The sequence below is a fragment of the Lathyrus oleraceus genome, chromosome 4, assembly GCF_024323335.1.
Source record: "Lathyrus oleraceus cultivar Zhongwan6 chromosome 4, CAAS_Psat_ZW6_1.0, whole genome shotgun sequence".
NCBI lineage: Eukaryota > Viridiplantae > Streptophyta > Magnoliopsida > Fabales > Fabaceae > Lathyrus > Lathyrus oleraceus.
In genome coordinates this window covers 133,483,809-133,555,897 of record NC_066582.1, presented here as the reverse complement: position 1 = coordinate 133,555,897, position 72,089 = coordinate 133,483,809, and the positions used below count along the sequence as shown (strand labels likewise).

The following is a 72,089-nucleotide window of genomic DNA, read 5'->3' as shown; positions in this document are numbered from 1 at the left end:
ACACCACTGCTAGATCACGAATCACTAGTTTATCTTTAGCCTCTAAAGTTGCCAACAGCATAAACAACTCTGCCCCATCTGCCACTTCCTCATTCACCTGCCTGGCTGATAGAAACAGACTCTGCCCTTCCTCAGTCTCAGGAAATATCACCGTCTTATCAAAACAGTTGATATAAACTCGGTTAAACACCAACCAGTTCATACCCAAGATAACGTCAATCTGCACTAATGGAAGACACACAAGGTCTATCCCAAAATCTCTACCAAAAATATTCAAAGGACAACTCAAACAAACCGAAGTAGTAGTCACTGAACCCTTTGCAGGAGTATCAATCACCATACTTCCACGCATCTCAGATATCTCTAATTTAAGCTTCACAGCACAATCCACAGATATAAAAGAATGAGTAGCACCTGTGTCAATAATAGCTATAAGACGAAAGCCATTAATATAACACGTACCTCTGATCAAACGATCATCTGCAGAAGTCTCAGAACCTGATAGAGCAAAAACCTTGCCTCCTGACTGATTCTCCTTCTTCGGCTTAGGACACTGGGGACTGATATGACCCAACTCTCCACAGTTGAAACAAGTTACAGTCTTCAATCGGCACTCTGCAGCCAAGTGACCACCTTTCCCACACTTGAAACACTTCATCTCAGCACTGGTACACTCATGAACGCGATGTCCAGCCCGACCACATCTATAACACTTAGCAGGAGCACTAGAGTCTCCCCCACTAGGCCTCTTCATGCCACTCTGCTTCTGAAAACCTTTGCCAGCTGCATACGGTTTTCCACGATCCATCTGATTCTTACCCTTCCTATCAACCCTCTACTGATAGCTCTCTGCTCTAGCCTTGGAATCCTGTTCAAAAATTCTGCAACAGTCAACCAAGTCAGAAAACACCCTGATCCTCTGATATCCAATAGCTTGTTTGATCTCAGGACGCAACCCGTTCTCAAACTTCACACATTTCGAAAATTCTCCAGCAGCCTCATTATAGGGAGTATAGTACTTTGACAGCTCGGTGAACTTCGCAGCATACTCAGTAACCGACCTGTTACCCTGCTTCAATTCCAAAAACTCTATCTCTTTCTTTCCTCTGACATCTTCTGGAAAATACTTTCTCAGGAACCTTTCCCTGAACACAGCCCAAGTGATCTCAGTATTCCCAACAGATTCCAACTCAGTGCGGGTAGCAACCCACCAATCATCAGCTTCCTCTGACAGCATATGTGTACCGAACCTGACCTTCTGGTTATCAGCACACTCAGTTACTCTGAAGATCCTCTCGATCTCCTTCAACCACTTCTGAGCACCATCTGGATCGTATGCTCCCTTGAACATTGGAGGATTGTTCTTCTGGAACTCACTCAGTTGACGAGCAGCTCCCATTCCTACAACATTTGGATTCCCTCCAAGTACTCCAGCCAGCATACCCAGAGCCTCAGCAATCGCAGCATCATCTCTGCCTCTTCCAGCCATCTCTATTCTGAAAACCCAACAAACTAAAACAATAAGTACTGATAGGGTTACACAACACCTATCCCGTACGGGGAAAACAGAATAATTACGACTCGACACGACCGACTATGCTCTGATACCACTAATGTAACACCCTTCTAAAATACCCCAAAAATTAATTTAAAATAATAAACATATAATCAGAGTAATAGTGCACCAAGGGTGTCACACAAACATTCCACACCATTTAAACAATATAACAATCATGCTCTTTTATTTAATTTAAATATAAAGTATTTGCACAATTACGCAGCGGATAGAGATCAACTCAATCATGCAAAACATGTAACATCACATGTAATTTAGTTCAACCACAACAACAATAATAATCAAAGTGTTCCCGCCCGATGTTACATCTATCAGAGCATGACCCACTAGGGAGACTACACTAGACTCCAAGCATTTGCTTCTACTCAACTCATTTCTCGTTACCTGAAAAATAGTTGTAAGGGTGAGTTCCTCAATCAATATAATAAGCATTATAAAACAACATGTAATGCCAAGTAATTAACACATCAATCACCCTAATTGCAATACACATTCAGTAATAGCTCATTGGCTTAAACATCATACTCAACATCAATATACAATACCAGTATAATCTCAAATCATACTTAACAACAACACAACACACGTATAATATTGGAACACATCCATTCATATTATACGCCATACATATTTTTATGCAATGAGACTCTACACATGCGGTACCGACTATTCTCGAACATATAGTTCAAGCTCACCGATCCCTCCAGATACGGCTACTAAGCTCACTAGTCCCACTCATTTGAGACCTAGTGACTCACTCACTAATTCCTCACCATGGGAATTAGCTACAGCCCCGAAGGCTAGACTATGCACACTAATCATCTAGTATGCAAACATCAACAACAACCCACAATGGTTCACTCACTAATTCCTCACTATGGGAATTAGCTACAGCCCCGAAGGCTATGCCATGCATGCTACTCATCTAGCAATGCAACATCAACAATAATTCAAGAATAAACATATGCTCACACTCTGAGCCATACAACAGTCCATTCACACATACATGCATAGTATATATACATTCACAGCATCATGTACATCATTATACATCATCAATCTTTCATCACATAAGCGTGTCAGATTATACCAAACAACAACCACAATATTAGTACATTTCAATATTGCATATACTGCTCAAAACAGCGGGAATTTATCCCTATTACACCATAGGCAACATAGGCCAACCCTCAATTAGGTACACCACATTTAAAAACAATAATTTTTCACTCTGCAACAGTGTTAACCGGTTAACGCCCTGGGTTAACCGGTTAACGCAGGCAAAACTCACTTTCTGGCAAAACGCAACAGCGTTAACCGGTTAACGCCCTGGGTTAACCGGTTAACGCAGGCAAAAAACTCAATATTTTCACATTTCAATACAGTGTTAACCGGTTAACACCCTGGGTTAACCGGTTAACGCAGACCAAACAACAATTCCTGCGCTAACACACGGCAGAATGCAGAATTCCGCCGTTGGAAGACTTCCGGACCTCCGATTCCGATTCCGTAAACAGCTATACGATCGGGAAAACATTACTCACACAAATACCGATTTAATTTCAACTTTCAACACAGTTCATCCAACAACATTTCAACATTTACAAATCCCAATTAGGGTCAAATTAACGGCTTATCACTACCCATGACATATTATCCCAAAATACCCATTAATCGACGATAAACCCCCCTTACCTTAACAATCCGGCGAATCTTTGAGCTTCAAGCCTTTCCGTTCTTCAACCTTTGCTCTTCAGCTCCTTTCTCCTCTTCTCTGCCCTTTTCCTTTTTCACGATTTCTCTGTTTTCACGTGAAAATGTTTTTACTCCCCCTGGGCTTTTTCCTTAATTCCAACTTATATATAATTTTCCAAATAATAATTATTATTCCAAAATAATAATAATTCAAAAAATAATAATAATAATAAAAATTTCCAATTATTTAATTAAATTAATAATTAAATTATTAACTCAATTCAAATAATTATTTTATTATTATCGGGGTGTTACATTCGCCATCCATTGTAGCGAGTATCATAGCTCCACCAGAGAATACCTTTTTAACTACAAATGGCCCTTCGTATGTGGGAGTCCATTTCCCCCTGGGATCACTTTGTGGTAGAATGATACGCTTGATCACCAAGTCGCCGATTTGATACACCCGTTTCTTGACCTTTTTGTTGAATGCCTGGGTCATGCGCTTCTGATATATCTGCCCATGACAAACAACCGCAAGTCTCTTTTCATCAATCAAATTTATCTGATCGAGTCGGGTCTAAACCCATTCATCCTCGTCTAAACCTGTCTCTTTCATAATTCTTAGAGAGGGAATCTGAACTTCCACTGGTAAAACAGCTTCCATTCCGTAGACTAAAGAGAAGGGAGTTGCCCCTGTCGAAGTGCGTACTGAAGTGCGATAACCATGAAGAGAAAATGGTAACATCTCATGCCAGTCTTTGTATGTTACTGTCATCTTTTGTATAATCTTCTTAATATTCTTATTAGCAGCTTCTACGGCGCCATTCATCTTTGGCCGGTACGGAGAAGAGTTATGGTGTTTTATTTTGAACTGCGTGCAGAGTTCAGTAATCATCTTGTTGTTCAAATTGGAGAGAGCAGGTTTTCCAAATGTATAATTGATAAGATCCATCTTAGAAATCAATAAAGTGGTATGATTCAACATATACTGTCTTAGTCGACGAGCAGCCCAAGCCAAAGCACAACAAGCTTTCTCGAGCTGTGAGTATCTTGTTTCATAGTCGGTACCTTTTGCTAAGGCAGTATATTGCATGCTCTTTTCGACCAGACTCGTCATGTTGCCCCAACACACACCCTATTGAATTTTCTAACACGGTCAAATACATGATTAGAGGTCTTCCTTCAACTGGTGGCATCGGATTTATAGGTTTTTGGAGATACTTCTTGATTTTGTCAAAAGCTTCTTGACATTCCATCATTCCATATCATCTCTTGATTTTTCCAGCGAAAATCTCTACATAGTCGCGTAACATCCGACTCAATCTTTCTTTGACACTGTTTTCCAAGCCTGCTCCTATTTTGACTTCTTTCTTGTCTACTTCAGTACCCAGATTCACAGTTTCAATTGATTATTCCTGTGGCTGTATGGTATTTTCTTCTTGCAGTAACAGTCTGGCAAGTTCTCAGGTACTTCACAATCTTCCTCACTTCCATCCTCGGCTTGGTAGATCGGATTTTCAAAGTCATAATGAACAGTAGCATAGTTATTACCAACAAGATCCATAGTGGATATGGATCGGCAAATTGTTACGTGAGTGTGTGCAAGAAAACATAGCTTATTTGAAAGATGACAGGAAAGATAAAGAGCGCAATATTTGAATGCAAAAAGGTCCATTGATTTATTGAATGTGAATATGCTTATAAAAATGACAAAACCTTTAACAAAATTTTAATACATTAAAATAAGCAATAACAATTACTCCTGACTAAAGGAAATCAGGATAGTGTCTTCAGCCTTCCAATTATTGAGTCCGTCACCAATTGTTGGGAAAATCTAGCTATCCAAGTCGCAATCGCTATCAGCATCTTCCACAACATTGACAGTCTCGTCATGGTTAGGCAGAGGGGCAGTGATGTCATTAGGAGTCTCCGGAGGATCAGAGGTAGCCGCCTGTATCTTTCCACTTCGAATGCCGCGTTCAACATGTTCACCTGTTAATGTAAGTTCAGTGAAACCCGATGAGGAACTTCTCAATAGATGGATGTAGAATGGGCCAGTCAGTGTGCTCATGAACATGTCCACTAATTCTCGATCAGTCATAGGGGGTTTGACTCTGCCAGCCAAATCTCTCCATTTCTGAGCATATTCTTTGAAGCTTTCTTTAGATCCCATAGTCATATTCTGCAACTGTAGCCGAGTAGGCGCTAATTCAGAATTATACTGGTAATGCTTGTAGAAAGTTGTTGCTAAATCAGTCCAGGTGCGGATGTTAGAGCTCTCGAGCTGATAATACCACTCTAACTGTGTGCCAGACAGACTCTCTTGGAAGAAATGGATCCATAGCTTCCTATCAGTGGTATACGGCTGAATCTTTCTCACATAAGCTCTCAGATGCATCTGAGGACAAGATGCCCCATCATACTTAGTGAAAGCGGGGACCTTGAATTTGCGGGGAATGACCACATCAGAGACCAGACTTAAGCTTTCGAAATCCAGACTGGGCGTCTTTTGACCCTCCATAGCTAGCATGCGTTCTTCCAGCAACTTATACTTATCATCTTTTGGAGAGTACTGTTCATTTTCATAATCTTCATCGTCATCCTCATGGTTGAAAGAATCAGCATTCTCATCTTCCAAATTATTTTCTGTCTCCTCTTCTTGATCCTTCGAAATTCTAATCTTGACTCCTGCAGCCTGTCCTCTAAGCCTTCTTCCCGGGTTGATGTAACTCACAGGTTTCTTGTCTTTCTTTTTCTTGAGCAAGAGAGCCTTCAGTTCCTCCTGCCCCTTGGATAAGTTCAAGATCATTTCCTGGAATTGAGCACTCTGAGCCTAGAGATCTTTGACAGTTTGTTCGAGGTCCATTTTTCTGTTTGCAATAGGAAGATCGTGAGAACATTGATCCCTTTAGAGTACCTGTTATGCAATGTTATGTTATGAAATGTTCTCAATGTTTATAGTCCTTGAAATGGTTAGTACACTACCATGATGTTATGATGTTATGTAAATAACAAGCACAAGCAAGTCACACAATCATCATTCCTAAGCTTTAAGGCTTGCATGAGTTCCAAAGGTAAGTACCCTCCCCACTGAAGTTTGGTTGGTTCAACCTGTCCTAGAGTAGTAACCGGGTTCTAGAAGGATCTCAAATCATTGACCTTCCTTCAAGTCCACTTCAGTGCAACACCAAGTGGTTGACCGAAGCTTCCCTAAAGTCCAATCTCAAAGAGTGTAGTATCGAGTCTCAACCAACCCCAGTCGGAACCGAAGTCAGTTATCTCACTACTTTCTAATGGCTAGGATGAGTCAATTAGGGTTCTAAAGGTCTGGTTAATGCTTTGATGACACCACGCGGAAGCCAAATTTTTCCTCAAGTAAACATGAGGAACATCAGGACATCCAAAGTGTCACATTAACCGTAGCCATCATTTTGACCATTCCAGTATACGCCGGATAGTCGCGATGATCTTTTGCTACTTACCTAAGGTACACTAGATTCGGGTGTAGGATCTTTCACTCAAGCATAAAATACCCAAGCAATCCCTTAAAAGTAAATCAGACAATTCAAATAAATGATCTTGTTTTTAAGGTAACCTCTCTTTTAAGACTCCCCAGCAGAGTCGCCAGTTCTGTCATACGGTGAACTGACTTTGTGTGTTTTTGCTTTGGAAAGCAAATGTCGCGGTTAGCAAGAGTCGCCACCGACTTTTCTTTTATCCAATAAGGAAAGGCGGAAAAGAACAGGAAAGACCCTAATTAGATTTTGGGTTCGGGAGGTACATTATACAAAGGGAAGGTGTTAGCACCCTTTGTATCCATGGTTATCCATGGGCTCTTAATTGCTGGATCACTTATGTTTGTCTGAAAAGTGTTTGTGAATTGCTTAAAAAATGTATTGAAAAGAGAGTTTAACTTTATAATGATTCTTGTACGAATGTATACAAAGTATTTATCTCGTTTAATTTTGAAAGCGGTTTAGAAAAATATAACTTGGCAATGATTCTAGTACGAATGTATACCAAGTGGTGATTTTCTAGTAGATGTTTTGCAAAGCGTGATGTATGAAAAATGTTTTAGGTTGTGAGCCAGCAATTAAGAGTTATACCCATCCAAGGTCTTTATGGGTATTTCCTATCCTTATGAGGGTAAAACTATCCTTACTATTGAGAAGTAAGTAGCTTTATCCTTTGGATGTAAAAGGGTCATCGATTGGTCATGGAAGGCAACATTTGTAAGGATACCTTAGCATTCGAAGGGACGATCATCATTTAACCGTAGGCTACAACGACGGGTCATCGAGGGACATAATCATATATTCGCAGGCAACATCCGAGGGACAATGATTTATTGTATAGGGACATGATGATTTAATCGAAGGGTCTTTGCTAAGTGTATCCCCACATTCGCGGGACATGACCATAATACCGTAATACCGTAAGGCAACAAAGAGAGGTCCAAGATCACATATTCAAAGGCAGTATTTTATGATCAATTAGGTAGTTGTAATCAATTAGGTAATTAGGATGAATTTCCACATTAAAATCAATTAAGTGATTAGGATGAATCCCCACAAGGGTATCCCACAAATAAAGTGGAATACCTAGCAAGCTACCTTTTTCGGGAGTATGTGAACCCTTACAAAATTCAGCAAACAGGTCAGAATATCAAATCAGGGTGCAATCGAGAATTGCACCAAACAAGAGGAATCACAACAGTAATAGGGTCAAGTAAACAATGCATGGCTAAAACATGTCAGATGAGCAAAAATCAAAACAGAAAAGTCAGCGACTGTCACGTTCGCTCCTGCCTCGCCTAGCGAAGGCTTAGCGAATACTCGCTACATGCTCGCTTAGCGATGTGCTAGCGAGCGGCTGCGGGTTCTGGTTTTGATAACAGTACAATTTCAACAAGCTTCACCCTATGGTATCCATTACAGAGATTACATGGGTGAACATTCAAGATATTCATACATACTTAAATTCACATGCAAAAACTTAAGATATTCTTATAAATTCAATCATAATGCCATATGCAAATTAAGAACATAAAGCGGTAATAGTAATGCAAACCTGTTTGCAATTGAATTGCAACCTTGAATTGGCAAGTCGGATTGGGTTGGGCGGAGGTGACCTTGGTGCAGATGAGTTTCCCTCCAGGTTTCCTTAGGGTTGCTCTGAATTATCTGGGTTAGCCTCCAGGGTTTGCTGTGTTGCTTCTGTTAGGGTTTCTTTGCTAGGGTTTCGGTCCGTCTGCCTCTGTCCTCTTTTTCTGAATGAAGCTCTGCTATTTATAATAGTTTTTGTGACCTGATGGGCTCAGAATGAAGCCCAGAATTTTCTGGTATTTGCAAGCTTCGCTAGGCGAGTGGCATAGCGAAGGGTTCGCTAGGCGAAGGAGTTGCTCGCCTAGCGAGCATGCCAGTTTGGGCCATTTTCTGGATTTGGCCACCTGTGTGCTGGGCCTTTGTTCCCTTAAGATCAATGTCTTGAAAAATAAGTTGGAGTGCCTTGAAAAATGCCTTGTAATATTAACGGGCAAATTTTGGGGTATGACAAATAGTTAAAATTAAAATAAAAACTAATTAACCTATTTATTTATTCTAGACCCAATATAAAAATAAATAGACTCAAAAAAAAAAAAAAACTCGGGCACCAAAATGCTCGAAAAAATAAAATGAACACGTCAAAATAATCAGCGCGAAATAAATGACTCGGAAAAATACAGCGTTTGGTTGGATTTTGAAATAAAAATTATGACCGTTTAAACTGCTCAGACTGATCAACATATGACCAAAAATAGTCGTAAAAATATTTTTAGCATGTCAAATTAAACCACGTGAACCGCAGATTAATGTTACCGACATTTGCAAACTTAAACTTGACATTTTTTCGTTGACTAATTTTAGGCACAGTTAAAAAGTTAATTTGACCAGTCTGTTTGTAAATTCCGAGAAATTATTCCGGCTAATATTAAGACAGAAAAAAATGTTATGCTATGAAGATGATGCAAATGAATGTGAAACAAAAAATTGGTTAGAGTTAAAAATAGAGGGCAAATTTTGGGGTGCAACACCTACACTTGACAATATTAATGACCCACTAACAAAGCCTCTTGCGTAACAGAAGCATGATGGCCATACTAGATCTATGGGTATTAGGGGTATGCCTGATTGGCTCTAGTTCTAGTGGGAGATTATTGGTGTAAGCCCTAGAGGCCAATATTTTTCGTACTTGTATCGAATTATTTATTAATAATAAAAGGCTTTTTCTTTATTATGCTTGTTTAATAAAGTCCACAGAATAACTAGTCCGTTTAATGTATCAAGTGTGACTTAATCATGAGATCGCATTAAACATAAGGACACTATTCTTAAAGTATCTGTAGTCGAGCTTTATTGTGAAGTGGGATAACATTAAAGCATTAAGACTATTATGTATATAGACTTATGATCACATCTCATGGATCATGGATGAGGAGTTATCAAGTTTTAAACATAGGTATGAATATTAAGAGTAATATTTATACTGGATTGACCCTCTATGAGAATATTACATAGAATGTTATGAAAAATATCATAAGTTTTTATCATGGTGATAATGGTGTATACTATCCTTCGACCTGAAACCACTATAGACCCTAGATGGAGAGTCGAGTGCTTTATTGCTGATCAAGCATTATCCGTAATTGGATGACCATAAAGACAGTTGATGGGTACTCCACGAAGCATGCTGGGGGATATGAGTGACTTAAATGAAATTTTCCCATCCTGGGTAACAGGATAAATGTCTAAGGGCCCAATATTGAACTGGACAAGGATGACACAGTTTATGCCTTGTGTTCAATATAGAGATAAAGAAAAAAGGATAACTGTACACACAAGTATTACCACAAAAAAATGTTTGTCAAATCACATGACATTTTCGTGTCTTGGGTAGCAGTGATGTGTTTCTAGATACCACTCACTGTTTATTATGTTAAATATGTGATTTAATATAATTGCCAATGTTGCGAAAACCTACAGGGTCACACATAAAAGGACAGATTGATGAGAGATAAAGTAAATAAGGAATATCGTAAGGTACGGTATATTTAAGTGAATTGTAGAACATCGTAAGGTATAATGCACTTAAGTAGAATACAAAATGTGGTAAGGTACCATGCGCTTAAGTGATTTTCGGTATACCATAAGATATGGGTCACATACACTTAAGTGAGCTTTTTAGATTGCAGCCCACACAAGTGGTTCTATAAATAGAACCCTTGTGCATAAGCATTTCACTTGATAAAATTTTATTCTCTCTCTCTCTCTCTCTCTCTCTCTCTCTCTCTCCCTCTCTCTCTTACTCACTCAAAGCCTTCATTTGTAGTAGCTAGCACTGAGACTGAAGGAATCCGTTCGTGTGGACTGAGTATAGGCGTTGTCACATTCAACGCTCGTGGTCACTCTTTAGATCTACATCAAAGGTATCAATCACCACAAGAGGTAACCCTTTCTATCACTGATCATGCCCATTCGTAAGGATCACTAAAGGAAATTTTTTAATTTCCACTGAGTTTTGGATCATAATTTTCCTTCACAAAAGTCTATTGAGAGGGATCAAAAGACTCTTTGGGAAACTTCTTACATTGGTGCAACAAATGGTATTTCAAATTACTAGTGCCATTTCCTTGTGAACCAACAACATATGATACATCACACCAATTACAATTACACTTGGTCCATGCTCTATGATTCGTTGGCTCATGATCTATCATTTCATGCTTCATAGTGCATTCTAGTCTAATGTCCACGTGGTGCATTGGGAATTTTGGTCCATAAATCCTTGATTAAAAGTGAATTGTCCTAATCCATTGGTCCATGTGTCATCATACATTCATATTCCTTTAATGTTTTTAATCCATTAATCCATTCATGATTCATTTCAAGATGTTTCAAACTTGAAATTTTGAAGGTAATATCCTAACTTGAAAAACGAGGCATTGTTTATTAGATTTTAAAAGACCACTCCATTAAAAAAATGTCCATTCATTCATTTAATATCATTTACAAATGACCAATACAACAAAATTACAAAAGACAATGTTTGACCTAACTTGACTTTTGGTCAACTATTGACTTTTTGGTCAACTAGTTGACCAAAGTCAACTGACTATTGACTATGACCTAACCCTAATTTCTACTTGAAGTCTATTACCATGTCTATTTTTCCATTTGATTTCCATGGCCGAAGTTCTTCATGAGCAAGTTACCAAGTGTGTATACTGAGTCTTTCTTTATCCTCTTGCCATGAACCTTCACCAAGCCAACCATGATCTTCATTTAACATGTAGTAATCTTCATCATCATTTCACATGAAACATCAATACACCACACCACACTAACTCATACCATCATCATGCCAAAATCCAGCCAAGACCATCATCATAACCTTGACCTATAACAAGTTACAACAACCAGATCAGTCAGCCCATCATCATGCAAACCCAACTAAACTAGATATAATATAGGCTACCCAAAGTGTAAAGCAATACCACACATAATCCCTGGTTTTTCAACATACTGTCACCTGTATTCAAAATGCATTAGGGGCCTAACTGAAATTCACTAACATCATTTGGCATTGATATCAATAGCTAGACAAATTGATTAAGAATCATTATGGAAATCTCGAGTTAACTATTACATTCAAAAGAAGAGATCAGTTCACAACATAAAATTGAATACTGGCATTTGACTTGCATTGCACATTTTAATCAACTAACTTCATTATTTGCATTTTAACATCAACAAGCATATTAGCAAATCCAAACTGATAACTAACCAACATTACATCCAATCATTAAATTCCACTTCATCTTTCACTAACATAACTCTAAATCAGTGTTAATCAATTCCAAAAAATCAAAGTTTAACTTGCTTTTAATCCAATCTCAAACATGTATTGCATGTTGACATCATTTAAAACTGACTATCACATTCATGAACAATGCAAACCTTCATTTCAATAAAACAAGCCTAGCAATCACAAGTTCAAACATAACAATTGCGATGCAGTGGGAAATCTCTAATTGTTATATTGTAACTAACAAGCTAACCTGCCCCTTTTCTCATTTTGATATCCCTAACAATTAACCTATCCTTCAAATTTTAAACTAACATCATAAGGTCATTTAACTTCTTCACCACTGATAACACGAAATTATATCACATTTTAAGACTTAATTCAATTAGATTATATTATCATTTACTTTAGTTTATCTCATTTTATCAGATATTATGCAGTATTTCCTTACTATTTATGTCAGGTATCCATTTTGAAGCAAAAGTGAAAAAGGGAAGAAAAGGAGGTGTAGAAAGGAGTAAAAAGGAAACAAATATCAAAGACCAAGCCCAGCCCAAAGAAAGCGCACGTTGTGCCTGTGACGGGCGTCATAAGGGTTGTGACGAGTGTCACACTAGAAGCACCACTGTGACGAGCGTCACACATGGTGTGACGAGCGTCACACCATTCCACTAGCTTTTTGGCGCAAGTCACGCCCTCAGAAAGACTTGAAGAGGAACGTTGAGAAGTTGGTCTCCTATATCCACGCCGCGCATGTAGCCACGTTGAAGAATGGGAGAAACGGAATGCAGTTACCAACACTATTATAAATAGCCATCTCACAAACCTAAAACGGGGACCAGTTTTTTTCACGCTCACATTGCCGAAGCTCTGCCAAATTTTCTTTTCACGCCTTTTGCTTATTTTTCTTTTCCAGCATTGTTTATTTTATTTATTTCTTTTGCAAGCTTTACATTCTTTTTCCCTTGCAAAATTTACCTTTCCAGTTTTAGCTTTTAGATATTTTTCGCATAATAGTTTCTACACCGGAAACTATTGTGCAACTTTATACTGGATTTAACCTTACGTTATATTCCAGTTTTATTTCCTTGATTTAATTTACTGTTTAATTGAAGAATCCAAGAACAAATCCTACCGGCTTGTGGTGGAGTGTTCAAGACCATTGTATTACGCATTCAGGTTCTTTAATTGTTATTTAATTTTTAATGTTTTATTTATTATTTATCTATATTATCTGCCTGGAATGAGTCTGTTTATGCATGATATAAATTCTTATTTATTTAGCATGTCTGGCTAATTTGCCTAGGTATCGGTATGTAAAGTAAGCAGAATAAGGGATCAAGACTGAGTCGGTCTACCTAAACTTAAAATCAAAATCAATCTTTTTACGGTCTCAACTTACAGGTTTAATAACAAGATTTTTTACAAAAGTAAAAGACATAAAGAAGTTAAAATCAATAGAGCGAGAGTTTGAGATTTTAACTGGACAGTGTAAGTTAGGCATTAATTCTAGATCAGGGCGAGAGCAAGTTTTAGAGTTAATTAAATTCTGACCTTTTCCAAAAAGTATTTTTAAAGATTGAATGTGAGGACGAGAGTTAAGCATTTGGATTTAATTATATAACCTAAGTCAACAGAGCGAGAGTTTGAGATAAGGGTGTTTAAAACGGTCAGTATTTTCTTAAAAAGAGTTTCTGCAACTTTATTGTTTTCAAAATATGGTTTTTGACTTAATTATAAGTGACAGCAACATTAATATAAAATCGTGGTTTATTCAACAGAGCGAGAGTTTGAGATAGAACCTTTAACCAATAAAGTTAACCAAAACGATTCATTTTAAAACCAAGAAACCGACAAAGACTTGATTCCCTAGTTTTGACGAACTACATACCGATATCCGTCTTATTAATATTTAATCTAGATATTAGTTTAGCTCTTAGTTTTTCCCCACACAATCAAACATTTTCACCTTAGATTTACGTAGTAACCTTAGATAACGGTATATCGATTCATAAGTCCCTGTGGGATCGATATCTTTTAAAACTACGCGATAGAACTGTGCACTTGCAGTTTGTATCCCATTCTCGACTCACCCAGTCGAGCGATCAAGTTTTTGGCGCCGTTGCCGGGGACTTTTATTCAATCGATATCGTAACTCTTCCGTTACGCTGTAGAGACTAAGGTTTCTTTTTCTTCTATTTTCTTTCTTTCGTTGATTTGTATGCCACGCACTCGCTCTCAAGGCGAACCGCTCTATTTACGAATCAACGATATCGAACTATATCTCCGAGTCTTACGACGAATTCGGGAATATCGTGCTGAAAACAATCTCCCTCCTATAAACCTTCCTGATTTCAAAAACATTTTTCCTTCTTTAACCGAGATGGCAGAACCAGCTCGTGCTCTTAGAGATTACGCCGCGCCATCGCAAGATGAACCGCATTCAAGTATTGCTCCGCCCGCAATCGAAGCAAACAACTTTGAACTTAAACCTTCACTGTTGCAGGCTGTGCAACATAACCAATTCTCTGGAAATCTTACCGAAGATCCAAACCTTCATTTATCCGTATTTGTCCAATACGCTGATACTGTTAAAGCTAATGGTGTCACTTCAGAGGCAATTCGACTTCGTCTTTTTCCTTTCTCATTAAGAGATAGCGCTAGAAGATGGCTTCAATCTCTTCCTTCCAACTCAGTCACCACATGGAACGAGTTGAAGAAAGTTTTTCTTGCCCGATATTTTCCGCCAAGCAAAACAGCTATGTTAAGAGCCCAGATAAACGGATTTAAACAGAAAGACAACGAGTCTCTTTTCGAAGCATGGGAAAGATACAAAGACATGATGAGACTTTGCCCACACCATGGTTTGGAAGACTGGTTAGTAATTCACACATTTTATAATGGTCTCTTATACAATACAAGGTTAACAATAGACGCCGCTGCAGGTGGTGCACTAATGAACAAACCTTACGCTGATGCTTACCAGCTTATCGAGAGCATGGCCCAAAACCACTATCAGTGGGGAACCGAACGAACGAATGTGGAAAAACCTCAACCGAAAACTGGCATGTACGAGATAAGTAACCTTGATCACGTTAATGCAAAAGTGGATGCTTTGGTCCAGAAAATTGAAAGTTTAAACGTATCACCTCCAGCAGCCGTGGTTGCTATAACTCAGAATTGCGAGGTTTGTGGAATCCAAGGCCACACTCCTGCGGAATGTCAACTCTTGACTGGAATCCAAGCAGAGCAAATAAACTATGCTCAAGGAAGCCCCTATTCGAATACCTATAACCCAAATTGGAAGAACCATCCAAACTTCTCATATAAGAGTAATAATGCTTTATACGCACCTGGACAGTCTCCAAATCAAGCCCCATCTATACCTCCAGGATATCAGAAACCGAATCCTAACAATAATACCCCTAGAAAATCCAACTTGGAAATCATGATGGAAAACTTTATAGCTTCCCAACAACAAACCAATAAAGATTTCTTAAACCAGAACATACACACTGGCGAACAACTTAAACAACTAGCAAGCAAAGTAGATGCCTTGGCTACCCATAACAAAATGCTGGAAACGCAAATATCTCAAGTAGCTCAACAACAAGCACCTACTGCTGCACCAACTGGTACATTCCCTGGACAACCCCAACCCAATCCGAGAAGCCAAGCTCATGCAATTATATTAAGAAGTGGAACGGAAGTGGAAGGACCGTCTGACCCAAGGATAGAAAACCAAAACCCTAAGAAATCTACTGAGGAAAGTGAACCTAAGGAAAAGGAAGAGAGTAATAAGGAAACCCTAGAAAAGAAGGAACCTTATGTACCTCCACCACCTTACAAACCACCTATACCTTACCCTCAAAGGCTTGTTAAAACCAAAGATGTAGGCCAATTTAGAAAATTTGTTGATCTCCTTAAACAATTGAACGTTACAATTCCGTTTACCGAAGCTATTACGCAGATGCCCTCATATGCTAAATTCTTAAAAGAAATCCTTTCTAATAAGAGGAAACTTGAGGATAGCGAAACCGTTACACTCCCTGCCGAATGTAGCGCTATAATCCAAAACATGCCCCCTAAACTCAAGGATCCGGGTAGTTTCTCTATACCCTGTCACATAGGAAAATTTGTCATCGACAAAGCCTTATGCGATTTAGGAGCCGGAATTAGCGTTATGCCTTTATCCATATGTAAGAAACTGGAAATGGGAGAATTAAGGCCGACCAAAATGTCTGTGCAATTAGCAGATCGTTCCATCAAATATCCTGTAGGAATCCTTGAAAACGTTCCCGTACGCATAGGTCAGTTTTACATTCCCACTGACTTCACAATTATGGACATTAGAGAAGATGATACGACACCTATTATACTAGGAAGACCATTCTTAGCAACTGCCGGTGCAATCATAGACGTAAAACGAGGACGACTCACCTTCGAAGTAGGCGAAGAGAAAATTGAATTCATTCTTTCCCAATTCTTGAAAGCACCTGCAATAGAAGATACATGTTACTTCATGGATATCATCGATGAATGCATAAAAGAAGCAGAGTCAGGAGAAGACAAATCATCAGACTATCTTTTAGAGGACAAATCTAAACAATGCCTAGCAATAACACCGGATCCTACGCAGTGTCTTAACAAACCAACCCCTGATTTGAAAACACTTCCCAAAAATCTGAGATATGAATTCCTAGACCTAGAACTTGAACGACCTGTGATAGTTAATGCAGATCTAGGAAGACTCGAAACAGAAAAACTCCTACATATCTTAAGAAAATATCCAACCGCACTAGGATACCACATCACCGATCTTAAAGGAATAAGCCCTTCTATTTGTATGCACCGCATCATGTTAGAAGAAGACTGTAAAACCTCTAGGGAACACCAGAGAAGACTAAATCCGATCCTAAGTGAGGTAGTAAAGAAAGAAATAACCAAGTTATTAGAAGCAGGTATTATATATCCTATATCTGATAGCAAATGGGTTAGTCCTGTACACGTTGTACCAAAGAAAGGAGGCATAACCGTTATTAAAAACGAAAAAGGAGAAACTATAACTAAACGAATCGAATCGGGATGGAGAATGTGCATTGATTATAGGAAACTAAACAAAGCAACCCGAAAAGATCATTTCCCTTTACCATTCATTGACCAGATGTTAGAACGATTAGCTAAACATTCACATTTCTGTTATTTAGACGGTTATTCAGGCTTCTTTCAAATACCAATTCACCCTGATGACCAAGAAAAGACAACATTCACATGCCCTTTTGGTACCTTCGCGTATAGACGAATGCCGTTTGGTCTGTGTAATGCCCCTGCAACTTTTCAAAGATGCATGATGGCAATATTCGCCGACTTTCTCGAAAACATCATGGAAGTATTTATGGATGACTTTTCTGTATACGGACAAAGTTTCGAAGAATGCCTTGAAAACCTGGAAAGAGTTCTGGAGCGATGTGTAAAAGTAAACTTAGTACTTAAAAGGGAAAAGTGCCACTTTATGGTACAAGAAGGAATTGTTTTAGGACACATCATCTCGAACAGAGGAATCGAAGTAGACAAAGCCAAAATAGAGGTAATCGAAAATCTTCAACCCCCAAGAACTGTGAGAGAAGTACGAAGCTTTTTAGGACACGCCGGTTTTTACCGACGATTCATCAAAGACTTCTCTAAGATAACTAAACCCTTAACCGGACTGTTGATGAAAGATGCTGAATTCATATTCGACGATAACTGTTTAAAAGCATTTCAAACTCTTAAACAAGCATTGATCTCCGCACCCATTATGCAGACACCAGACTGGAATGAACCATTCGAAATAATGTGCGATGCCAGTGATTATGCTGTAGGTGCTGTTTTAGGACAAAGAAAGGATAAAAAGCTTCACGTTATATATTACGCTAGCAGAACCCTGGATGAAGCACAGATGAATTATGCCACAACCGAGAAAGAACTCCTAGCAGTGGTATTTGCACTAGATAAATTTCGTTCTTATCTGGTAGGAGCCAAAATGATAGTTTACACTGATCACGCTGCTATCAGGTACCTTTTAACAAAAAAAGATGCTAAACCTAGACTCCTAAGATGGATCTTGTTACTACAAGAATTCGACTTAGAAATCAAGGACAAGAAAGGAACTGAAAACGTAGTAGCAGACCACCTCTCTAGACTTGAGAACCTTGAACCGGAAAGAACATCCATTAATGATGATTTCTCGTATGATAAACTCATAGCTACTTTGGAAGAGAACAACTCCGACATGCAAGTAGAAACCACCTTAGCTATATCTGTCATACCATGGTACGCTGATCTAGTCAATTATTTAGCTGCCGGAATAGTTCCACCTACTTTATCTTACCAGCAGAAGAAACGATTCTTCCACGACATAAAACATTATTACTGGGATGATCCCTTACTTTTCAAAAGAGGCCCCGATGGTATTTTCCGTCGATGTATACCCGAAGAAGAGGTAGAAAATATAATCCAACACTGTCACTCTGCGCCTTATGGTGGTCACACAAGTACATCCAAAACCTGCTCTAAAATCCTACAAGCTGGCTTTTATTGGCCAACTATATGGAAGGACGTACATGCGGCTATTAAGGAGTGTGACAGATGTCAACGCACGGGAAACATATCTAGACGTGACGAGATGCCACAAAAAGGTATTTTGGAAGTAGAGATTTTTGACGTGTGGGGGATAGACTTCATGGGACCTTTCCCATCCTCTTTCGGTAACAAATACATACTCGTGGCAGTTGACTACGTATCAAAATGGATCGAAGCTATAGCTTCTCCAACAAATGACACCCGAGTAGTAACTAGACTCTTTAAAAATATAATATTTCCGAGATTTGGCATCCCAAGAATAGTAGTCAGTGATGGTGGATCACACTTTATATCCAAGGTACTCGAAAAACTACTACTTAAATATGGAGTGAGACATAGGATAGCAACACCTTACCACCCTCAAACCAGTGGACAAGTGGAAGTATCTAACAGAGAAATCAAGCAAATACTAGAAAAAACGGTCGCCACTTCAAGGAAAGATTGGTCATTGAAATTACCAGAAGCTTTATGGGCATACCGAACTGCTTATAAAACTCCCATAGGGACGACCCCATTTAAGCTCATTTATGGAAAATCCTGTCACCTCCCGGTAGAATTAGAACATAAAGCCTATTGGGCTATTAGAAATTTAAATTTGAATTATAAAGCCGCCGGTGAAAAGAGAATCCTTGACATAAACGAATTAGAGGAACTCAGAAGAGACGCCTATGAAAATGCCAAAATCTATAAAGAAAGAACAAAACAATGGCATGACAAGCGTATATCAAGGAAAATCTTCAAGCAAGGCGACGCAGTACTTTTATTTAACTCTAGACTAAAGTTATTCCCGGGAAAACTACGATCCAGATGGTCAGGACCTTTTCATATCACTAAAATCTTTCCCAGTGGAGCGGTAGAAATAAAAGGACAATCTACAGAACCGTTCACCGTAAACGGGCAACGTCTGAAACATTATCACTATGCGGAAACCAACGAGGATTCGCAAATTCTACACTTAGACGAAACGCCCCCAGGACTCATAGACTATATTTAACAGTTTATTTGTCGAGCTTGCGACATTTAAACAAAGCGCTTAGTGGGAGACAACCCACAAAATTAATTTGTTATTTTATTATTCTATTATTATTATCATTTCCCTATTTTTCTCTTAATTATTCTTTTAATTTCTATTTAGTATTCATTATTGATTTATTCAAAAAAAAAAAATATATCTATATATAATAATAATAATTCTTTTCTTCTTTCGGCATTTGGCCAAATCCTGACTTAAACTCATGTTTCTTTTCTCTAGCTAACACTAACCAGATGGGACATTCTGATCGTATGGGTATCAAGTTCAGAGGAATGGCTCAGAAACAAAAGTTTGAAGAACTAGCCGCTAGAGAGATGCTACCTAGTTTATATGCTGATGATTGGGCTATGACTGCCCTTGGACTGAGACAGAGTGTCCTGTTTTTGCTGAATCAGATAGGATGGGAGACCTCCCCTATCCTGAGACATTTCACCACCTACCGGAGACTCACACTAGAATTCCTTAGTTCATTAATCTATCTACCCAGCCATGGAAAAGGAATTAGCATAGGTTTTATCCAGTTCAGAATGTTCAATATGGAGTACCAATTTAATATTAGAAACTTCACCAACCTTTTGGGTTTTCCTACCTCCTTTGATACATTCACTGTAAGCCAGGAAGAACTTTTTGAATATAGAGAGCTTGAACACTTTTGGGGTAAGCTGACTGGAAATGATGAGCCCGAAGAACATGAGTTTCTCTCTGGAAACATACATAACCCGGCTTTTCGCTATTTCCATAAGATCCTGACCCACACTTTATTTGGGAAGAAGCCAAATAGTACTTCAGTTTCACGTGATGAACTCTTCATCATATTTTGTGCTTCCCAGAACCGTCCAGTAAACGGTGCTACTTTTATGTTAGCTAATTTGGACCACCTTATCCAGGATGAGCGAGCACCCATTAGAATAGGCGGTTTGATCACTATGATAGGTAATGCTATTGGATTACGTCAGCCTATGCTTGACCTTAACCCTTTTTGTGGCATTACTACTATGAGTATACCCTTCCTCTTCAACACTATGTTTATAGCAAACATAGGGTCTGATGAGTTTGAGCTTATTATTGATAACCAGGTTCTCTGCCTATTCACCATGCCCGATCCTAGAACTAGTGTTCATAATCAAAGGAACTGGCTCTATAACCTGAATGAAACCCCAACTCCTGCTGGATCCACTGAATCCATCCAGGACTATGAGATTTGTGATGACTATGAGCACTATGTTGACCATATCTCTCTTGCTGAATCTGACCCTCAGACTCCATCCGGCTACTATGATATTGATCCTCCCCCTCAGCCTGTCCTGACCGAAGAATCAGCCATGCCTGATCTCCGACATCATATGCCAGGAACAGATATTAAATCCGTCATTGAAGCTTTGATGTCAGAACAAGACGCCCTCAGGGAAGATTTCCACAACTTGAGACTTGAAATCCTAGAATACATGAGCAGCACGGCAAGTCAGTTACGTATGTTACGGCATCATGTTAACTCTTTTGCTCCTCCGGCCAGAGATCCGAAGATAGATGGAATTTAGTTATTTCTTTCTAAGTTATTTAGTTTTAGGCTAGATTTTTCATTAATGTTGTTTGAATTCATGTTTATTTCTATTTCATTGCATTGTTTTCCTTCCCTGTAATACATTATGATCATTCTTATTGAAGCTGTTTAGTTAATTTTATTATGCAATGGCTATTACGCTCTACTGTTGTTACCTATTATTATTATGATACAAAGCAAGTAAGCGTGCACAATACATTAAAATTGCAGACTAAAAATGATCATAAGCAAAACGAAACATTAAAATACGCTACCAAAGTAATTCTGTGAAGCGCTGCTGAAAGCCTTTCCAAAAAGAAATGTGTGACGAGCGTCACACTACCCATAACGGACGGCACGCAAAACGCCTGTTACGAACGTCACAGCCTTGTGACGAGCGTAACGCCCCTCAGACATGTGAACGTTAGGGAGCCGTTGGAGACGAACGTTACACTTTAATTTTTTTACATTCCCCATTCATTTTTCATTTACCACACTTAATTACTCTTCAACCACTTTTTCTTTCTATCTTCCAATCCTTCTCCTATAAATACCTACCAAAACTTCCTTCATTCACCACAAAACAATTCTCTCATATCAAACACATTTCTTTCCAAATCATCCCTTCAAAAATTCATCACAATGGCGGGAAATCAAAATTTCGGAAATATCATCTTCCGATCCGGAGATGACAACTATCAGCAAGAGCAATTCGAGCGCTTCCAACAGCGAGGCGTCGCTTCCACCAGGTACCCCGATTTAACTTGTTTACAACAATTAGGATTACTCCAAGGTATCGAATGGATGCTCCGCCTAGCCGACTTAACCTTCCTTTGCACTCATAATCAACCCACCTACCCATCCCTAACCTTAGAATTCTTAAGTTCATACGACTACACCACTCCCGCCGGTGAAGACGAATTTTTAACCGGTACCGCAACCTTCCACATGTTCAACACTGAGTACTCCTTAACCCAAAACCAATTGAGTACCATGTTACAATTTCCCATAGAAGGTCAGGTACACCCCAGAATCCCTCCAAACTCAAACTGGAACACAGTTGGCGTTTTTGGCCTTTTTAAGAAAATTACCGGTATAGATACCTACAACTGGGAAGAACTCCTTCTCTCCCATATACATAACCCCACTATCCGGTACTTCATCCGCATCTTGCAAAACACAATTTTTGGAAGACCAAACAACAGCAAGGTCAACTCAAAGGAGCTATTTTTCCTCCAATGCGTCTTCGAACCGGATACTTAGGTAAACGCCGCCTCTTTTCTCTTTCATCATATCCGCACCTTATGTGCTAGAGGCCGGCAACCCTTTATAATTGGTGGATTAATAACATCCATAGCACTTGGCCTGAACTTAGGGGATAAACTCCAAACTTTAGAATCCCTACCTCCCCTGTCTATGGATATCAGCTATTGCCGCTCCAGCCGCCTGATTAAAAACAGAGTAGGCGGAGGATATTATCTTATGGTGAACAACCAGGCTGTCCCAAGCGTTGTTCTACCAAATATCGCCCTAACTGATGTCACAAACCCCGACCGCCACCTCTATGATTTAAACGCTCCTGAAACCACCGAGCCTTTACAAACAAACCCACAAACAGATGAGTTTGAAGAAATGGAACAAGGTGATCATCCTCCTACACAACGTTCAGCCCCGCTCAACCCTTCCGGTAATGCAACTGGCCCATCCTCCAAACGTCGTCGACGAAGAAGGCCTGCAACCAACGACGACATTATGGATGCTATTGATGGAATGCAGGTACAGAATGCAGAGATGATGCAGATGATGCGTCAAATGCAACAGCAACAGGACGCTCGGAATGCCATAACTGACCAGCGGTTTACTGAATTGTTCAGCAGGTTCGACAACTTAGACATACGTCAAAGATCACCAGGTCCAAGAACCAGAGGCGGAAGGCAGCCTTAGTTGTTATTTTCTTTGCATTTCCATTTTGTATTTCTTTCCCTTAAAACATTGAGGACAATGTTTAGTTTAAGTATGGGGGGGAAACAATATTCTTCCTATTTCCATTTTTCAAGTATGTTACCTTCCCTTTCATTGTTATTTCCCTTTCTTACTATCTAAAAAAAAAAAAAAAAAAAAAAAAAATATTTTAAGTTAAGTCCGAGTGTGAAAATTTCTATTATCTATTCCCTCAATTTTCTTGAGCCATAACAAAAAAAATTTTAACACACCCAATAAGTATAAAGGTTGCTTACTCTATAAAACTTGAGTGAAATCAAAACAAAAATTATTACCATAACAACGCTCTGAGAACCTCAATATGTTAGATCAGGATAAGTACCTATTATACCGATCCCTTGAACTTTTAGTTCTATGGCAACCCCAAGTAGTTTATACAGAAGTCAGCACCATCTTAATAGCAAACTACGTGGAGAGCCGATGAATATAAGTGAATGATCCCCAAAAGTAACCTAAGATATATAAATATATCAAGAAATGCACTAATTAAATTAGGTGATCCTTACCAGATCATTTAATCTAAACGTTGCAGATCATGCAAAAGCACAATACGAAAGATCCATTATGAGTTGGTTCAGTAGGAATCTGGTACTGAACTTGGTAGGGCGGACTACGGTTCGATCCCCCGCAATTTGCAATGGACTGAATAATGAAGTTATCCGACTTATGTACCAGAACTTCTAGCTAAAAGCGGATCATAATCACTAACCGGTTACTCCACTATGTGCGCGAAAAGATAAAGGGCTTAATGTGATTTCGCTAGAATGAAAACGGGTAAAATAAGACCAAAGGAACCAGGATAGCTATCATAGGGTACTTGAACTGATTTGCATAGGGTAGGGTTATCTAAGTTGTAACGGTAGTTGTTGATGTCAAGATTAAACTCAAGTCCTCCTAAACAAAAATCCATTTGCAACCTAGTACGAATTGATGTGTGCTTTGAAATTTCATCTGGCTAAAACTTTTAACAAGTTCTATACTGAATTTTGCTTGAGGACAAGCAAAGATTTAAGTATGGGGGAGTTTGATAACACGAAATTATATCACATTTTAAGACTTAATTCAATTAGATTATATTATCATTTACTTTAGTTTATCTCATTTTATCAGATATTATGCAGTATTTCCTTACTATTTATGTCAGGTATCCATTTTGAAGCAAAAGTGAAAAAGGGAAGAAAAGGAGGTGTAGAAAGGAGTAAAAAGGAAACAAATATCAAAGACCAAGCCCAGCCCAAAGAAAGCGCACGTTGTGCCTGTGACGGGCGTCATAAGGGTTGTGACGAGCGTCACACTAGAAGCACCACTGTGACGAGCGTCACACATGGTGTGACGAGCGTCACACCATTCCACTAGCTTTTTGGCGCAAGTCACGCCCTCAGAAAGACTTGAAGAGGAACGTTGAGAAGTTGGTCTCCTATATCCACGCCGCGCATGTAGCCACGTTGAAGAATGGGAGAAACGGAATGCAGTTACCAACACTATTATAAATAGCCATCTCACAAACCTAAAACGGGGACCAGTTTTTTTCACGCTCACATTGCCGAAGCTCTGCCAAATTTTCTTTTCACGCCTTTTGCTTATTTTTCTTTTCCAGCATTGTTTATTTTATTTATTTCTTTTGCAAGCTTTACATTCTTTTTCCCTTGCAAATTTACCTTTCCAGTTTTAGCTTTTAGATATTTTTCGCATAATAGTTTCTACACCGGAAACTATTGTGCAACTTTATACTGGATTTAACCTTACGTTATATTCCAGTTTTATTTCCTTGATTTAATTTACTGTTTAATTGAAGAATCCAAGAACAAATCCTACCGGCTTGTGGTGGAGTGTTCAAGACCATTGTATTACGCATTCAGGTTCTTTAATTGTTATTTAATTTTTAATGTTTTATTTTATTATTTATCTATATTATCTGCCTGGAATGAGTCTGTTTATGCATGATATAAATTCTTATTTATTTAGCATGTCTGGCTAATTTGCCTAGGTATCGGTATGTAAAGTAAGCAGAATAAGGGATCAAGACTGAGTCGGTCTACCTAAACTTAAAATCAAAATCAATCTTTTTACGGTCTCAACTTACAGGTTTAATAACAAGATTTTTTACAAAAGTAAAAGACATAAAGAAGTTAAAATCAATAGAGCGAGAGTTTGAGATTTTAACTGGACAGTGTAAGTTAGGCATTAATTCTAGATCAGGGCGAGAGCAAGTTTTAGAGTTAATTAAATTCTGACCTTTTCCAAAAAGTATTTTTAAAGATTGAATGTGAGGACGAGAGTTAAGCATTTGGATTTAATTATATAACCTAAGTCAACAGAGCGAGAGTTTGAGATAAGGGTGTTTAAAACGGTCAGTATTTTCTTAAAAAGAGTTTCTGCAACTTTATTGTTTTCAAAATATGGTTTTTGACTTAATTATAAGTGACAGCAACATTAATATAAAATCGTGGTTTATTCAACAGAGCGAGAGTTTGAGATAGAACCTTTAACCAATAAAGTTAACCAAAACGATTCATTTTAAAACCAAGAAACCGACAAAGACTTGATTCCCTAGTTTTGACGAACTACATACCGATATCCGTCTTATTAATATTTAATCTAGATATTAGTTTAGCTCTTAGTTTTTCCCCACACAATCAAACATTTTCACCTTAGATTTACGTAGTAACCTTAGATAACGGTATATCGATTCATAAGTCCCTGTGGGATCGATATCTTTTAAAACTACGCGATAGAACTGTGCACTTGCAGTTTGTATCCCATTCTCGACTCACCCAGTCGAGCGATCAACCACTAACTAAACAACATCATAATTCCCTAATATAACTTCATAAAGGTCACACAAGGTTCATTGTTATAGTCTTTTCTTTTAAAAGGATGACATGAATTTAAAAAATCAACACAAACTCATTTCCAGTTAGCATTAAACAAATTCAAGAACAACTTCTAACAATTCGTTTGTGACATAATTTCTAATAGTTGCATCAAGCATAATAAAACCTACTACATAAAACAACCAACTTCAATTCATCTTATTTCAAACCTTTTAGCATTCAACATGGATTTCCAAACTAATTCACTTTCAATTCACCAATTTCCTTGGGAATCTATGATAGCTTACTAACCATTCATAAACATAACACTAGTTTAATAGTAATGCCAAATTGTCAACTTTCAAACTATTCCAACAAGTTCAGTTTATATACTAACAATCTAACATTCAATAACTATAACAACTAATTACATTCAAGGAGATCTCTAACATTTTTTTTCTAACTTCACTTACAGTTTAACAGCCAATCCATAAAAGTAACAGAACTCTTAATTGGCTTTTGCAACTAATCTAAATGATAAAAAAAATTCCTAACAGATTTTTTTCCTTCACCAAATAACTGTCAACAAACTAACTGACCTAGTTGCCCAAGAGCCTGCCCGAGTTGGTTATGTTTGATCCTCTATATAATCAATCCAAGCCTCATTCTACAAGAGGAGAATCTTCTGCAACTTCCATCTTCTGCAAATTAGATATGCATCTTACACATACACTCGACATTAGCTTTGCTCATTCATCGAATTCAACAAGATATCAATCTTCTACATAAAGTTCAATAGACTGCACAAGCTTCCTATCCCAGTTTGCATAATTCTTCGATTCTGCAAGGATTCACCGTATCAAACTGTATCACCAACATCGACACAATAAAGAAGAAGAATATTTGAGGCTCATAATGAAGAAGAAGAGAAGTAGAACAAAGGGAAGAAGAACATACCTCTCTGATTGTCGGAAAGTTACTGAATCAGAGCTCCATTTTCATGGACACAGGTAGTTCAATTCAACGAATCCGATCCGGTAAGTCCTCTCTTGCTTCAATTCATAATTATGTGTGTTGAATCAATCAATATGTTTTCTTTATAATCAAACACGACATCATGAATCTCAAACACAATTAGTGGTTCTGCAATGCGATGACATTGATATCTTGAACCGAATGCGAGTCTAGCATACGATGATATCCATGTTGAGATGCGAAGATCCACGAAGACGGCATCACTGTAATAACTTAAAGCTTTTGGAGAATGGCCTTTACAACTTAGTAAGGACGTTCATGGCCGCTACCGCTCCTCGTTTAGAGTGACTTTGAGTACGGGGCGTAGGCCCTAGCTATTCAAAGCATTCGCCCTCGTTCATAGACTTTAATACAATACAAATCAAATAAATTGCCAAGTCTTCTTCAAATAAAGCAACATCAACTCAAGGAGCAACAATGAGGCTTCTTCTCCAACAACTTGTCAGCTATGATGGAAAATCATGCGCCACGAGCCTTAAGTAATGAGGAATAATGAGACAAAGTTTATCCTACCCTCGTTTAGAGTAACTTTGTGTATGGGGCGTATGCCCTAGCTATTCAAAACATTCACCCTCATTCACAGACTTTAGTGTGATTATTATCAAACAACTGTCAAGCACTCTTTATATTCCACTATCATTCAATCACTTCTTTTTGCCTCAATCATCTTACTGTCAGCCTTAATGGGCTAAACTGCGAAAGCTCTGACTTTCTCATTGTACAGTGAGAATATGTAGGCAGGAGAATTCAGATTCTCCGCGAGTTATCTTATTTATTAGCACTTCATTTCTCCATTTAATAAATACCATCGTTTGAGATCAAATATAATTTTTCCTTGGATTGAATTCATATCCTTTTAAGACGACTTAATCGAACTCCATCTTGTGAACCAAGAGTTATTTGGCTTATTGCCAGACACCTAATTCCTTTGTTTTTGGTCATTCCAATACAATGATACCATACCTTAGGCCCCTCACTTGTTGGTTTACCTTTATTATTCGGTTCATAGTTTATTCCTTCATGGATCCTATATACAGTTCTCATTTGATTTCAAATTGATTGTTCCCCTATGATGATATATTGTCCCTTGTGCTAATCAACAATTCCCTTTGGGGTTCCATACTCACCCTTTTAGGATAATTGTCCACCTTTGTGAATCAAGAGTTATTTGGCTTATTGCCAGACATTTAATTCTCTTTGTTTTCGGTCATTCCAAGGCAGTGATACCATGCCTTAGGCCTCTCACTTGCTGGTCTGTTTGTTTACTCTTTGGTTCAAAGCTCATTTGCCTTTATGGTTTCCTATGTTACCATTGTATTTTGGTACAAGTTATTGTTCATCACTTCAATCATACCCTCTTAGTTGTGTTTGCCTTATCAGTCCTTGTTGCTTAGGCAAACACTTCTTTATTTCCTCTCTTTGTTTTCGTGGTTCCACGAACTACGAATGCTCTGATTTTATCATTGCACCGTGAGAATACGTAGGCACGAGGATTCAATTCCTTGGCGAGCAAATTCCTAATTATTCCTTCTGCATTAGGGCACCCACCATTCATATCTTTCATGACCCATATTTTATCTTTATTCACTTCACATGATATATTGTTATCTTTGAGCCAAACAATATCTCTTTGAGCTCTATTCAGTGTCCGCTTGTGAACCAAGAGTTGCTTGTGTTATGAAACCAAACACCTAATTCTCATTCTTTTAGGTTATTCCAATACAATGATACCATGTCGTAGACCCCTCACTTGTTGGTTCATACCAATTTTACTCTTGGGTTCAGATTTCTTCCCTTGTTGGAGTTCAAATCACACAATCCTTTGGTTAGACCATACCGTTATCACAAATTCTTTTCACCTCCCATCATTAGTTCTATCAACTACGGATCTCTGAATTCCTTATTACACTATAAGGATATGTAGGCATGAGGGCCCTAATCCTCTTCGAGTACTCTATCTATTTCCTTTGTTCTTTTCCCTTTATTCTTTTGCAAGTAATCTTTAGATATAATACCCATTCGAGCAAGAACAATCAAAACGGTTCCCATGGAGTACCGTGGATGTTAGGGGTGCTAATACCTTCCCCTAACATAACCGACTTTCTTACCCAAATTTCTCTTTCCCCGGGTTTTATCAATGTTTTCCCATTCCTTTGGGAATAAATAAAGTTCGATAGCGACTCTGTTGTATGTTTGAGCATGCGATGCATTCGGGTATATTTCCGCTAGCTTCAACATGATCAGAGGATTTTACTTGGCTCATTCCTGTAAAAATTGAACAAATTAAAAATTAGAATAAATTGATATGAAATTGAACAAACCGTAAAAAAAATTGAAATTGAACAAACTATTAAAAGGCTAAAATCGAACAAATTAAAAAGCTTACTTACTGATATTAGAATTAGGGTTCAAAATAAGAAAATAGATTGTGTGTGTGTGTGTGTGAGAGAGAGAGAGAGAGAGAGAGAGAGAGAGAGAGAGAGAGAGAGAGAGAGAGAGAGAGAGAGAGAGAGCATTGAGAATAAGAAGGTCGGAGGTTATTTGATCCTTTGATGAAGGTGGACTGAAATAGAAGACAAAGAACTTAAATAGAGAATTGAAGAAAGTTGACGACTCATAGAGGAATTGAAGGTTTGAGGCGGATTTTTCATGCGGCTACAATGAATGTCATTCATTGTATTTAATTTTGAGGATGATTGAGAATCTCAAAGAGTAATTTTCGGGATGATTGAGAGTGTCTATGGAGAATGGTGGCAGCTAAACAATAAACATAATTTGGGCGACTAAACATAATCCGGGGAGAATAAATCGTTAGCAAATGGAATAAATATCAGTTTGGTTTGGACCAGTTCGGTTATCATGTAGCCAACCGTAAACCGAACTAATCCGGTCGGTTATGATACATGGTGGTCCAAACACAAAAAAATAAACATTTTTTTGGTTTTTTGGCTCGATTTTCAATATTTTTTTTTGGATTGGATTGGATATGAACACCCTTAGTTATGACCACTAAGGAACTTCTGCATTCATTCCACTTTCAATCTTCAAGTTCCCACTAGTGTGTTTGTGTCACCCATGACACTACCGGTTTGAAATCCATGTGAAATTGTAACTGCTCCCAACTTCCTCACGAACCTTCGATGGCAACTGCTCCAACGTACTGTCGACGCTGAATATCAAGGCCTTTGGGCTTGTAAATTTCCCAAGTCTTTCACCTTACATGTCTCAATCCATTAGTCTTCTTGATGAAACAAAGACTTATGTCAACCGTATTTTTCGAGATTCTGGACATGTTTCCCAACGATCCAGGTCTTGGGGGATTTATCCCTGAAAGTCCTCTAAACCACATTTCTCTATGTTGACGGCTCGTTCGATCTCTCGTTGTTAGTCCGTCGACGCTCCATCATTAATGCTCTTTAAGACACTTCATAATACTTTCTCTCAATAAATGTTTTTTCATTGATATTCTTTGTTGACTTAAAAATCCAAATATAAGAATATTATATGTATTTTTATTTATTTATCTAACCTTAGAATAAAAAGAAATACAATGCAAATACATGTAAAATTTAAATTTACCATATGTATGTTCATAATTAAAATTCTTTATATAAAAATGTTGATAATTAAATTTTTATTCAATTACTATATTATTTATTTTGACAAGTTTAGTTATCTAGAGTAAATCTCCGTTGTAAACTTGCCGGTGAAGATTAGAAAAAGAAGAGGAACTAAATCCCCACTGCAAGCCGTTTACAGTTATGTTCTGAGTTTTCCACTTCGTACTACAAACAATATCATTTCCTGACCGAATCTCAAACAATTTCTCAACAAAATGGCGGATCCGATCGCAGCGCACCACAGATCCGCCACGAATCTCTTCTCCGATCCACTCGACTCCCACCCGCTATGGTTCAAACCGGCGTCGTTTCTCTCCCCTGACTTCGATTCCGAATCCTACATTTCCGAACTCCGAACCTTCGTTCCCTTCGACACTCTCCGTTCAGAGCTCCACAGCTACCTTTCGTCGCTAAATCATGAACTCATTGATCTCATTAACCGTGATTACGCTGATTTCGTTAACCTAAGTACTAAGCTCGTCGACGTGGACGCTGCCGTGGTGCGGATGAGGGCACCACTGGTTGAGCTTAGGGAGAAGATCGAACAGTTTAGAGGATCTGTGGATGTTTCGCTTGTTGCTATAAAGAATGGTTTGAAGCAAAGATCTGAAGCTGCTTCCGCCAGAGAGACTTTGGAGCTTCTTCTTGATACGTTTCACGTCGTTTCTAAGGTAGTGCTTGCAGATTTTATCTATGGTTTTTAATTGTTACTGATTAGTAATTGTGATTTTGATTTTTTATGTGAGATCTAATGGCATTTCGTGTGTGTTTGGTTTTGCTGTTTGAAAAATTGATTTTGAGTGAATTGATTCTAAAAATAATGATTTATTTGTTGTTGCTATGAGTGAGTTGAATGTGAAGTGATTTGTATTTGGATACATTCAAATTCATGTAAGAGTGAGTTATACATTAAATTCATGGGTAAACATTAGTTGTAGAAGCAAAAACTCCAAATTCTAGCTTCAAGTTAGAATCAATCTTGGAGGCAAAGTTAATTTTAATCGAGAGCATCCAAATTAGCCGAAATCAATTTTATGCCTCTATATAAATTTTACCTCCTCGAATTGTGAAGTAATTTTCCACAGCGATAGTGCAATCCTTACTACCTAGTATAATGCAGTGTATTTGTTTGAGTACGAAGATTATTATGCTATTGTGTTTGAGGTTTGTTTAGTTTTAGTTAGGGTCTAGTATCAATGACATTGCTTGGTTGTTGTTAATCTCAAAGAAGGTTTCAAAAACTGCGGGGGAATCTTTATCATCGTCTGGACATCACATTCGATAAGATTTGTATGTTGACAATCATTTCTTGCATTGGTTTTGGAATCCTTAGGGTTGAGACAGAAGGCACTGGCTCAATATTCTGCTAGTACTAGGCCTCTGCAGTGCAGCAGTTATGTAATAGGTAGTAGTAGTAGTTATTTAAATAAGACAGTTATTTACTAAAAGGGTAATGCTAACTTGTGCCCCAAAGGCACAAGTTAAGAGATAAATAAAGAAACAAATTCTTGGAAATTGTGTATTGAATTTATTAGAAATTTATAATTAATAATTTTATTTATTTTTTCAAAATAAATTTTCTATTTATGGATTTCTTAACATGTGCCCTTGGGGCACAAGTTAGCATTTCCCTTACTAAAATAAGTATAAATAAGAGGGGATGAGCCAGATAGAGGGTATTGGGTATTTTGTAAAGTATGTTGGTTAGTTTAGGAGAGACTAAGCTCTCTAATTCCTAGAGGTTGATAATTTTCTGCAGTTACTGTTTGTATGTTTGTGAGAGTTGCAATTCTGTCTTGTAAATAACCACCTCTGTGGAAGTTATTCTCAGAGTAAGTATTCTTTTGTTAGGAACCCAGTAATTGGATTCCAAAGAAAGAACACTTTTTATTAAAAAATAGGAAATAACAAGAGAGCAAGCTCTCCTACATTGGTTATAAAACCAATCAAAACTAAGATATGCCAAAGATGATTTCTAAGGGAGTAGAAGTCTTAATTTGTAGAAAGGGACAAGGGGTCACATGCAACTAACTAAAACAGAAAGCAACCTTACTAACAATTAACTTTAACTAATTAATTACTCTAACGAATTACTTTAACTAATTACTCTAACGAATTACTTTAACTAATTACTCTAACGAATTACTTTAACTAATTACTCTAACGAGTCATGACTACTTTAACTACTCTAGTTTCTCTATATTCTTTATCCTAACATCTATGTTATTCAATAAACCATAACTATCCCATAGTTAATTCATAACAGTACCAGTTTCTAACCTATTCGTTGACAATTGCAGGTTGAGAAACTAATAAAAGAGCTGCCCAGTGTACCCTCTGACTGGTCAAATGGAGATGTGAATTTACCGGAGAAAAATTCATTGAGCAATGGGGTTTCTGTGCAGCATGTTGAGAACGGGACAAGTGTTAGAGAGACTCAAAGTATGCTGCTGGAAAGAATTGCCAGCGAGATGAACAGGCTAAAATTCTATGTTACACATGCAAAGGTTTGTTTTAATTTTTTCATTTTGCTGAAAACTTGAATGTTGTGTTTATGTGTCTATATACTTGTGTCTCCGATTTCCAGGAAAAAAAATTAGTTGGCACAATTTTTTTTGTAGAAAACTAAGTTGATTTTTTTTTTGCAGAAGCTTGGTGAGAGACCAAGGTTATATATACTATTATGTATGCTATGTGTTGGGTGTTATTTTGGTTACTATTATTTACACACACACCACTGACTAATAACAATTCTGAAAGGAAAAAAATAAATGAACCTGAAATGGAAAAAACTGACAATGATAGCCATGTTCAGGTAGTTTATAGATATGAGTACAACAACAATAACAACAACAACCAAGCCTTAGCCTACTAAGTGGGGTCGGCTACATGAATCAACTTCCGCCATAATGTTCTATCCAAGACCATGCTTGCATCCAAATCCTTATGATTAGTCAAATTAAATTTATTTATTATGTATTTAATTATTATACAGAACCACCAGTTGAAGGTCCATAATATACTGTTTGTGTTTAATGTGCTTTCATTTAGCTTCAATTGTAGTTGGTAGGGTCAGTGGACTGCAGAGTGGGAAAGTCTTGAAAGGGAGCTATTATGCATGTTTGTAGTGGATGTTGTTATCTTTTTGTTTGGAGGAATCCTTTGATTATTTGTTGAATAGAAATAAAAATAGAATCAGGTTTTTTTACTATGATTAAATATCTCATGTCCACTATCTATTTTGTTATTTCAACATTGTCATGATGAACTAGTAGAAAAAATGACAATTTGTAAAAGCTTGCCAAGAATTAATGGTTAACATTCAAAGTGTCAGATGGTTGATAGCATTATATGTGCCTTGAAGTTTTGCTTGTATTGATATACTTCATATTTATTTTAATTTTCTTCTAACTTTTTAGAGGTTTGTGGTTCACTGTAAAATTGATCTTTTTTGTTTAAATCTTAGTACATTCTGTGCTCATCTCTTTTTCTCTATTCTGCCAGTACAGAACCTGCCTTTTATTGAGAATATGGAGAAGAGGATTCAAAATGCAAGCCTATTAGTAGATGCAAGCTTGGGACATTGCTTTGTAGATGGTCTTGAACACCGGGATGCAACTGCAATTTACAATTGCTTACGTGCATATGCTGCCATTGATAACACCAAGAATGCAGAAGAAACCTTCCGTATTACTGTTGTGGCTCCATTGATACAGAAGATTATCCCACATGGGTCATCAGCTGTGGCTGCTGGATCATCTGGGGATGGGCTTGAAAATGATTATCAACAAATTAAGGAATGCATTTATAAAGACTGTAAATTTTTATTGGATATTTCTTCAGCAGGTACATTGTCTTACTTTTTCTTACCACTTTAGGATTCTTAATAGCCTTAATCTGTTATACTGCATTGGTTTCTTGGACCATGTCAGTCCTTAGTCCTTCTTGATCTTAAAGTTATAACTTGTTAAATCACCTTGCACTTTTTTTTACATGTACTGTTACTTGGTCAGTTATGGTCATGCTTGCTATTATGCTGTGCCAACATATATCATGCTTACATATAAATCCATTATATTTTCATATCTAAAGTTTGGTATTTGGTGCAGAAAATTCAGGTTTACACGTCTTTGACTTCTTGGCCAATTCAATCCTTAGAGAGGTTCTTTTTGCTATTCAGAAGGGAAAACCAGGCGCGTTTTCTCCTGGAAGACCAACAGAGTTCTTGAAAAATTACAAATCTAGCTTGGAGTTCTTGGCCTATCTAGAAGGTAGTAGCCATATCTCCTTTCAGCTAATCTTACTTTTCACCTTGAGAAACAAAAAGAATGACATGGCCTTCAAGTGTCAAACAATTTTGTTTATTTAATATGTTTTAACAATGTATTTTCTAAATTTATTGATACAAGTAAGAGTATATATATTCACTAATATATGTCAATTAATTTCATGCAAGGCTACTGTCCGTCCAGATCCGCTGTTGCTAAATTTCGATCCGAAACAATTTATACTGAGTTCATGAAGCAATGGAATCTTGGAGTGTATTTTTCATTGAGGTGATTCTCTTCTTTAAGATGGTCATAACTTTATAAGAATACCTGAATTATTAGTGATATGGATCTCACTCATATCTTCAATTGCCTCAGGTTTCAGGAAATAGCAGGGTCTTTAGATTCTGTACTGACAACATCCAGTCTTGTCCCCATTCCAAATTTAGATCCCGGCGAAGCAAATTATCAAGACTTAACACTCAAACAAAGTGTAACTCTGTTGGATAGTTTGAGATTGTGCTGGAGAGAAGATGTTCTTGTCCTTTCTTGTTCTGACAAGTTCTTTCGCCTATCCTTGCAGCTTCTTTCTAGGTCAGTTTAAGGTGGAATGTTAACAGTTTGTGTTTCTCTTTTGTGGACAAAACAGAAGCCAACTTCTCTTTGAACTTACAGATACTCAAATTGGCTGTCATCTGGATTGACTGCACGCAAGAGTCATAGTACAAGCACTAGCACTGGGCGTGAATGGGCTATTTCAGCTGTCATGGATGACTTTATCCTTGTATGCATCATGCCTTTACTTTGTTTTTATATGCATCGCGCTCGCTTAATCTCTATCTTTAAACTTGAAGAAAATCAGGAGATCCACTACTTTAAATACTTCATTCCCATACATATGTCTTTAAATAGGCTTTGCTCTGTTTGAGAATTTGGTATAAATAAAAATGGTACTATAATGAAATAACAATTGAGTTGCTTGCATTATTGCCAGATATTCAAAATGAGGATGTGATTACACATTACCTAAATCATAACAGATGGGAAATCATTTGTAGGTTATTCATGATATCAGATGTTTGGAGGAGCATGTTCGTGGTGATTACTTACAACATGTGGTTCATGTTTTATCTTCATGCTCCTCCGATGTTCTTGAATCAGTAAGGCAGAGCATTTTACAGAGTGGCCAATCCTTGAAATCTTTAGAACCTTTAGTCGTCAAAGCAGTGGTGGAGTCACTGGTGGAAAAGTCAGTCGAGGTAGGTTGTATTCTACAATGTTTATTCATTAAATTGGTTGTATTATTCAGATGTGGGGATGAATATCTTTGCAATTTTCTCGACTTTATTTTTCTTCCTTTGCTTCCCCCAATTCCCTTCCAGTTTGTTTATTTTTTGGCTTGTTCAAAAATAATCTAGGACTTGAGACAGATGAAGGGGATAACAGCGACTTACAGGATGACTAATAAACCTCTACCTGTTAGGCATTCACCATATGTTACAGGAGTATTACGTCCCCTAAAGGTATGTGACATTGATTAGGTTTTTATGGTTTATATTATTTTCGCCCTGATTATTTCTTTTCGTAGTTAGCTGGATTTAAACACAATGGAATAGTGATATATTTCTGTTAGGATGTTTAGTCTGATATATTTATGGGGATTGGTTTCTTTATTACTCTCTCTCGTCCTATTTGTAAGAGACACATTTAGTTTTTTTGGCCCTCTTTATAAGAGACATTTTGTGTATTAATTGATAAATTTCCTTAAAAACCCATACATTATTGATAAATTTTATTTTCACAAAATCTTCTCCATACAAGTAGAGACATTAATGCTATACACTTGCCTATTTCCACACCCATTCCAATGTACAAGGCACAAAAGGTATTCAACATTAAACCATGGTGGTTTAAATCAAACTGGTATTCGGCTGCCGGTGCTTCATTGGTGTTCATGAAAGCAGTGTTCTAGTCTATATCTAGTAGCGTTTTTAATTTTTAAGGAACATGGAGGTCCAGTTAATGCTATATATATGAAGTATGTCTCTAAAATACTCCAAATATAAAAGGTGTTGGAACTAGAGGGGCAGTTGAAATGCAATCTATGGATTGTCTTGCATTTGATGGAAAATCCTGATCCACAACATTTTAATTTTGATTTATATGTTAACTTGGTGGCTAAAACAATTTTTTGCGTTTGAAATATACTCAACCCAAAGAAAAAGGGGATTTCTAATCCCACCCTATGTGGTGGAAAAGGACCCTACGAAAATCCAAAATTACCACTCAGATTCCGGAGATGCATCTCCGGACGCGCCCCAAAATACACCCAATACATGCGTAAGTGAATCACACCTTCAGTTTGTAAAAAAAATAGTCCGGAAATATATTTCCGGAATCTGGAAATACATTTCCGGAAATTTTGAGCCCATGTACTGTTCGTTGTCAAAAAATGGTTTTAGCAGCGCTATACCTATGTTGCAAAGCAGAATTTGAACAAACTTACAAATGTTTAGAGTTGGAAAACCTTGCTAAGATACACATTCTTATTAAAAGTGCGGTTTATTTCCAGTTCTTGAGACATGGATATGTGTCTATGTTATTAGCAACCTAAGATGCAGAAGCTGCTTTGTAATTATTATACTTCTCAAGGACACAACATTGCTGCTTTCATCTTTGTCTGCACTTACGTTTTACTATCATTGATATCAACTGTGTTGGCATGTTCAACTAGATGTCTCTTAACTTACTTTAGAAAAATCTAAATGACGAATATAAAGAGGCAAGAAGCTTTGTTCAAGGTGATATTTTGTTCGGGGCTCAAGTTTTCTAGAAATGTATTTCCGGACAATTTTTTTTTTTTACAAAATGAATGTGATTCACTTACTCATGTATTTGGTGTATTTTGGGGTGCGTCCGGAGATGTATCTCCACAGTCTGAGGGTATTTTCGGGTTTTCACAAGAGTGTGGTAGAGATCTATAGGGTGCGTTAAGAAATCCCCCCCAAAAATGGAGCAAGAACTTAAGGGGCACTTGAAATTTTGCAACCCACTCAAATGCTTTTTGCTAAATTTTGGTGGGAAATCCTTGGCAAGGAATTAAAATTTTATTGTTGGGGTGGGTACTATCAGCTGTATCAATTGCATAAAGAACTTTTAGTTGTTTGCATTTAAATAGTTTTTTGCAATAAAAAACATTTAAATCATTTATTGAATAACAAGGGGTGTTTTTGGAATATAAAGTGGCAATAACAACTTTTGATGTTCTACTTGATTTATGTAGTTTTATCATTTGTCTGTTAAGAAATGGACCAGAGGGAGTATTATTGTGTAATGCAAGACCCTTTCACATTTTATCGGTTCTAGTTGTCGGAAAAAGGAAGGGTTACTTTTTCTCAATAAACTGACTACTATTTTTTATTTTCTAATCTTAAGTTAATCCCAAGCTTTTTACCGGAATTAAACATCTACTGTTAGGTGGCCTACTTTTAGGAAACCATTATTTAGTTATGAACTGTTGATTATTATATGTTCATGTAGGTATATCACTGCTTCTGGGAGCCCAACCACATTTCAATTTTAATGCAAATTTTATAATTAAACAACTATTGCTCCTCGGGCTACCTGTTATTAAGTTATGAATTATTGGAAGGCGGACAGGATTATTACATGTTTACGTAGGTATCCCTGCTTGTGAGACTTTGACCTCACATTTCAACCCCAAAAGAAAGTCGTATCTTTGTTTTTGTGCTTAGCATTTTAGTTAGAGGCCAGGGAAACTATGCTCATGCAAATTGAATCCAATTTGATATGGTGGGTGGCCTTTCATGTGCCCAATTTTGAACATTCTCATCCTTGTCTACGGTCTCCACATGCTATAAAAATGGGAAGATAACATCTAATTCCCCTCTTAAAATAGGAAATCAAAAGTTTAAGACGAAGAACCTGCCATGAAAACTGGGTTATGTATACTTTGAGAGAAAAGTTATTTGTTTTCAATAATTTAGTGTGTATATTGATGACATGCAGACTTTTTTGGATGGGGAAAGAACCTCTAGATATTTGGCAAGTGAAACTAAAAAGGAAATACTCCTTTGTGCTGCAACTGAGATTACTGATCGTTATTATGAATTAGCTGCCGACCTTGTTAGTGTGGTAAGAATCCAAACTACATTTATGAAATTACTATATTGATGGAATTTTTATCGCTTGGATTCTTTGATAATGCTTAAGAAATTTTGATTACGAGTAGGCAAGAAAGACAGAATCTTCACTTCAGAAAATTAGACAGAGTGCACAAAGACGAGCGGGGGCAAGTTCAGACATCTCCGATAATAATGTGTCTGACACTGACAAAATGTGTATGCAGTTATTCCTTGATATTCAGGTATGCATGATATGTGCACATGAAACTGTGCACATGCAACTTGCAAGGCATGGTTTCAAAATGAATTTTTTAAGGGGATGTCCTGTAAACCAAATGCTTTCTTTTAGATGATAACCCTGCTCTTTCATATTGTCACCAGGAGTATGCCCGCAACCTATCTTCCCTAGGGGTTGAAGCAGTTAATATTGCATCCTATCGTTCATTATGGCAGTGTGTGGCTCCAGCAGATAAGCAGAACACAATTAAATTATAAGAGTTTTCATCTGTGGAGTCAATGTGGCTTGTAGATTGATTGATTGCTTTCTTGGTTAGCCAAGATTTTCTTGTGTAACTTAACCATAAAATCTAGATTATACAAATTAGTTGGCTTTTACACAATAATCACAGGTTACCATAGTTGTTGAAAGGGAGTTATTTTTTTGCTCGCAGCTGTTTTTATATTTTAGGTTTTCCTTTATCACTGGGATAGGTTCTCTGTTGATATCTCTGGCTTGTTTCTTATCATCATTCTTTTAAATTGCATTTGCAAATTTGTGGCCAACTTTTTGTTGGTGGTCTTCAGATCCTTGTATACCCTTGATGTATGTTTGGTTTTGGTATCAAACCCTAGTATGGAGAAATGTGATGTCGACGCCACTTTTGGTGTTCAACACCGAATTTGTTTATGGAACGGTTTCAATTTTTAATTATTCTCTCTCTCTCTCTATTATATTAATAGTTATAGATGATATTGATAAGAAAAGGAAATTCTTGTACACATTCCAACAACTTTATGTAAATCTGTTTTGAAACTCACTTTATATTCATATGCTATGCTAGTATACTCTAATATCTTCCCCTTAAATGGTGAGAGTCTAGGCTATTTCTGAAAGTTTGCAGCTTTTGAAAGCAACTTGTGAATACAATTTCAGTCTCTTTTGAATACAGATTCTGAAAGCAACTTCTGAAGTCAATGTTGACTTGTCCACAACCTTAGCTGATCTCTTCAAGCAAGAAACCTTAAAAAAGATAAGGGTTTTGTGAGAAGATTGTCATATTGATGGGTGGTTGGAACATACTTGACAAGAGTCTTGTTGACGACTTTCTCTTTAAGAAAGACGTCCAAATCCATGTGCTTAGTTTTGGCATGCAGAAGATTGTCATATTGATGGGTGGTTGGAACATATTTGACTAGAAGAGTCTTGTTGACGACTTTCTCTTTAAGAAAGACGTCCAACTCCATGTGCTTAGTTTTGGCATGCAAAACATGGTTGTAAGAGAGGGTGACAATGCTTTGATTATCACAATACAGTAAAGGTCACCACTTGGAGCTCTGCAAGGAGAGATTGAAGCCATAGTACTTCTGTTGCTGTATCAATCATACTCCTGTACTCTGATTTAGTACTTCACTTGGCCACTAGGGTTTGTTTCTTAAACCACCAAGAAACTAAGTTAGGACCCAAATACACATAAGAGTCAGATGTAAACTTCCTATCATCAGGGTCTGAGCCCTAATCTGCATCACAAAAGGTAGTGATAGGAAGAGGTTTGTGAGGGTTGGCAAGAGTGAGGAGTACACCATGATGAAGAGTACCCTTAAGATATATGAGGATTTGTTTGACAATAATCCAATGGCTTTCCAGAGGCGTAGAAAGAAATTGACAAACTTAGTTAATAGAAAAGTTGATTTTAGGTCTTGTGATGGTATCATACTGAAGAACTCCCACAACAGACATGTAGTATGAAGGATCCTCTAGATAGTCAGAGCCCATTTTGTGGGTTTAAAGTTAGAGACCATAGGTGTGGGAAGACTCTCAACCTCATTCATATTGGTTTTAGCCAAAAGGTCTTTGATGTATTTAGTCTGAGACAAAAATAAGCTGTCATTGTAATGACGAGAGGCTTATATGCCAAGGAAGTAATCAAGATTACCTAGTTGCTTGAGTGAGAACTGATCATAGAGTTGAGAAACAAGATGCTAGATTTGACTTTTGGAATTTCCACTAACTATGATATCATCAACATAGACCAACATGAAGATGATGTAAGAGGGTTTTGTGAGTGTAAAAAGAGAGGGATCACTTTGCTAGTTTGAAAGTCAAACTGATGAAGTGTGGGGGTAAGTTTCTCAAACCAAGCCCTATGTGCCTTTTTGAGGCCATAGATAGCCTTGTGCAACTTGCATACAAGAGAGGAATTAGTGTCAACAACCCCGAGGGTTGTTGCATGTAAACCTTTTCTTCAAGATGACCATTCAAGAAGGCATTCTTCACATCAAGTTGTGAAACGTGCCACTGGTTAGAAACAGCCAAGGATAATGACTCTGACAGTGACAAGTTTCACAATTGGAGAAAAGGTTTCTTGAAAGTTAAACACTTGAACTTGATGGTAACCTTTAGCTACCAGTCTAGCTTTGTATTTTTGAATAGACCCATCAGGATTTTGCTTGATCCTGAACACCCATTTGAAACCTATAACTCTTTAATTGGGAGGCAAAAGGGTAAAACTACAAGTCCTATTATTAAGCAAGGCTTCATACTCAATTTTCATTGTTTGAAGCCCGTTGAAATATTTGAGAGTCGGTTTATAAGAAGTGGGCTCAAGCTCAGTCAGAAGAAGAGTGGGATGAAGGCAGGGTAAAACAATGCCATCTTTAACTTTGGTGGTCATAGAATGAGTTTTATAGGGATGAATTATTGGGAGAGGACGAGGGGTAGTAGAAGGTAATGAAGAAGAATAGGAAGACAATGATGAGCTCATGTTGGAATGAGCTTACTCAGTCTGAGAGACAAACTGAGATGTGTGGTTATCAGGACTTACTGAGGCAGAGGGAATCAAAGGTTGGAAAAGATTAGGTGAATGAGAATTATTGGAACCCGAGGACTGATGGGATGAGGAAATGAAGGGAGTAAGTGTTATTGAAGAAGGATAAGGAGAAGTAGAATTAGGTGAGGTACTAGGGTCCATTGGTGAAGTAGGATTTAAGGGTGTGGCTAAGGTAGAGAAAGATAAAGGGATTGAAATAGTAGTGGAAGTTGATGAGGAAGGATGTATAAGGGAATTTGACCTCATTAAAATCCTTACAGATAAAAAATCTGCCATCACTAGCCAAACATTTATAGCCTTTGTGGTTAGAAGGATAGCCTAAAAAGACATACTGCGTTAAATGATAGATAAATAGATAAACTTATGATGATTGTAGGGCCTAAGATGAGGATAACATGCACAACCAAAAGTTTTGAGGAACTTGTGGTCAGGAGCCTGATGATAAAGAGCAAATAGTGGAGAGTGCAAGGATAGCCTAAAAAGACATACTGCGTTAAATGATAGATAAACTTATGATGGTTGTAGGGCCTAAGATGAGGATAACATGCACAACCAAAAGTTTTGAGGAACTTGTGGTCAGGAGCCTGATGATAAAGAGCAAATAATGGAGAGTGCATGTGCAAGACTGCAATAGGCATCCTATTAATAAGATAAACAACAACTTAAAATGCATGATCCCAAAACTTTAAAGGAATAGAGGCTTGAGCTAACAAGGTAAGACCAGTCTCTACTACATGTCTATGTTTTCTCTCCACTGAACCATTTTGATGGTGAGTGTGAGGGCATGTCATTCTATGGACTATACCTTGTTGAGCAAGAAAAGCAGTGAGATGTTGAAAGTCACCATATCCATCAGTTTGAACAACTTTAACCTTGCTGTTAAACTGAGTATTAAGGGTGAGAACAAATGTTGCAAAGACTGAATACACTTCTGACTTTTGCTTGAGCAGAAAAACCCAAGTATATTTAGTAAAAACATCCACACAAGTGAGCATATACTTAAACCCAGATGAGGAAACCATAGGTGCTAGTCCCCACACATCAACAAATATAAGATCAAAGGGAGCCATGTATATTGCATTAGAAGGAAAAAATGGTAATCTATGTACTTTGCCAAGACAACATGCAACACAAAAGTCAAATATTAATTTAGATGGAATATGAATATTACAACTTGTGAGCACATATTTGAGAGCTTCATAACGAGGATGTCCCAATCTATTGTGCCATTGTGTATACAAAGAAGGTCCCAAACTAGAAGTTGATTTATTTGCATTAGAAGTAGAAGCTAGGATGTGTGGTGTGAGACTAGTGAGTGTGTGCACTTTAGGTGAATAATGCTTATTGGAACTAAGAGGAATAACTTGTAAAGATCCAAATGAGTATAAGACATTTTTGCCAAGAGCACCTTGGAGCAACACTTTAGAAAAACCATGTAATTTGACAATACAAACATCAGGGTGAAACTCAAAGTATACATGATTATCTTTGGCAAATTGGCTAACTAAGATGAGGTTCTTGGTAATTTTAGGGACCAAGAGCAAATTGTTTCAAATTAAGTTTGACAAGTGGATTGCACGTGGAGTGAAAAGAGGTAGATTCTATAAATGTGATGGACAAACCTTGGCCATTTCCAAGTACCACTTGATCTGAGCCAGATGTAGAAATATTATCCAAAAATTTCTATGCAGTATTGGTGACATGATGAGTTGCTCCAGAATCTGGAGATGAGAAAGGAATGTTGGTGGACTCTGTCCCAGTTAGGTAGACTTGAGGTTGCTTATGAGAGTATGAAGGATAAGGTTGATTGACTGGCCTAGAGGAAAATCCAGTTGGCGGTGCTCTCCAAGTCAGAGCTGCAGGAGCCAACCACTGATTATTAAAGGTGACAGAAGGCGGAACCTGCACCTAAGAAGACATAAATTGGTGTTGAGATGGAGGATAAGGTGCAGAGTTCCTCCACTGATATGACTGTTGAGGTATGGTTGAGAGGCGGTGATAAAACACTTTAGCATCATGTCCAAATTTAGAGCAAATTTGGCATTGGACACGTGTTCTGGCACCATTTCTACAACCACCACGAAAGCCACTCGATCTGCCACCTCTAAAACCGCCACGAGTTCCAGCAAATGAGGAAACAAACTCATGAGAAGGCATTTGGGCCTGAGCGTCTTGAGGTGCAAGCAGATTGTTAGTCAGAGTAGAATCAGGTGTAGTGGTACCTTGAGTGAGGTTAACAAAAAGAGGCTCTTGCATAAGTGTTCAAGATACTCGTTCAAGTCTAGCTTCATGAGATAGAAGCATAATTTCAGCAACAATCAGGGCACACAGTTCATCACGATACTGAATAATCGAAGCAAGACCTTGATATTCATTAGGAAGACCATCCATAATCATTTCTAATTGATCACGATGTGAAACTGGATCACCTATAGATTCCAAAATATATACAATTTGTTGAAATCGTCTAAGATATTAGCAATCATGTGACCGCCTTTCTCAATGTCTCGTAACTCATAACGAAGTTGCTGAGATTTCGCATATACTTGAGCGCGTTGAAATTGATCGATCACAGACCATACTTCATGTGCGCAAACACATTTCACCACACATGGAAGAAGAGAATTCGAGAGCGTCGTCAACAACCATGTGAAGAGGAGCAGATCTTCCTGTTGCCATGCAAGATACGTCGGATTTTTCACATCGAAGGCACAATCGTCAATCGAGAGATAGCGCAGAGGTATATCAGGATTCGTGAGATGACGATGCAACTTATAGATGCGAATGATACATTCAACTTGCTGTTTCCATGAGAGGAAGTTGGAACCATCAAGCTTGATGGTAATTTGTTGTGAATGTTTTGACATGTTCTTCAAGGAATTTCTAGAAATTGATTTCTCAATGTTGCACGAAGAGCTTTCATTCTTTGAAGGTGATGATTGTGAAGTTTCGGGAGAAGTCATGGATCAGAAGGCTCTAGATACCATGATAAAAAAAAGGAAAAAAATTAAAGAATACTTCATCATTGAAAGAGAGAAATAGAGTTTCTGATATTGATAATTGTTCATTTATTAGAAAGAGAGATTGTGTTCCTTATTTATAAGCAACTAGTGAGTGAACACTTAGCATAATCAACTCAGTGCCAACTCAACAATGTATAACTAACTTCTACACATTCTAACAACTTTATTTAAATCTATTTTGCAACTCATTTTATATTCATAAGGCAGAGTTATTTTATGCTTATGCTAGTATACTCTAATAGATATATTTTTATATGGAGTTGGTATATATGGTCTCTACTTTTGGGTGTTGAGCGAAGTGGCAAAGTAATGTTTCAAGTTAGTATAATTCACGATTGTATATCCTGTATATATAACGACCTCTCTTGCAAGATCATGTTTGGGTAGAAGAGAACCAAAACACAAAATATGAAGTTTGGTTGAGATACAATAATCCATCTATTGTCTTTTAACTAAGTAGTTTCTAACATTCAAGATAAATTCTTTAGTACTTATCAGTTTTAGTTGAGTACCAATACTTTTAATGAATTAATTAAAAAATTTAATTTATTTTAGAGTAAAATAAAATAAAAAAATCTGGTATTGAATAACAATGTTTGATTGGATGAGTTTATCAAATTAAATTCGAAGAGTACCGAGTATTGACCCTATTTTAATTCCCTAGTGTTTAATTAGTGTTTGACTTGTGCTATATTTTTATTCATTCAATAATTGATTTTATTGTTTTAATTCTTCTAAAAATTGAAGTATCTTTTTACATAGAGATTAGTGGTGTGATAAAATTATATTTCCGAGAATGTGATATCACAACAATCTCATATTTGTTTCATGTTTGTAAAATTATTTTTGGATATATTTTATTCACATGAATATTTACATATGATTTTTCCATAATTATTTTCATGCTTTAAGATTAAGAATTCAACATTTCATATGAAAATAAAATCAATATCTATAACTTCTCACTACTATTCATATTTATTATTATTTTTATTTTTTAAATTAAATAAATTTCATAAATGTTCTTAAAAAACTAAATTTTCACCAAACACAAAATATAAATATTATTTTTAAAAATAATAATTTCAGAAATACAATTTCAGTGTATCTTATTTCACAATGAAAAAAAAGTTAAATTTATTAATAATTGTGACGGTAGGGAGTATGCTTATGCATATATTTCAATTATACTGCATCTTTATCTTTATGATGATTTATTAGAATTTTACATCATTTTACTATTTTTTTCAATTAAAACTTCAAACTATCACCCTTTCTAGTATTATTCTTTTAAAACCATCATAACATTACTATATGATCCAACAAAAATCAATTTAGTATTACTATATGATCCAACAAAAATCAATTTAGTTTAAAAGTATTACTATATGATCCAACTAAAATCATTCTAATAATTTTAAACTATTACCCTTTAAGAGAATTTCTTATAGTATCATATAGGGTGAAAAAATATCTTATGCAAAATCGAAATTATTCATAGAGTTCCGAAGATACATCTTCGGATGCACCATGTACCAAATCAAATGAATGTCACATTAGATAAATATTAAAAAAAATATGCATCTTCATGTATTTTCAACGAATATAATGATAGTTGATCAGTTCAGTGGACATTCCAGAGATGCATCTTCGAAAGTTTGAGTCGGGATTTTGAAATTTGTTGTCACCTTTCCATGTCAGATATTTTCGGAGATGCATCTCCGAAATAATTTGATAAAACAGTGAGCTGCATGACCATACAACCATACTTATTTTCCACTCAAAATCCTCACCAAAAATCCTTTCATTCTCAATCCACATTTTTACTCAAAATCTTCAATCTTGTGTTTCATCACATCAAAGGGAGCAAAAGAAGGAATTTTAAGTAAATATCATTTATTTCATGTCTCATTGCTCACATTAATCTTGTTTTCTGTCTAAAAAACTATCGTTTATTCCAGAGATACATTTCTACAACGAGTATGAACTTACTCAAAATGCATTTTCGGTATCTGTATGTGTGCATATTTTCAACTATGTTTACAGAATTAGAACTTATTTACTATTATATGATAATTATTTTCATTAGATATGGTGCACCCGATGTTTTCCTCAAACAAGTTGTGTCTCCGAATGTCAAATGTGTTATTGTGAAGGCGGGAGATGTTGACAACTAATTTAAAAACGAGCAAGAGTTCGAATGTCGTGATCACATGCTTCAATGGATTCGTACGGAGGCCTCCAAACTAGGATTTAATGTGGTTATCGGAAGACCTGATAATGATTCGGATAGAATATGTGCTTTTGTGACAATGGCGTGCGAAAGAAGCAGAAAATATATACATCCTCTCCGGAATTTTAAACAAGACGACACCAGTTCAAGTAAATGTGAGTGTCCCTTTAAGTTGCGTGGTTATATGTTTGCAAACAATAAATGGAGATTTAATGTCATATGTGATTTACATAACCATGACTTGTATGAAAAAATAACCATGACTTACGTGAAAAGATACTTCATATGTGGTTGTCTGTTCAGGAGAGGTTCTAGAGATGTATCTCCGGAACAAGATAATAGGATGCGGAACCAGAGATATACCTCTAGAAGAATGTTAGATTTTGTGAGGTCCACATTTGTATACAACTTCAATAAATTAAGATGCTCTTGTTTTTTATTTCACACAAACTGAAGATGTCTTAAATGCCACAAATAAACATCATATGATATATTACAAATGTCTCATTCTCCAGCGCGACACTCAGGCGGAAGTTTAAGCTCAACGAGCACACCTATCTTGCAGATCTGAAATATGAAGTCCATAATCTCCTACCTTATAGAGATAATTGAAAAATTGTGAAGCTCGAAGATATTGTGAAGATGTTGTGAAGATGTTGAAGCGTCCACCTGAATATTAAAGTGTGATGTTGCATTTTATGTTGAAATCATCTATGTCATACTTATTTAATGTTATCAATGTTAATTTTATTTTGTCAAATTAGTTTTTGCCTCTGAAACTACTGTGCATATGTTACGAAAATGTATCTACGAACAAATTTGGAGATGCATCCCCGGTTTAAAAAAATCTAATTAGTAGAGCGTCACTCAGAATGACCTATGTTATGTGTGTATTGAATACGTCTGAAGATGCATATCCGAAATCTAGAAACATTTTAATATTTTCGCATGGTACATAAGTAATATATAAGGGGCACTAAGAAATTCCCCCTAGGAATATTACTATTTTAATTTTTTTTAATAAGCCCGATAAAAGAATATATAGCAGACTCTTTTCCAATAAGCAGTCAAATCATATAGCAGACATTCCTAAATTTATTTTATTTTATTTTTTATTTAAATAAATATACTATATGCATAGTAATAAATAGTAATATTATTTTCATAATAATAAATAATATATATTTTAGTTTCATAAATAAATAAATAAATTTGAATTTTTTTTAATATAATATTTTATTTTCCACTTTTTATATTTATTATATTAATTTATTTTAAGTTAAATATAATTTTAAATTAGTGTAAATTAAATAATATTTTACAATAAAGTACATATCTGCTACTATAAATGGTGGTTATATTTTTTATTATTTAAGTACAGATTTGCGGTCCAATTGACAGGTCCACAAATTATATTGGCGGATCCACGTGGCGTATCTTATATAAATAAATAGGGATGTCTTGTGATATATTTCCTCGCACGTCATCCCTTTTTCTTCTCCAAGTCTTTGTTCAATTTTTCCAACATGGATGTTATTGGAACCTTCTTTTTTACGAGGAACAAACTTCCTATGAAGATCGAGTTTGAGGTCCATTGAGATTTCAATAGAGTAAAGTCGTGCCTTAACAATTGGTTAAAGGAAGAACATAATGCAGGGGAAATAATTGTTGACAATGATCAAATCTTATATATAAATCAATATAATCAAATCCAAAATATTCATGATTTACAAACATCGTTTCAACATCTTTGTCGTCTCAGACTTTTAGTTGTATAAATTTTACAAGTTTTTTTTTCAAAATACACTGAATTGAGATAAATAATATGTGCGATAGTTCCATATTGAAGATTTAACTCTATTCTATCTTTTAGGTGTTTAAAATTGGATTTTTTTATTTATGGTGAAACAAACAAATTTGGTATCTTGAAAGCTAATCTCAAAATCATGTGATGGGAATTAACTATATATTTTTGGGTATGAGACATGATTTATGAATGTATTGTTGAACAAATGGTTTTAGTTTCCAATATTTTTGGAGTGTGGCGTTTTGCTACAAGCTTGAGGATGATTATGAATAACAAGGCTAACACCGATTAATAACAATCCATCCTATCTTCCATACACGATTAAGTAAGTTTTAAACTTATTAGATATATAAATACGCTTGTTAGATAAATATTCTAATAACTAACTGTTTTTTAGGTGGTATGCATATGTGATGAAATATGAAAAAACACCCATCATTTTGCTGTGGGATATTGGCGATAGTTGATCATTTCGAGGCGAATGATGTATATTAGAAACTAAATTGCTAATATTTAATTTTTTAAATTATTTTTTAACTAATAAATTGGGTTTATGTAACAACTTACACGAAGGCCCTATCTTGATTGGGTAGATAATGACCTAATAGATAATGCCATATGAAGTTCCATAACACTTCTAATTGTGTTCACCACTATGAGAATACATAATATGAATATGGTTAATCTCAAGTTTTGCATTCCACAAAACATATTTGTTAGTGTATACTTTACCTCCTTTAGATAGTTCTTCCCTCCTGTCACATGTCCGGAACATCCACTGTCAAAATACCAGTCTTCACGAGGATGCTCTTAGTGAGGTGTGTGTAATATGACTTGTAGCTACCTCTTTGACCTTCCAGACTTGTTGGGCATGATCTTCTCTTGGTGTCTTCTTGGTTAATTTCTGTCTATGGGGATATAAGGGTCACCCATGCAATTTGTAGCAGTAAGGTCGAATGTGCCCAAATTTTCCACAGTAGTGACATCTCTAAAATGGTTTCAGGAAAGGACTTCTGCGATGGTAATAAACCCGAGCAGGTTGCTTTGATATGTTGTATGACATTTGAAACTCAGTTTTCTGCTAAGGAGGAATATACTTATTCTCTTCTTCATTCATAGAACTGTAGTCAAAACCAAGACTCCTCATATATCTATCTATTTTCCCTTGTCATCTTTTACATCAATCTTGAAAGCAACACCTTTGCTCTTCTTTTAAGTTTTATCATTGATATCTATTTCAAAAGTTAATATTCAACCGATAAGTTCATCCACTTTGATCGAACTGATGTCCTAGACTTCTTCTATAGTAATGACTTTCATGTCAAACTTATTTGGAAGCGATCTGAGGAATTTTCTGGCCAAATTTTTCTTCATACATTTTTTCACCTAAGGCAAAAGAGCTGTTAGCTATGTCACAAACATGAACATAGAAGCCTGTTATGGTTTCATCTTCTTTCATTTTCATATTTTCAAACTTGGTGGTGAAAAGTTAAAGTCTTGGCATACACACTTTTGAGGTACCTTCATGTGCAGTTTTGATTATCTCCCCGACTTCCTTGCCTTTAGTATAACTATTGATGGGGTGAAAGACATTTTTTGTCGACTCCATTGAATATGGAGTTGAGAGCACGAGAATTTCCATGAGATTCCTCATATTCCTCCTATGACCAATCTGCTTCTGGTTTTAGGGATTGTGTGCCATTTTCAGTAGTGACCACTGGATGTGTCCCTCCTTTAATGAATTCCTTTCATGTTTTGTTATCTATGGGTTTGATGAAATCAATCATGCGAGCTTTCCAATAATCATAGTTTGTGCCATCTAGAATAGGTGGTCGATTAACATTACATCCTTCTTTTCTGTTGTCCATTTTGAAAAAAACTTATGAATTCCCTGGAGCTCACCAAAGCAAGACAAGGTGCCACTCTGATGCCAATTGAAACTCTGTTCTCCCTCTGAAAAAATGTTAAACACAATCTGCAAGACAATGTGTATGACAAGTTTGATGTAATGACGATAAAAAAGAAGATAAATTAAATTGAATATAATATATTGGTAACCCATTTAGGTGCAATAACACCTACGTCTGGAGGATGTTGACCCAAAAAAGGAAATCCACTCTTAATAGTAAAAGTACAAATTGGTCTTAGATGAACTTTTCTAGTTCATTGCATTTTTTCTTAATACTACCAGTGAACTTATATTTAGGACTCCCCCTATATATGAGACACCTCCCACTTTCTCTCAATAACTATCCCTAGTGTTGGAAAGAATATAAAGGTGGGAGTGATGGAACTATTACAACTCAATAAACCAAACTCTATTCCTTCAGATAGGAATGATCAACCAAATAGAGTTTTACAACATAAACCTCACGAAAACACATACTCAATAAACACAAATTCCTTGTTAATCTCTCAAAGTTCGAGCCTTCTGTTAGGGAGTGACACTCCTTAAATAGCCAAACACGGAGCTACACTTCAAAATAGGTTTTGGAATACTTGCAGCTGAAGAAACCTCCCAAAAATGCAAATTCATATTGTGAATTAATTTGATTTGAAATCTACCTTAAATTAAATCCTAATCAATCTGACTTGGTATTGATCTGTGATCTTTTTAGGAATTATTTCCTAATTCCACAAAGTGCATAAACACAATGATAAAAAATGAAATAAAATGGCATATCAGCTTCTGGTGCAGGATGTTCCACCATGTGTAGGATATCTTGATCCACATATTTCATCCTATTTTGAGGGCATGGAGACCATATGTATCAACATCATGTCATGACATTTTGCATGTTGTCCGTAAAAATGTGCCAATCACTTGTAGCAACAATCTATCCCTTTGGTCAATTTTAAGGAGAATACAACATGCAATATGAGTAACCAAAAGACTAGAAAAATCTTCATGACATATCATCAGAGATCACTGAAAAAGTAAAAGGCTAAACTAGTAAGTCAACATAGAGACAAAATCAGAAAACCAGAAAATGACTTGCATTGTCAAATCTCAAATTTGTTTGTTTTCCCCCCTATTTCCCTCAAATTTGGGCAGGGTGCCAAGAGAAGCCAATGAAAAGAACAAAAAATAACTTATATGGGGCAAAAACCCATCAGCAAAAAGAAAAAAGAATGAAACCATTATCTTGCCCTTAGGGCTGTTAATCAAACAACATACTAACCCACACAGGGGCACATAAGATCATTAAACCTTAAATGTTTAATCTTTAGAACCAGACGGCCCATCATTAAACCACTTTCACTAACAAAATCACCATCATGACTTCCAACATGGTCTTCAACAGTTCTGTCCATATCAATATTGAGTTGTTATAACACTTACACCCTTGGGAACCATAATCTGAATCAACTCATCCACTTTGTTCTTATGAGCAGTGGATGTCACAATCACTTCCTGTAGGGACTTTTACATCTACATTAAGTCTAATAACACATTTCTTTTGGAAGTTCTAGACATTGGGGGGACTTCAGGGAGGTCACCCTCATTTGTTAGATCAAAGTGTATGTTGGGTATAGACATGTCGAGAACATGTGTCATAGAAAGTCGATAACTGTAAGTTAACGGGATAACATTTGCACCCTCAAAATCTTCACTATTAATAATATAATGTCTTTCACAAATCATAATACCAGAAATCAGTCCACGAAAGCCAATAGGTGACTTGACAACATAAGATTCATCTTCCTTAAGTACTTGGTAAAAAACGTATCCTCCAAAATCAAATGCAACCCTAGTTCCCATCTGATAGATAAGTTTAACCAAATAAGTTCTGATACCTCAACTGTGGTTTGCTAAAGCTCAGTTTACAACTCCAATCCTGTTCAGGATGGCATACTTTACACTCATATTAGCAATGGGGAGATGCCCTTTGCAGTGCCAATCTTCATATGTTCCTCTAGTAATTTCATGGGAAATGGTCTTCAAAGTGAGTACCTTATCAATAGTTATTAGTTTGCCTCATCCTAAATATTCATTAATGATAACAAAAGATAAACCAATGTTGCAACCACGAACACATACTTTTCTATAGTCTTTTCTTCCAGCTTTGTTGAATTCTTCGAGAATATTCACGATGAATTCCTTTACCAACTGTGGGTAGAATGGACTTAGACCAGCGATAGTTTTCATCACCTTAGCATCTTGCATCACTTCAATGATCTCTTTACATTTCAAAGCCTCTTCAGGTAGCTCATTTTCAAGGAAAAATCTCTTATGGTAAACATAATTATATTTTAGAACACTTTCCTCATAGTGGAAAGAAACCTTGTCCATTGGAGCAAGAGATACATTAGAAGGGATCTTCTTTCCTCCAATAATCTTCCTGTTTTTCTTCACAGGACTGACCATAATGTCATTTAAAATGTCATCAACATCTTCTTCCATAACCTCCACAGCAGGACCAACCTCCCTCTTAGAGGTTTCCTTATCTTGATAGAGGATTTATCAACAATAGTAACATCCTTCTTCTTGTTTCATGATACTCCTTTCTTCTTATCCTTTAAAGTAGCAACTTTTTTGGTGGGGGTCTTCTTAGGTTTGAGAGCATCTTTATCCTTGTCAGCCTTCTTTTTACCTTTATTCACGTACTTTTTCTTATTATCTTTAATGGGGGCCTCAATAGTATTAATCCTAACATCTTCATTCACATTATCACTAAAAGACTCATGAACATTATCTTCAAGATTAAGGGTATCAATGTTCTCATCATCTTAATCAACATTGTTCTCAGAGTAAATATTGTCATTTTCCATATATGTTGGTAACTCTATCTCCAGAATGTTGGTTTGATTGTATTGCACATTATTCACAATATCTTGTTATTCTAAATTGGTTTCATGTGTTTCATTCTCCACAATTTTTCAAACTTTGTTCTTACATGGGACCTCATTTTCATTTTCTTTTCCTCCTTCATCTTAATCTCCATCATCATCAGGTTCTCCATCATCAAAATATACATCAATAACCAAGTCTAAGTATTCATATTTTTCTTCCTTCATATTCAGAATATCAATATCATTCACATCATTATCCTGACCAGTCAATGACTCTTCATCACAAGAGTCTTATGTATCCTCAGGATAATCATGAAGTATTCCATCTATGAAGGTATCAATCACAAGTTTACTAATAGTATTTTCATTAAACATTTTATCAACGTCATCTTTCCTAGGTGGCTTATCACATGCATGGATGGAGTCTAGGGTTTTGGTAAAATTATCAGCATCAATATTTTGAGTTTTTGAACCTTCGGTAACTATCTTAGAAACATGATCAACATTAAATTTTGATTTAGTGTTACCTGAAATGTCGAATAGAATGACCATTTGAATCATTGTTACATCAAGAACTTTCTGGGTACCTTGAGCCGTCGATTGGGATTGATCATCAGGATATTTATTGTCTTCAACCTTTTTATTCTCATTTTATTTTCCTTTTTCAATAAGATCAGTCATAGACAAAGGAAACTTTGAGGACAAATCACCAACTTTCTTCGACTTTTGTTTTTCACCTCTTTAGGAGGATTCATGAGGAAAGGACCTCTGGTCTTTCTTCCAAGAAAGAGCCCCTTTCATCTTCACATTATGTATTTTAGCCATAGGTTTGGGTTCAACAGTTTCCATAGATGACTTCTTCAACTTTTTATGGATTTCTTTGATTTTCAAGACGTATTTGTTCCTTGTCTGGTTCCAACTATTTTTGTAGAGTTTTTATTTGGAAGGTGAATGAGTGTTCTTAGGTTTGAAGAGGAAGCAGTTGAAAGATGTTCATAGAAGATAAATCACTTTCTAAAACATTTGAGACGCGTAACTTAACAATGAATAATATTTTCAATAAAAACTATTTTTGGGATACCAAGCGCTTAAGTAATTGGAGGCGCACGTGCCTGGGTCATGATGGCCATGAGAGAGAAGCTGAACATACAATAAATCACATGCAATCTCAACATTAATTTATAGAGATTCTCAATAATGCATAAACCTATGGTACTTATTAGTTTTTTAAATTGTGAAACATCCATAGCCTTAGCAAATATATCTGCAAGTTGGTTTTTATTTGCAACATGATCAAGTGTTATAAGCTTGTCGTCAACCAGCTCTCTAATAAAGTGATGATGCATGTCTATATGCTTAGGGCGACTGTGTTGAACAAGATTCTTGGAAATATTTATAGCATCATATTTTTGTAGTATGACGTCATAACATCTTGTTTGACATTGTACTCTTTTAGCATATGTTTCATCCACAACAACTGAGTGCAACTGTTGCATGCATCTTTATACTTAGCTTCAGCAGTGGATAAAGATACACAATTTTGCTTCTTACTAAACCAATAAATCATATTGGTTCCTAGGAAGAAGCATCCACCAGAGGTGCTTTTTCTATCTTCAACATTCCTAGCATAATCAACATCACAATGCCCAACCAGAATATCATTAGTGTCATGAGAATACATAATACCATAGTCACTTGTCCCATTTATATATTTAATGATTCTTTTGACCTTAGCGAGATGACTAATTTTTGGTTTGAATTGATAATAAGCACAAACTCACATTGATAAGGTGATGTCAGGGCGACTTGCTGCGAGGTAAAGAAGGATACCAATCATGCCTATATAGAGACTTTGATCCATATTATTCCCTTGATAATCTCTTTCCAGATTGATGTGAGTTGCAGTTGTTGTACATTTGTGTCGTGCACTTTCTAGCCCACATTTCTTACAGTGTTCTTGGCACATTTACTCTGAGGTGTAAATATTAATTCTCTAATTTTCTTTACTTGGAATCCAAGGAAATAAGTGAGCTCACCTGCTAAGCTCATTTCAAATTCAGTATGCGTCTGTTGAACAATATATTCTACCATCTTGTTTGACATTCCTCCAAAAATGATATCATCTACATAGATATGAGCAGTCATGAATTTTACTCCTTCTTTCTTGACAAACAAGGTTTAACAATACCACCTCTACTATAACCATTAGTGGTGAGGAAATAAATGAGTCTTTCATACCAAGCTCTTAGAGCTGTTTTAGCCCATATAGAGCTTTCTTCATCTTGTAGACATGATTTAGAGCACTAAGATATATGAATCCTTAGGCTTGTTCATTATAAACTTCTTCATTAAAGAACCCGTTCACAAAAGCACTCTTGACATCCATTTGATACAACTTGAATTTTAGAAGATAAGAGATTCCTAGCAGAAGTCTAATGGATTCAAGATAGGCAATTGTAGAAAAGGTCTCATCAAAGTCAATACCCTATATTTAAATGCATCCTTGAGCTACCAGGCGAGCTTTTTTCTTGGTCACATTCCCATTTTCATATGACTTGTTCTTGTAAATCCATTTGGTTCCTATGATGTTGACTGAGTCATGCTTGCGAACCATCTCCCACACTTTGTTTCTTTTGAACTGACAAGTTCCTTCTACATGGCATTTAACCAATATTTGTAAGTTAATGCTTCTTTGAAAATTTTGGGCTCAACTTTGGAGGTGAAACACATGTTGGCAAACACATTTTTGTATATGGTAATAATCCTATCATTGAGATTTTCTATCATATTTTATATAAGATGATCCTTTTGGATTCTAATAGAGGGACCTTTGTTTGTTGAACCCTTTTCTTCATCTTCATATGAATCTTCAGTCTCGTAATTCTGAAGATGTCAGGATGTTTGTTTAATACTTCAGTCATCCTATTTTGTTCATTTATGTGAACATAGTCTTCTTCTTCATCACTCATCAGAGTTTGAGGAGTATCATCTATCACCACATTGATTGATTCTATAATGGTATTTGAGAAATTGTTATACATGCGACATGTAGTGTTGTTGACAGAATAACCCATAAAGATCCCTTGATCACTCTTAGGATCCATCTTACACCTTTTCTCACTATCAATCAAAATGTAGCATTTGCTGCCAAACACATTGACGTATTTGAAATTAGGTTTTCCCCTTTCCACAGTTCATAATGAGTAACATAGGTGCCAGGACGAATGGTTACTCAATTGTGAATATGACAAGATATGTTTAGTGATTCAACCAATAAATAACTAGGTAAATTCTTCGCATAAAGCATGACTCTGGCCATCTCTTGTAGGGTCCTAAATGGATTTATAAATGATGAGGTATTATGTTTCTCAACCTATGAATATCTTACTGGTTTCTTACTAGGGAAGCGATTTAGTCGTGGAATCATAGACACCATTTTATTTATAAAACATAAAGGAAAACATGTTTTATTGGTTCAGATCTATGTAGATGACATCATTTTTAGATCTACTAACAAATCTATGTGTAGAGAGTTTTCTAACACTATGCATGACGAATTTGAAATTTCATTGACAGGTAAACTTATGTGTTTCTTGGGACTCCAAATAAAGCAAACGGATAAAGGAACCTTCATTAGTGAAACCAAATATTGTTTGGAAGTCTTAAAGAAGTATGAAATGAAGAATGCAAAATCAATATCTACACGAATGACTTCAAATTTGCATATCGACAAAGATGCATCGAGAAAGGAGTTTGAAATTACTAAATATTGAGGTATGCTTGGATCCTTGCTATATTTAATTGCAAGTAGACCCGATATTATGTTTAGTATTTGTATGTGTGCTAGGTTTGAAGCTTCCCCTAGAGAATCACATTTTAAGATCATTAAACATATTTTAATGTATCTAAGAAGTACTTCAAATCATGGCCTTTGGTTCCCTAAGGGAAGTGGATGTAGTTTGGTAGGCTACTCTAATTATGATTTCGCTCGCTGCAAATCAGATAGGAAGAGTACTAGTGGGACATGTAATATTTTTGGAAATTGTTTGATCTCATGGAATAGCAAGAAGTAAAACAATTATTGCACTCATTCATCTAATCATCGCATTACATGCATTAACTTTTTCCATTAACTTTTTTTCATTAACATTGTTCCATTGTAGAATCAAAAACAGATGAGATTTTAGAAATCGCGATAGAGAAAAGTTTTAATGGTGACTTTGCGATGTGGCAACATGGATCGAAGGTTAAAATCAGAGTGTTTCTTGAACCGGGAGCGTTGATCCTGAGTTAGCGTCGTTGATCGGTGTCGATCTTGAATCAACGTCACTAATCTTCAGTACGACGGTTCAAAAGGAGGTACCTGTTGTTTACTATGGAAATTAGTAAACAACCGCTGGTCCTCCCTAGGGCTTAAAACTAAGGGTTACTTGCAGGATCGACCAGTTGATCCTAAGACATGTGCTAGTACAAGTGTGGCTTATTCAATTCGACAGAACAACTTTATGAGGAACGACTCCTGACAAAGTATTGAACAAGCGCAGGTTTTTTCCAGACGAAAAGGTTTAAATGATGTTATAGCCTATGGGTGACTCGTGACCGACAACACTACAACAGTCAAAAGACGTACACGACTAACACGCTTTTGGTGAACTCTATTATCGTAATAGAATTAGTGTCGACAGCGTAGACGACAACGTAAAGTGATAACTCAAAAGTAAATGAAATTAAAGTAAGATGTTCAACGTGAACAATTGAAAAGTAAGGAAGTTGCATTGAAATAAATGTGGTGATTCACGTACATAGCACTCTTAAAAACTCTTGCTTCCTCGCGCTGGAAATGAGAAGTTTTTTACAAGTGATTTTGGTACAAAGTGAACACCCCGAGCCCCTCGTGGGATATCCTATTTATACTAAACTAAAGAAAACTGCCTACAGGCCAAAAACTCCTAAAAACTAGCAGACGTTGTGCCACACGATCTGCAAACTGCTCTATACACGTTCTGTAAACTGCTCCATATTCCGACGCTTTATTCTTCTTGTAACTGCTAGTCCTTTTCAATTTCAAACTTCTCCCGCCAAGGTATTTAGGGCGACCCTGTCTTCTATGTGTTTGACACAACCCAAAATCCCTTAAGTCCCAATCTTCGTTTCAGCCGACGGAATGGATTTTCGACCAAACCTGATTCTTCTGTCGGTTTCATCCCTTGGTGACTTACGTTTTTCTCAACTCTTGCTTATCTCAGGCACATATCCACCCCTTGATGGGGTTCAAACCCTAAATTCATAAGGCCCTTTCATTAATTACGCCTTCAACATGCCTTATAGATTTCTTGTGGTAACAAAATGCCCCCCAGAGATGCCATTTTCGAACATCGACTTTTGTAAGACAATGGCATCTTTGAGATGTCGACTTGCTTCTTATTGCTTCCACTTCTACTTAGTGGGACACCTGTTTGTTCCATGCTGATGACGTCATCTAATCATGACGGACGTTTCCTTTTTTCCTCGAGACACACAAAATCACGTCTCCATCACTTCACGTCTTTATGATTGAAACATGCTTACCGTCATAACTGCCTTCTCTCCTCCACGTGTCTGCAGACGTGGGAACATGTGTATACGTGTCGAAACAGAAGATCAAACGTTCACTCTTCTTTTCCTCCGGGTTTAACCCTTATAAAACCCTTGTTCCTTCCTCTTCTTTCCTTTTTTTGCCCTTTGCTTCAGTAAACGCTAATCATCTGCACTCTGTTTTAGTAAAAAGAACAACCCTTCTTCCCCAAAAAACTTCAACTTCTTCCATGGCAACCTCAAGTAAAAGCAGAACATTTCCCTCCGATGTGAAGCTCGCACACCCTCTCACCATTAATGGTAAGGAGTACGTTCCTGAACCTCCATTTGCAGAAGAGAAGGCAAAAATCTGGCGTTCTCAGGTATTGATCCCTCTCTCCTCTACTGATGAACCTTTAGCGTTTTTAGGTCCACTTCCAGAAAATCGTCGCCATGAGATAACCAAAACAAATTCTCTTTTCCCCATCAGTCATCTCTCTGAACCTTTGGTTTCTTCCCAAAAACCTTTTTCCCTTTGTTATGTCGACAGGAATTTTAGGACTGCTCCTCCCAAGAATTGCCCTAAGTTTTGCGCCTGGATGGATCGATTAGAAACAGAGAAAATCGACCATTGGAAAAGGACAGGTATCTACACCCTTCTACAGATTCCCCGTTGTGGCCCTCCCCAATCTTGTGGCATGTTACTGGCTGCCCTTCATTTTTGGGATAGTTCGACCAATTCTTTCCATACCAAGTGTGGCATGATTACGCCGACACTCTTGGATATTGCTGCCATCACTGGCTTAAAACCGACTGGCGAAGTCTTCGACTGTGAAGTCGTAGCACCAATCTCTCTGCGGTTTGACGTTTGTGACTCTCGCAAGCCGACATACAACAATTTCATTGATCACCATGCCACCTCTTCAGGCCCTGTGACCGATGAAGAACATATGGCTTTCCCGACTCTTTGGCTGTCTCGTTTTGTTTTCTACTCCAGATCTATGCAGATAGCCAAACATTTTGCTCTCTTGGCAACCCAGCTGCACCAGGAGCGCGACATCGCTCTGGGCCAATTAATTTTGGCCTCTCTTTATGAATCTCTGTCTGAAGTTGTCTGTCAAATCAAACTCTTTGACCCTGAGAATTTAAAGAAGAAAAATGTTTTGGTCCATGGACCTTTTTGGTTCTTACAACTGTGGCTCAACGCCACTTTCTCTAAAGACATAGCACCCTATAGGATGAGAAGGGTTGTGTGTCCCCCAGAAGAATGATATCTCATTTGGAAGCGATTGATCCCTCTGACGGCCATCGACAAAACCTTCCCTGACCTAAAGGTGTTTCGCCTCTTGTTCACCATCCTGGTGACTCGTGCCGACTTTCATCCTTCTATGGCCCCTTTCAGCCGTCGAATCGAAGGTCCTGAATGGCTCACCGGGGCTTTTCCTCCGACTGAAGATGAACATAAAAATGAAACCTTCCTTATCTGGAGACGTCTTCTGATCCCTCGATTTCTGTCGGATGTAACCTCCGGCAGCAACCCTGGCTTAGTTGCTTACCAACCTAACCTGGTAGCTAGACAATTTGGCCTTTGTCAATTTATTCCCAAATCCTTGTATTCTTCTCCTGATCTACTCACCAACATCCTTTGTGATCAACCCTGGAGTATGATCCAAGAAGATCTTGAGACCCATTGGGAAAACTGACCAAAGCTTCATTCCACTCCCTTTCGACCAACCTTCTTCTGCACCAAAGAGTTTGATGATTGGTGGCAGTCGTATCTTGCTGTTTACATTGGCGCTCCTGAGGCCAAATTATCTGAACTAACTCAGGCTTTTGTTTATTTGCAGGCGAAATCGACCAAGTGTAAGGCTCTCCATGCCAAACAAATTCACGCTTTTCAGAACTATTTCCAAGTTGTGTATCGACCTGATAATCTTCGTCAGACCATCTTTGAGGCCGCGTCTGAATTAAAGGAGAAGGTAACCGACAGGCTCCCAAAACTTAAAATCCTCGGTTACGCGAAAGAAAAGTATCTTTACGACTTTGATTTTGGAAACATCAAATTCCCTCCTTTGCCATCTAGCCCATTGGCTTTGGCCTTTGGCAATTCGGTTCCAGAGTGGTTTTATTGTCCCGTTTCACACGTACAAAATGCTTATAAGAAAAAGGCCGACAGAGTGGTACCGAAGAAGCATTATCTGCCCTACTACTCAGGTCCACTTCATATTGATCCTCAATATGTTAGCGTGTTCGAATCCCCACAACTTGGTAACACTTTTCTGGAAAGCTAACACCTCATTTTAGTTGGATTTAGCCGCTCACTTGTTTTTTTTTATGTTTCTTTACAGCGATCCCTCTAGACCCTGTGGATCACACTCCTGCCAATGAACCCACCCTTTCGACACAAAAGACTCAGGTTCGACTCTGGCTGAGTTGCCGTTTTCTGTTGCCTCGCTTTTTATTCTTAACCGTCATTTCCCCTCTTGCAGGCTGCTCCTAAGAAATCCTCTGATGATGATGAGCGCCCTATTGCTCAAGTTTTGAAAACACCCAGTTCTTCGGTATGCACTTACATGAAGCAGTCTCACTCATCCTTGTGATTTTTCAAAGAAAAACACTACGTGGTCTCTAACTTCTTACTTATGTGTAGGGTCAACCACGTTCGGCAGACCTAACTGTCTCCTCCCACTCCAAGAAATCCAAAAAACACAAACGCTTTGCTGCCACAGGATCTGAGGTATTTCTTGTCGGCTTGTCTGATCTTCTGACTATAATATCTGCTTATAACCTCTCTTCATGTCTTCAGCCGACTCCCCAACCGACCCAGCTATCTTCTCAACACTCCCACAAATCCAAAGGCCATCAGGGCCACAAAAGGAAGAAGCACAATTCTCCCTCTAGGAGTGGTGAAGCCAAGAAAAAGAGACACCACAAAGTGCTCACTCCAGAGGCTCCTGCTTTAGATGCCGAAACTATTGTGGTCGACACTTCCATCCTTAATAAAGCCCCTGATCCAGCTGTGGGGGCTTCGCAGTCGACCAGCACCCCCGCTGCTACTGTCTTTGGGGAAGAAAATCCAGATGCCATTTCCCCTGCACCGACACAGGTAATCACTTGTTTTACTATCTTTTCCCTTGAATTACTGGACTTCTCTTACAAACCTCTTTTTCCTTATAACAGGCTGATGCTTCTGATGAGCCATCTCACCCTGTCGCCGACTATACTCCTTCGTCGCCGACTTCTTATCCAACTCACCAAGCACCCTCTGTCGACACTGCTGGTGAGTTCATTGGCTTCCCTATCCAGATTAGTGGTAGTGACTCTGACTCAGTCACTAGTCCTGCAATGTACACGGATTCCAGTTCAACTAGTTCTGACTCTAGTCTTTCTTCAGCTTCCTTGCCTTTGTAGGATTCAAGGGGACCAGTGGATGTCGGCACCACCAAAAACCAACCTTCTCAAACTACTCCTCTATCAGCTACTTCTCCTTCATCTTCCCAGGGGATGGCAATAAAGCCTTCTGCTCTGGCAGCAATTGCTAGGCTTCGTAGCCTAGTAAGGTCATGTGATGCTTCTTTAGATTCTGAACAGCATCACCATTCTGGTAAGATGGGTTCTGAGGCGATGAAAACCAAAGCTCTAATGGACAAGGTTCACTTTCACGCTTTGAATCCTGACCTCCCTCATGTGCTTATGAATGAACCTGATGTCGGCCCAGAGATCTTGCATGCGCTTGCCTAACTCAAAGAACTCTAGCTTTCAGAATATGCTAAGTGTGCAACGACCGCTTTAGAAAAACTTTTGGTTCCCATGCTGCGTCATCTCGACAACGTTAGGGAAAATGAGCGCCAGATCATAACTACTGAGGCCTTTATGAAGGAAAAGTGGGAGTTGGTGATGAATGCCGACGCAGAGGTCACCAAATTGCTGGGGACTATTGAGGAGAAGAAAAAGGAATTAGCCTCCAAACAAACAAGGGCTGCTGAGATACGCCAGCAAATTGATGCCCTTCGGCGTCAAATTGCTGCTTTGGACAGTGAGTTGGAGTCAATTACTAAGGAGGAGTCGTGCTTTGTCGATAAAGTTATAAAACCTGCCCAAGCCACTGTGGAGCAGACCACCGGCGATGCCTTAGCGGTAGCCGAAGAGCTTTCCACCGTTGAAAAGAAGCTTGAACAACCTAAAGTCCAGGCTGACACCTTGGAACCTACGTCTCTCCACTACAACTTTGAGCTTCAATCCTTTCGATCTAGATTCGGCCAACTTTGACCGATTTTATTTTTATGTAACACTTGAACAATGGCTTTTTTGCCATTTTTTTTATGTTATTATCTTACTTTAGCACTGTGTATATTTATTTTCTGTGCCTTTTATAGCTGGTTTCAAACATAGTTTTCTCCAACCTAGTTTATTCGACAGTCATTTAGTCTGTCAAACTCTTGACCTCTTGAAGGAGAGGCCTATACTTTTTCAAGTATTTTCCATTTACCCTCAAGATTCGCCTATCTGGTGCCAACTCTTCGACCCCGTAGGCGTTATTTGAGAAAACCTGCAAAACCTTAAACAGTCCTTCCCAATTTGGGGACCATTTACCCAAAACTCTATCATTTCTATCCATATGCAAGATCACTCTCCAAACTAGATCGTCGACAGCGATGTTTCCTTTCACCTTCTTATTGTAGGCTCTGGCAACTTTTTCTTTCTGCCTTTGTAGTGAATCCAAGGCTAACATTCTTTCCTCATCTAAATCGACCAGTTCGTCTGTCATCATGCTCCAATAATCTTCCGAAGGTATTTCATATTGCCTTTGGGTTCTGACTGCCTGAACCTGAATCTCTATTGGCAACACTGCACCGTGCCCATATACTAGTCGGAATGGAGTTGTTCCAGTTGATTCTTTTGGCGATGTTCGACATGCCCACAAAGCTTGATCTAACATCTTATGCCAATTTCTTGGCTTCTTGCCTATATGTTTCTTTATTAGGCTGATGATCACCTTATTGGCCACTTCGACTTGGCCATTTGCCTGTGCGTAATAGGGGGTAGAAGTCAATAATTTGATTCCCGTCTCTTTTGTAAAATCTTGCACTTTTCGACCAGTAAAGACTGACCCCTGGTAGGTTGTGATTGTTTCTGGGATACCAAATCTGCAAATGATATGACTTTGGACAAAGTCTATCACGACCTCTTGGTCTACATTTGTCAATGCTACGGCTTCGACCTATTTTGTGAAATAGTCGATACCGACCAAAACATACCTTTGTTGTTTCAATGAAGCTGGTTTTATTTCTCCGATAACATCCAATGCCCACCCTCGGAAAGGCCAGGGCTTCACAATTGTATGCAATTCGCTTGTAGGCACATGCTATATGCCCCCATGCAATTGGCACTCCTGACAGCTTTTAGCAAATTCAATGCAATCTTTCAACATTGAAGGCCAATAAACTCCTGAGTGCATCAAGAGCCATTTCATCTTCAGTCCCGCTTGATGCGCCCCACACACTCCACTATGTACACTAGACACAACCACATATTCCTCACTTTCTCCTAAGCATTTTAGTAAACTCCTTCAGCTGTCATTTTGAACAATTCATCATTCACCAAGACGTAGCTAAGGGCCCTATATTTTACCTTTCTATCTGTCGATCCTATAGGATTACGTAAATAATCGACTAGCGGTTTACGCCAATCACTTTCTCCCTCGTCGTCGACGATCAAAATTTCAAAATGATATTTATCTACAGCTCCCAACTTTATAATCGACAAATCTAATGGCGATAACAATGTCGCTCGTACCTTCTCTCTTACTTGGACCTCTTCTTCATCCTGGTCATTCGATGCTTTGTACCCCGAAGCCTCCTGGGCCAAATAGTTTGCTCTCTGGTTCTTTTTCCGTGGTATATGCTGGAGGTTGACTTGCTCAAACCTCTTGAGTAATCTGATGGTAACCACAAAATACATGATTAAATTTTCTTCAACACACCTGTATTCTTTTGATACCTACTTAATTACTAACTCAGAGTCTCCCATAATTTCGACATTCCTTGCCCCCAATTCTAGCAGTAGTTGAAGTCCTGTAATCAAGACTCATATTCTGCTTCATTATTTGTGCATACCCCTTCAATTCTGTATTTGAACTCTGCTGGAATTCCATCTGGAGAAATTATGACTCCTCCTATCCCAGATCCATACTTATGCCTTGAACCGTCGAAGTATAATCTCCATGGCACTATGTCTACGGAATTTTGCGCCATTTCAACCATTGAATGGTCGACAAGGAAATCTGCTACTACTTGCCCTTTCATTGCTTTCAAGGGCACGTATGTCAGAGAGTACTCAATTAATGCTAAGGCCCATTTACCAATTCGACTATGCAAAATTGGTTTAGATAACATGTGTTTAATAATATCAAAGTGAGAAGATACGTACACATCAACAGGCTTAATATATTGCTTTAATTTCATACAAGAGAAATACAGGCATAAACATAGTTTTTTTATATCACTATACCTAGTTTCAGGATCATTAAGCATTCGACTAAGGTAATACACAGGTCTTTCGACACATTTTTCTTCCTCTTGGACTAACATACTTCCTATAGTCGATTCTGAGGCTGCAATATACAACCTTATTGGCCTATTCCTAACATGAGGGGCCAGTACTGGAGGCTTAATCAAATACTCTTGGATTTTGTCAAAAGCCTCTTGGTGCTCTTCTTGCCACTTAAAATCCTCATTCTTCAGTCGAAGTAGTGGTGAAAAGGCTTTAGTTTTGCCACTTAAATTTGATATAAATCTTCTAAGAAAATTTATTTTGCCCAACAAAGATTGCAGTTCCTTTTTGGTCGGCGGAGGCTTGACGTCCATAATGGCTTTTGTCTTGCATTGGTTTACTTCGATACCTTTTTTATGCACCACAAAGCCAAGGAAATCACCCGTCTACACACAAAAAGCACACTTTAATGGATTCATTTTCAATCCATATTTCCTCATCCTTAAAAAGGCCTTTCGGAGGTGTCCGACGTGAGTAAGTCGACCATTTGATTTTATCACAATATCATCAATGTATACTTGCATGAAATCTTCAATAAAATCATGGAACATTGAGTTCATTACCCTCTGATATGTTGCTCCGACATTTTTCAAGCCGAATGGCATGACAACCCACTCATATATTCCCAAGGCTCCTGGGTATCGAAACGCCGTCTTCGGCACATCTTCTTCTGCAATAAAAATTTGGTTATATCTAGCATAACCATCTAACATACTCAAATATTCAAAACCAGCGGCCGAATCGACCAACATTTCCGCTATGGGCATGGTATACTCATCTTTGGGGGTAGCAATATTTAGATCTCTAAAGTCAATACATACTCTTAAAGACCCATTTTTCTTAATTACTGGAACAATATTGGCCAACCATTCGACATAACTTGCAGTTTGTATAAACTTGCTTTTTAGGAGCCTTTCTACTTCCGCTTTTATCTTTGCCATGATCTCTGGTGCGAAACGCCTAGGCGTCTGCTTTACTGGCTTTCTTCCATTTTTTATTGGCAGTTTTAGTTCGACCAAATCCCTACTTAAACCAGGCATTTCGTTATAATCCCAAGCAAAACAATCTCTAAATTCTTTAAGTAAAGATATTACCTCATATTTTAGTTCTTTGTCGATGTTAGCGCTGATGTATGTTGGCCTTTTATCGCCATTTTCGCCAAGGTCGACTTCTTCTAAGGGGTCTTTTGGTCGCATTTTCTCTGGCGCCTTTGGGTCTTTTTCAAACCCTAAAGGTTCATCGTCATAAATACAGTCCAAATGCTGCATGTTGACGTTTCCCTTAGCCAAAACTGGCTTATCTGGAGGCTCTGGCTCAATAGCCAAATTACCTTCTTTCTTTAACACATAGGCTTCGACAACCATGTTTTCTTCAACCTCTAGATCCGATTTTATTTTGTTCTCGGGAATGTATACCGAAATCCTTTTTAGAGCTTCTAGCTCAGTCATCATCAGTGATATCCCCCCAGCCTGTCGGTCGGATACCTGTATAGGATGGATCATCTAACCGTTCCACATCCCAAATGAAGCCATGAGTCTCGTGCAGAGTCAGAGAAACAAAAGCTTCGCTTAGATTAGCATACACATCCTCAGCTGGAAAACAAGGAGAAATGTTGGCAAGCTTTCTCTCGAATTCCTTCTTGCCGACATTGTTCACGTCAGCCATAAAGTACCCTTGGTCAACTTCGATATTTTCGACCACTCCATCTTCCCTCCAAATCACCAATCTTTGATGTGCTGAATATGGTACGACTCCGACACCATGGAACCATTCTCTGCCGAATAGCAAGTTGTAGCTTGGCTTGGCATCTATCACCATAAACAATGTCGGTCTAGTTATTGAACCAACCGTGATATTCACCATGATCACACCCATGGTGCTTTTCGTTTTGCCCCCGTAGTCGGACAAGACCACGTTGTTGGATCTAATATCAGTATCATATTTGCCAATCTTCCTCAGAATATGATGTGGCATTATATTGACAGTGGCGCCACAATCTACCAACACTTTGTTGACAGTTACGCCTTCCACTCTGGCCCTAATCAGCAACGATTTCAAATGATTTTTCATAGTAATCGTGGGCCTTTCGAAAACCGCTTCTTGGCTCTCAGCAGAGCCATCGTTCAACACAAAGTAGCATCTTGGATGATGTAAAGCCATTTCTTCAGCGTCGGCATCATCTACCGACTCATCCACCTCAATCACGCAATTATATTCTTGCGGTAGGATTGACACCATGTTGACTAAGATGTCCAGACTTGCTTCATATTTTGAATTAAAGTCATCAGTAACTTCATCAGAACATTTCTTAGTTGGTCGACGAACATGCTCTCTGATTCGTTCTTTTGCTGCCGTGTCGACCTTCACAACAACTTTCTTTCCAACATTCTCCCCACTGGCCATGCCTTTTCCAACTATTCCTCTAGCAGCCTCTCTTTCGGCCTGCTTATGCCTCTGAAAGCGTCGCCATTGGGTCCTCGACATGGGGTTCTTCCCCAAATAATTTTCAGAGACATGAGTCCTTTTCTCAAATTTGAACTCACGCCTAAAATTAATTGCTAGACCTCCTCTAGCAGGAGTAGCAGCCCCTTGTGGGGTTTCTTGTTTTTCCCGAGGCTTGACCTAAGTTCCTTTAGGAACACTTGCCGACGGTACGAAGCTCCTAGGCCTCGCCTGAGCACTTTCCACAACCTTCTTTGGGGCTCTTTCAGTCTGGCGCCCTCTATTTAGCCCATTTCTTTTGCTTTTGCCCAACTGTAGCTTCTGGAAATTTTCAACAGCTATTTTGTCGGTGACAACACCACATATGGGGCACAAGCAGACTTGTGAGCCCTTATTCTTGCAGCAATAGAGGAAATCCACCAAATCTTCGTCAGCCCTTGGGTAGACTTTAGCTATGTCGATATCTGGGCTTTCACCAGTTTGCTCCAGCATGTCGGCCTCATCGTATTCGATGATTTCGACCATGTTGATCTCGACTGGCTCCACGAATAGAGCTTCCTCCTGGTGGAGAGGGTCAGCGTCGATCTTCATTCTGCGGCCAACAAATTTCAGCCTGCCTTCTTGAATCACTTTCTTGACCAAATCCCTGAAAAGGTAACAATAAGAGGTATTATGACCAAGAAAATTATGATACTTACAAAATCCTCTTTTCTGTCTTTGTTCTAATGGTGGTATTTTAGTACCAGGTGGCACCACCATTTGGCCATCTTTAACTAACAAATCAAAATTTTCCTCACACTTTGTCACATCAAAAGTATAAGTTTTCGAAGGGAATTTTGGATTGTTTTCGACAGGATTTTTCCCTTGCGTAGGAAGTAATGATCGACACTCATAGGCAGATCCTGGCTTTAACTCAGCCACGTCAATTTCTAATTCGGTCGATGAGGCATAATCGGCCTCATACATTGGATCTGTCGCGTCATAGTCGACAAATGCTACTTTTTCTTTCTTAGCCTTATTGTGTCTAACCTTTTCTAACCTTAGCCGTTCGAGATGTCGAACTCTATCAGCCAATTATGACATACTCTTCACAAAACTTGGGTCTATTTTCTTCCTAATGGAATAATCTAACCCCCCAGCAACCATCTGAACAAGTTCATGTTCTGGTACTTGCGTAAAGCACCTGGCCTTTAATGATCTGAATCTGTTCAGATAATCGTCGATGCTCTTGGCAAACCTTCTCTTAATACTAGACAACTCTGCCAAACTAATTTTGGAGTGTCCTTCGTAAAACTGTTCATGGAACTTCTTTTCTAACTTGGCCCACGAATCAATAGAACTTGGGGCCAAAGAAGTGAACCATGTGAAGGCAGCCTTAGTCAGAGAGGAAGGAAAGTTTTTTACCCTCAAACACTCATTATGAGCTAAATCTCCTGAGTCTGTTAGATATCTGGCAATATGCTCTATCGTCGACTCACCAGATTCTCCCCCAAACTTAGTGTACTTAGGCACTTTCATTCCTCTAGGTGCCTTAGTTTGGAGAATAAACTCCGCCAACGGGGAAGCATACAATGGCCTTTGCAATGTGGCACTCATACTATTCCTAGCCATAATCCTTTCGACAATAGTTGTCAAATTATTTTCTACAATAGTCATTATCGTTGATCCTAAACCTCCCGGTGGAGGTAAAGGAATTGATGTTCCAATCGCGGGAGTCTTTTAATAGTCATGGTCGACCCTTGAGAATGGTTATCCAAGCGTCGGCTGACATGCGCTACTTTGGTTTTTCCAAAGTATAATGGGGAACATGTGCGTTTAATGCAATCCCATCATTCAACTGTTCCATAGTTTTTCTTTGACGTGTGACCTGAAAAGGTGCGGAGTGGCATGACATAACTTATTGTACACTCTAGTGAACTTGAGTTAGATGTGTTCCCAAGGTAAAATGTGACCGTTGATCCATGATTTATTCTTACTTTCAATCCAATTTTCTCAAATATCTTTTCCTATATAAGGATAGAGATATTATGGAGAAACTTTTTCGCAATCTTGCAGGCTGAGTTTCCCTTGTTTTCTTTGAGTCTCTACAAAGACATACTTCTCAAGAGTTTTGATGGCAACAAGATTATACAAAGAAAGAGTAGATTGAAAAAAAGAAATGGCTCAAAGACTTGAAGCAAAGACAATTTTCTTATTTGTGAAGTCTTGAAGAAATTCTCATGGATTGATCATGCATGATAAGGTACATAACACTTAATCTTTCCCATTTTAAGCTTCAAATCTCCAACTTTTGGTTTTCTACTTTGCTTTACTGCCTTTGAATTTACATTTTAAGGTACCTTTCCTTCCCTTCAACTTTTTATTTAAGCATTTATTATACTATAGTTACGATGAACGATAAACCTATCATCATCGAGAGTGATTCAGAGGGTAGTGTTTCTTCTTTTTCTTCTTTTTCTTCTTCTTCTTCTTCTTCGAGAAGGGGAATAGAGTTTGAATCACATTCCTTTTCCTCTGTCAGCAGGGATTTTAAGCTAGAGATTATCGCTTTGATTGATGATTCGAAAATGCAAGGAAGATCTGGAGAGTCTCTTCAGACGGGGCTCCTTCTAGGGATTTATCAGGGATTAAACTTCCAGAGAAATCTGATAGGGGTGAAAACCTTGTCAGGAAGCCAATGTCTCCTCCTATTTTAACTGAGTTGCCCATCATAGGAGGGAGCATTACAATAGATTTGTTATAACATATCAGGGAGTGTATGGTCATAATTCCAGCGATGCAGAAATCACACGTCACTTGGAATTCCAAGGATAATTTATCATTGTGTCTTGGATCATCCCTGATGATCATTACAAAGTGATGTACTGGCACACAAGGGGTTCCGACTAGTAAAGTTAACCAAGGCCAATAGGTACCACCAGGTGGATGCTGAATTGTTTGGGACTCCTTCTGTCTTAAATACATCCAAGGCTATAAGAAAATTTGGCATTATTGTTGGAAATTCCTCGGATTGGTTGATCCTCCCAGCAGGCCCGGAGGAGAGGATATGCAACTCTTTTAAGGGCTATTCGGTTCCTATGTACGAATGCCTCTTCATTGGGTTGTGGGTATGTTTTCCCTTTTCTGATTTTGAGGTGGCAATGATGGATCACTTGAAAGATGCCCCCCTCGCAGCTTTATCGCAGAGCTTGGGGTTATATGAAGGTCTTTTAACTCTATGCCGAGCATAAGGCTTGGAAAACTTCTATGGATATTGTAAGACCCTAATTTTGACCATAAGATCCCTCATGGCATCATAACATTGCATTCACATTGCCTCAAGGATCATAAGCATCTTGGTTCCTTTACCTTTGGGTGGGATCTCTTGTGAGTTGGTTTGAGATCACCAAGCATGCTTGAATTGTATATTATTGTTTTTCTCATTTTATCACTACGCCAAATAAG

General features: G+C 37.6%; 1 protein-coding gene and 1 pseudogene across 1 annotated transcript; one reads left to right on the top strand and one right to left on the bottom strand.

The window, feature by feature from the left end:
* Positions 1–14,886: 14,886 nt before the first annotated feature.
* On the bottom strand, positions 14,887–14,986 carry LOC127077182 (uncharacterized; annotated as a pseudogene).
* Positions 14,987–30,843: 15,857 nt separating this feature from the next.
* LOC127074054 (conserved oligomeric Golgi complex subunit 2) lies at positions 30,844–40,125 on the top strand. Its single transcript, XM_051015316.1, has 12 exons — positions 30,844–31,452; positions 33,082–33,288; positions 34,291–34,627; positions 34,891–35,052; positions 35,238–35,337; positions 35,428–35,643; positions 35,725–35,833; positions 36,108–36,308; positions 36,468–36,572; positions 39,079–39,204; positions 39,302–39,436; positions 39,576–40,125. Exons 1-12 carry the CDS (start codon positions 30,997–30,999, stop codon positions 39,687–39,689), a joined length of 2,268 nt encoding a protein of 755 aa, XP_050871273.1. The 5' UTR covers positions 30,844–30,996; the 3' UTR covers positions 39,690–40,125.
* Positions 40,126–72,089: the final 31,964 nt, after the last annotated feature.

What these genes read in the sequence shown, in the direction of transcription:
- LOC127074054 (XM_051015316.1), top strand. Translation starts at nt 30,997, where the DNA reads ATGGCGGATCCGATCGCAGCGCACCACAGATCCGCCACGAATCTCTTC. An exon ending in ATTGGATATTTCTTCAGCAG is followed by an intron (nt 34,628 to 34,890) that starts GTACATTGTCTT and finishes TATTTGGTGCAG; the next exon opens with AAAATTCAGGTTTACACGTC. An exon ending in GTTCTTGGCCTATCTAGAAG is followed by an intron (nt 35,053 to 35,237) that starts GTAGTAGCCATA and finishes ATTTCATGCAAG; the next exon opens with GCTACTGTCCGTCCAGATCC.